General features: G+C 36.8%; 2 protein-coding genes across 2 annotated transcripts; both read right to left on the reverse strand.

Moving 5' to 3' along the window:
* Positions 1-29,609: 29,609 nt before the first annotated feature.
* LOC125777620 (uncharacterized) lies at positions 29,610-36,427 on the reverse strand. Its single transcript, XM_049452705.1, has 3 exons — positions 35,799-36,427; positions 35,346-35,757; positions 29,610-29,623 (listed from the first exon to the last, which is right to left on the reverse strand). The coding sequence occupies exons 1-3, from the start codon at positions 36,321-36,323 to the stop codon at positions 29,610-29,612; spliced, it is 951 nt and encodes a 316-aa protein (XP_049308662.1). The 5' UTR covers positions 36,324-36,427.
* A 10,986-nt stretch (positions 36,428-47,413) lies between these two features.
* Positions 47,414-49,489, reverse strand: LOC125777621 (piggyBac transposable element-derived protein 4-like). Its single transcript, XM_049452706.1, has 2 exons — positions 49,192-49,489; positions 47,414-49,019 (listed from the first exon to the last, which is right to left on the reverse strand). Exon 2 carries the CDS (start codon positions 49,016-49,018, stop codon positions 47,414-47,416), a length of 1,605 nt encoding a protein of 534 aa, XP_049308663.1. The 5' UTR covers position 49,019; positions 49,192-49,489.
* Between the last annotated feature and the right edge of the window lie 22,600 nt (positions 49,490-72,089).

Raw genomic sequence — 72,089 nt, forward strand, 5'->3', positions numbered from 1 at the left:
AATTTTTTAGGATCCATTGCAGTGCTGGGTTTTCTCCACACATTTACTTTTCCATCGGACATAAAAATGTTAAACTTAGACTCATCCGTGAATATAACATCATTCGAGAACACAGCAGGCTGCTTAAGGTAGGTCCTTGCAAATTCAAGTCGATACTTTCGATTATGCTTTTTAATTAAAGGCTTGTTGCGTGCCACTCTGCCGTGGAAATCATTTTTTCTAAGCACTCTACGAATAGTTGAATCACTTACAGTGTGCAAAATCCATATTCGTACACCACTGGTTTTTCTATATTATCACCACTCCCTCTACATTTAATTGAAAGATTCACTTAATTTTGTGTTAATATATTATACGTTAGAAGTACATTTCTGATTGCCTAAATTTTTTTTATATTTAAAACGTAATTGCTAATTTATGGCAATCATTACGAAATTTCGAAGCAAAATTCGTATTCGTACAGCATGGCATCCCCCGATAATAAAGCTGGGAATGTACCGTTACTTCGAAATTTGCGAATTCCAGATAAGAAGTTGCTTGTGTCTGCTCTATTTCTTGAAGTGTGCTTTATTTTGTGTGAAAAAAAGTGAAAAGCTTAAAAAATGGGACGGAAATCAAGTGAATTAACAAATGAAATGAGAAATTTAGTTATAAATTTATATAAAGATGGCAAATCTCTTCGAGAAATCGGAAAAGTTACGAAACGGAGCTGCTCCACTATTCAATCCATTATTAAAATATATAAAGAAAGTGGAAGAATTAATAAAAAAGTCAGAAATCAAAACAGATGCATTTTAAATAGGCGCCAACAATCTTTTATTCTACGAGAAATAAGAAAAGATGTGACCATTAGTGCGGTGAAGCTTTCTGCTCTTTTGAATTCAAACTTTGGTATAAGTTTGACAGCACAAACTGTACGAAATTATATAAAAAAAATCGGATTTCGGAGCAGAGTCGCACGAAGAAAACCATTTATCAGTGCAATCAATCGAAGAAAGCGTATAATTTTTGCAAAAACATATAAAAATAAGGAGTATCGTTTCTGGAAAAGGGTGATTTTCAGTGATGAATCAAAATTCAACTTGAAGATGTCCGATGGAAGAGTAAAAATATGGAGCGAGACAAATACTAGCTTGTATTTATAAACAAAACCTTATGCCCACATTTAAACACGACGTCTCATCTGTGATGGTTTGGGGATGTTTCAGTGCTTCGGGAGTAGGAAATTTGCACTTTATTTATGGGATAATGAATGCTAAGAAGTACATAGACATACTAAAACGAAATGTACACCAAAGTGCTGAAAAATTGGGTTTGGGAAGTCGCTTCGTCTTCCAGCAAGATAATGACCCCAAACATACGGCATTAGATACAAGGCTTAGGATATTATATAACTGTCCAAAATACCTGAAAACGACACCTCAGAGCCTTGACATAAAACCAATTGAGAACTTATGGTCTATCTTGAAAACTTCATTAAAAACTTATAGCATTAGAAATCTTCAGGACCTTAAACGATCTTTACGAAAAGAATGGGAAAAAATATGTCCAAAACTTACCAAAAAATTGGTGAAATCGATGTCACGACGCTAACATTCTGTTTTAAAACAAAAAGGTTATCCAACCAAATATTAATTTTTGCGTAACATTAATTTATTTTGTACTTTAAATAGTGTACGAATATGAACTTTGCCTTATAGAAAATGTTAAGTTTGCTTAAAAATGTGAAATTTTTTCAGAAAAATTAATTTTTTTAATAAAATGAAATATATATACGTGTATACTTAAAATAACATATAACTTTTTTTATAATTATTTGACAATATTTTTTATGTGTAAAATTGCTATAAAATACGTGGTGTACGAATATGGATTTTGCATACTGTACTTCTTTTTTTAAGTAAAATTTAAGATCTGTGGCAATTTTAGAAACGGAAATGGTTGGGTTCTCCTTAACTTTCCTTATGATCCATCGTTCGTCAGTCGCAGTCAGCCTTTTCTTTTTTGATTTTTTTTAACTTATTTGCCAGCCGATTTTCATTTTTATATCTTGCATTAATATAATGAATAGTACTTCTACTCCGATTTATTATTTTGGCTCTTTCTGCATACGATTTACCTTTTTTGTAATGATTAATTGCCAGTTCGCGCATATCAATAGTGGTTTGCTTAATTTTATAAAAATTTTATATATTTACGAAAAAATTACTGCAATGAACACTTTAATACAAAATATAAACCGATTAAAATCAGTTCGTTCCAATTTCTTGATTTGAATTCGAAGAATAACCGAATTTTTCAAATCATTAGTCAGCTGCACGATTTCAGTGACACCCTCTTTGACAAACTTTGGGCAATGGTGCTCCTTTGATATAGAAACGGGAAAAGCTTAAGAAATAATTCTCATTGCATTTTGCTCATAACTCTATTACAAATTATAACAAGGATGAAATTTTTGATTTTGCGAAAAAATAGAGATATTTAGAAAATTTAAAATTTTACTTGCTGTACGATTTTCAATGACACTAACTGTATGTATTTAAAAACCACTATAACTTCAAATTAATTATTGTGACCTATATATGTATATTAACGGAGAATTCTAAACCAGTGGTCGGCATGAGAGGATCTGTCACTGTGTTGGTGAGCACGAAAAAAAAGTAGTCCAGTGAGAAATTGGAATTAAAATTAAGCATCTAATCTAAGTAATTAATAGTATAATGAAAATTAACAAAATGTCTTTTAAAGATATATTCCCTTTAATCTTTAAAAGACTTGGAACATAAAAGGCATTGCATGGCACCAAAGGCATTTAGAATCATAAAATATTTCTCGCAGGGCATATTTGGTTTTGCGCTATAGTCTTGCGTGATGTTAATTCATTGCTGGCTCGACAACGACTGAACGATAGAGCGTAAGCGTACGTGTGAAGTTATAGGCTGGTTAGTGAACAACGCAGAATCGTGGGTCGTGTCAGCTGGGACGACCTATCTTATGGGCGCGCAATGTTACTGAACAGTGAAAAACGCTACTCCCTTCTCTCTGACGTGACGTTGACGTGAGAATCTGCGACATTCGGATTTTTGCCGTCGCAAACGTCTCAGCTGATTGCTCTCTCACAACGCAGGGTTGCCAATATCGATATACTGCAGTAATTATCAACTTTTACAATTCAATTTGTTCAATATGTTTGAAATTTTCTTAAAATAACTCAAAATCAGAGTCGAATGCTATTATTTATAAATATGTAAACTATTTTTAATAGTTTGTTTTTAGTTTTGATATTTTATATTGTAAAAAATTGTAATTGAAAACATATGTGCTCAAAACTATATATGCGTATTGGGCAATGGCAACATTGTTCAAATGAAAACAAAGCAAAGATGGCTGATTTCTGCGTTTTTACCACGTTTTTGACTGTGCACACATTTTGCCGATAAGGAAGGAAAAGGAAGGAAGGGAGTAGCGTTTTTGACTGGCTAGCTTCTTAGTTTGCAAAATTTTGCTAAGAAATGCCGACCACTGTTCTAAACGAAACTTTTACTATAACCAGCAACTTGAAACCTGAGCGCAGTAGGTAACATACAACGGCGCTTAGGTCTCAAGTTCAATAAGAATGATTATTGAAACACAACTTTAAAGTATTAAAACAGTGAATCTTTTATTAAAAATAAAACTAAAATAATCGATCCATATATAAAATCTAATGTAAAGGATGAATCTTATGCTGTTTAATAAGTTTGTTAATATCAGGTTCCAATTTACTCAAGAATAGTCGCAGGTCGCCACGTTCGGTAACAAGCAAACGATTTCTATTTTTAGTAAGCAGTATTTTCACAGCACTAAATCCACGTTCACACAAATATGACGATGGGAATGCCATCAAGAATCGTTGCACGATTGACCACAATCCAGGGTACAATTGCAAGATCGCTAAGTAACCAAACTCTATGGAGTCGTTTCCTTCAGGCATTTCCATATAAAGTTCAAAAATGGAAGAAATCGGATAATATCCACACCCACCTCCCATACAAAGGTTATGTTGAAAATCAATAAAAGTGCGTTAACCGACTAACAAAAAACGTTAGAAACACTAAATTTTACGGAAGAAATGGCAGAAGGAAGCTGCACCCAGGCTTTTTTTTAAATTTAAAATGGGCCCACTTATGGACCAAAAATCATTCCTCCGGAACTACTCGACCAATTTCAATGAAATTCGGTATATAATATTTTCTTAACACCCTGATGACACGTACGAAATATGGGTGAAATCGGTTCACAACCACGCCTTCTTCCAATATAACGCTATTTTGAATTCCATCTGAGGCCTTCTATGTATAATATATACTCAAATACGGTATTTGAGCTGAGGTATCCCTTGTGGAAAAATTGTCTTTATCGGACTATAACTTTTCAAGGTCCCTGATATTAAACACGAAGAACTCAGTGCCTAACCTAACCTAACCTAATTTTTCACCGAAAATATCGGTAAATCTCACGGATAATGAAATCTCGATTATCACTTTATCATGCGAGAGTATAAAATGTCCGGTGACACCCGAACTTAGCCCTTCCTTACTTGTTGAACTTGATTTTTATTTCCTCGTTTGTTATCAATTCTATAAGTTCTTCTTCCAGCTGAGGTGACATTGCTGTGTTCACATTTGCAAACGGATTCAACACCCAGTCTGGTATTTCCAAGTTCAAAATGTCCTGGTATCGTTCGGTGAAGTCAATGTGGAGATTTTCCAAATATTAGCAGTAGGCAAACAATTCGTCGTTACTGCATGATACTGATAAATTCGGAAAATTAAGAAACTCACGTTTGCCCAGATTTTTTTTTGTGTAGAAGCAGTTTGGCTGCGAAAGCAGCAACGACGTTTTTTGTTTTAATTAAATTTAGTTTATCGCCTTGCAGTTGGAGATTAATGTCGTTGAATAATTTATACAGGTCTGTCATGTAAGCTACATATGTATATCATTCGTGGATGTTATGAGCTTGTCTTGAAATTCTGTATCTTTAGTTTCCAAGAACTCTATAACAGAGTTAAACAGGTTGTAGAATCGAGTCAGACAATATTGTTACAAAAGTAGTATTAAGTTGTATTTGTATTGCTATATGCATCCCTTATTATGAACAATAGCTGTAGGTATAATGGAATAGCATTTGTCTTGTTGTGGACATCTGGCGCCGCGGCTGTCTGTTTGTCGAAACAATAGACATCTGGCGCCGCGGCTGTCTGCATTTGGCGCCGTATAGCATTATGTTCTTGTAATTTCCAGACGCAATATTCTAGAAGGACACGTCGGCATCAGCGAGAAGTGCGTGGCTATATAAGTCGTGGCAGCGCCAACGTAATCAACTAGTGCTAAGAGTAAACTGCTATAGTGTAGACGAGTTGTAAAATAAAGAGTTGTTGAATTAAATTAAACAGTGTTGATTTTATTTGTCAATCCAGAGATACGAACCTAGTAAAGTAAACTTGTAAGGAGTAAATTCGCAACAATTGGTGTCAGAAGTGGGATTGTCAAATAATCCAAATTCAAGATGGTTAAATTCGGAGAATTGAGAATTCAGCAATTAAAAAAGGAACTGGAGGAGCGTAATTTGCCGATAAGCGGGCAAAAGGCGGATCTGCAGGCACGATTACGTGAAGCAATGGAAGCGGATGGAATTATTGTGGACGAGTTCGAATTTGATGGGCCAGAAACTTCTACAAAGGTAGAAGAAAAAGTAGAAGAACAACGAACATCATCAAGTGTAGACATGAACATGCTGTTAGTGGCTATACAGCAAATAGCTGAAAATACAGAAAATGGAGTTCAAACAGGAACTCGTCTGGCACAGCAAATAGCTGAAAATACAGAAAATGCAGTGCAAACAGAAAATCGTCTGGCACAGCAAATGACGCAAATAGCTGAAAATACATCACAGTTAGAGTCTCGCCTTACACAACAAATGACTGAAAATAATACAATTTCTTCAACTGAGTAATCGTATGCGAGAACTGCAACTGCATGGCCCTGCACCATCAACAAATAATCCAAGATTGAAGGCACCCACATTCCATGGAAGTATTCCATTTCAAATTTTCAAACTTCAGATTAAAAAGACAGCAATGGCCAATAACTGGAATGCAGCGGACAAAGTAGCGTCCTTGTTTGTATCATTGAAAGGACCTGCGGCAGAAATCCTTCAGACTATTCCAGACTGTGAACGGGACAACTATGAGGCATTGATGAGTGCGATAGAAAGACGATATGGTAGTGAGCACCGGAAACAAATGTACCAGATCGAACTGCAAAATAGGGGTCAGAAGATGAACGAGTCATTGCAAGAGTTCGCAACTGAAATAGAACGACTGGCTCATTTGGCAAATGCAGATGCTCCTGTGGATTACATTGAGAGGGTAAAAATTCAATGTTTCATAAATGGAATTCGTGATGTGGACACCAAACGCGCCACATATGCATTGCCAAAAAGAACATTTGCTGAAACGGTTTCGCACGCCCTCACACAGGAAACAGCTTCCTTACTAAGTAAACCAGCACACAAAGTACAAAGGGTTGAAATGGAACAACCGGCGCTGATGGAAGAAATATTGAAGACTCTGAAGGCAATTGCTGCACCGCGAGTAAATACAACAGGCAGATGTTTCAACTGTGGAAAAGCGGCTCACTTAGCCCGAAATTGCAATATAAAGGTAAACCTATCAAAACGGAAACAACCAACAGAACACCGAAAGGGAATTCACCACAAAAATGCGCATGCATTATCACGTCGCCCTTGTCCACTGGAATGTAAACATTGCTCCAAATCAGAGGGAAAAGAAGGTATAATCGACGTGCGATACCTGAAGATGATTGGACTCCTCACCGCATCAGAATCAATCAGCTGCAGGACCCTGATCTTGCAAAGCTGATAATAGCCAAAGAAAATGGGGTACGGCCACCAAAGGAACAAATAAGTAACGAGAGTCCAACTGCAAAAGCATATTGGGCCCACCTGGGAAAGCGAAGATGGCAAACAGTCTCGTCTGCTGATCATAGTACCGAAGTCCATTATCCCGAAAGTATTGAAAGAATATCGCAATGGACCTAGTGGAGGGCACCATGGAATTACAAAAACTATAGAGAAGATTAAACAACGGTTATACTGGATCGGTTGTCGAGATTCCATAGCAGAATGGATGAGTAATTGCGTAGAGTGCATGGCAGCTAAAGGTTCTAAAGCCAAAAGTCGCGGTAGGCTGCAACAGTACAACATGGGATCACCATTTGAACGAGTCGCAATGGATGTTGCAGGTCCGTTCCCAACCAGTACGGCCGGAAACAAATATCTACTGGTTGTCATGGACTATTTCAGTAAATGACCAGAAGTATATGCCTTACCAAACCAAGAAGCGAGGACAGTAGCCGAAGCGTTTGTAGAAAATTGGATAACAAGGTTCGGAGTGCCCGTCGAATTACACTCAGATCAAGGCAGGAATTTCGAATCTTCCATTTTCCAAGAAGTCTGTACATTATTGGGCATCCACAAGACACGGACAACAGCGTTACACCCACAATCAGATGGGATGGTAGAGAGATTCAACCGAACGCTCGAAGAACATCTGCGGAAAATCGTTGATAAAGATCAACGGAATTGGGACAAGTGCATCCAGATGTTCCTGCTGGCGTATCGTTCAGCGAAGCACGAGACAACTGGTTACACGCCAGAAAAGATTATTTTCGGATCTGATCTGCGACTCCCTGCTGATCTTAAGTTTGGAACGAATCCTACAGCTGTAAGAAATGATGGAGATTATTGTTCTGCCTTAAAGGAAGAAATGAATGAATTGCATCTAATGGTAAGACAGCATACGCATCTGATGAGCAATAAGCTGAAGGACCGGTTCGATCAAGCGGCAAATTCAAAAGGTTTTGAAGAAGGTGATCTGGTCCTGTTGTACAATCCACTTCGAAAGAAAGGCTTGTCCCCGAAACTGCAGACAGCCTGGGAAGGACCCTATATGGTGATGAAACGACTTAATGACGTGGTATACCGCATACAAAGAAATGGAAAAGCACGATGTAAAATGAAAGTAGTACACTTGGAGAGGCTCGCCCCATTTGGTTCAAGAGGATTTCTGCCTAATAGGGACGATTGGGCTTTAGTGGAGGGCAGTGTTACAAAAGTAGTATTAAGTTGTATTTGTATTGCTATATGCATCCCTTATTATGAACAATAGCTGTAGGTATATGGAATAGCATTTGTCTTGTTGTAGACATCTGGCGCCGCGGCCGTCTGCTTGTCTACTTAAACAATTGCTGAGTCTGGCGCCACGGCTGTCTGCATTTGGCGCCGTATAGCATTATGTTCGCAATATTGTAGAAGGACACGTCGGCATCAGCGAGAAGTGCGTGGCTATATAAGCCGTGGCAGCGCCAACGTAATCAACTAGTGCTAAGAGTTTTGTTGAAGTGAATTAAACGGTTTTATTTGTCAATCCAGAGATACGAACCTAGAAAGTAAACTAGTAAGGAGTAAATTCGCAACAATATAAATTTTACATTGTTTATATAGTAATGCTTAAGCACAATTTGTATATAGTAGTCCAAAAATATGAATTCTTGTTTTTCCTAGAAATCTTTTTCTTCTTTACTGCCGTAGACACCGCTTACGCGATTATAGCCGAGTCAACAACAGCGCGCCAGTCGTTTCTTCTCTTCGCTACGTGGTGCCAATTGGATATTCCAGGCGAAGCCAGGTCCTTCTCCACTTGGTCCTTCCAACGGAGTGGAGGTCTTTCTCTTCCTCTGCTTCCCGCGGCGTGTACTGCGTCGAATACTTTCAGAGCTGGAGTGTTTTCATCCATCCGGACAACATGACCTAGCCAGCGTAGCCGCTGTCTTTTAATTCGCTGAACTATGTCAATGTCGTCGTATATCTCGTACAACTCATCGTTCCATCGAATGCGATATTCCCCGTGGCCAACGCGCAAAGAACCATAAATGTTTCGCAGAACTTTTCTCACGAAAACTCGCAACGCCGACTCATCGGTTGTTGTCATCGTCCAAGCCTCTGCACCATATAGCAGGACGGGAATTATGAGCGACTTATAGAGTTTGCCTTTTGTTCGTCGAGAGAGGACTTTACTTTTCAATTGCCTACTCAGTCCGAAGTAGCACCTGTTGGCAAGAGTAATCCTGCGTTGTATTTACAGGCTGACATTGTTGGTGGCGTTAATGCTGGTTTCTAAATAGACGAAATTATCTACAACTTCAAAGTTATGACTGTCAACAGTGACGTGGGAGCCAAGTCGCGAGTGTGCCGTGTTTGTTTGATGACAGGAGATATTTCGTCTTGTCCTCGTTCACTGCCAGACCCAGTTGCGTTCCTTCCTTGTTCAGTCTGGAGAAAGCAGAACTAACGGCGCGGGTGTTGAGACCGATGATATCAATATCATCGGCATACGCCAGCAGCTGTACATTCTTATAAAAGATTGTACCTGCTCGATTCAGTTCTGCAGCTCGAATAATTTTCTCCAGCAGCAGATTGAAAAAGTCGCACGATAGGGAGTCGCCTTGTCTAAAACCTCGTTTGGTATCGAACGGCTCGGAGAGGTCCTTCCCGATCCTGACGGAGCTTTTCGTGTTGCTCAACGTCAGTTTACACAGCCGTATTAGTTTTGCGGGGATACCAAATTCAGACATCGCGACATGAGGGCACCTCTTTTTCGTGCTGTCGAAAGCAGCTTTGAAATCGACGAATAGGTGGTGAGTGTCGATTCTTCTTTCACAGGTCTTTTCCAAGATTTGGCGCATGGTGAATATCTGGTCGGTTGTTGATTTACCAGGTCTGAAGCCACACTGATAAGATCCAATCAGTTTGTTGAGGGTGGGCTTTAATCTTTCACACAATACGCTCGATAGAACCTTGTACGCGATGTTGAGGAGGCTTATCCCATGGTAGTTGGAGCAGATTGTGGAGTCTCCTTTTTTATGGATTGGGCATTGCACACTTAAATTCCAATCGTTGGGCATGCTTTCATCCGACCATATTTTACAAAGAAGCTGATGCATGCTCCTTATCAGTTCTTCGCCGCCGTGTTTGAATAGCTCGGCCGGCAATCCATCGGCCCCTGCCGCTTTGTTGTTTTTCAGGCGGGCAATTGCTACTCGAACTTCTTCATGGTCGGGCAATGGAACGTCTGCTGTGCGTTCACTGCCATTCAGCAGGCTGGAGAAGTGTTCCCTCCACAATTTAAGTATGCTCTGGGCATCGGTGGCTGGGGTTCTACAAGAGTATGCTCCGGTCTTGAAACCTTCTGTAAGCCGCCGCATCTTTTCGTAGAATTTTCGAGCATTACCCCTGTCGGCCAGCTTATCAAGCTCTTCGTACTCACGCATTTCGGCCTCTTTCTTTTTCTGTCTACAAATGCGTCTCGCTTCCCTCTTCAACTCTCGGTATCTATCCCATCCCGCACGTGTTGTGGTCGATCGTAACGTTGCGAGGTAGGCAGTCTGTTTTCTCTCCGCTGCGACACGGCACTCCTCGTCGTACCAGCTGTTCTTTTGCACTTTCCGAAAACCAATGGTTTCGGTTGCAGCTGTACGTAAGGTGTTTGAAATACCGTCCCACAGTTCCCTTATACCGAGTTGTTGACGAGTGCTCTCAAAGAGCAGGAGTGCAAGCCGAGTAGAAAATCGTTCGGCTGTCTGTTGTGATTGCAGCTTCTTGACGTCGAACCTTCCTTGTGTTCGTTGGCGTGCGTTTTTTGACGCACAGAGGCGGGTGCAAATTTTGGCTGCAACAATACAGCGGTGCGAGTCGATGTTAGGACCTCGAAGCGCACGCACATCTAAAACACTGGAGACGTGTCTTCTGTCTATCACAACATGATCGATCTGGTTGGTGGTTTTTCGATCCGGAGACATCCAGGTAGCTTGATGTATCTTCTTATGCTGGAATCTAGTACTAGTCGTTGAGGCTGAATTTACTGACCGTAGTGCCAAAGATACCTTCTTTGCCCACCCCAGCGTTGAAGTCGCCAAGCACGATTTTGACATCGTGGCGGGGGCATCTCTCATAAGTGCGCTCCAAGCACTCATAAAAGGCATCTTTGGTCACATCGCCCTTCTCTTCCATCGGGGCGTGGGCGCAAATCATTCTCCGGAGTGAATGATAGTACTCGGCGACGGAGTCTCTCTCCCACCACGAATCCAACACCAAACTTGCGCTCCTTTATATGGCCACTGTAGTAAATGCCACAAGGATCTACTCGTCTCTGTCCTTGTCCCGTCCATCGCATTTCTTGGACGGCGGTGATGTCAGCTTTTATTTTCACGAGGACATCAACCAGCTGGGCAGCGGCACCTTCCCAATTAAGGAACCGGACATTCCAGGTGCATGCCCTCAATTCGTAATCCTTATTTCGTTTGCCATGGTCGCCGTGGCGGGTCCCAAACCCAGCGCACAACCCTAAGTAGGGGATATTTCGCCTTCTCACTTTAGCTCGCCTTCAAACGGATGTTCTTAGGCTACCCAGAGGATACTTGGTCAAAGACCGGAAGTCGTGAGCTGCTTGAGTCATACATGTAAAAGAATCGTTTCTGGCCACCCCCAAGTGAATGGCGATCAGAGAACTTTCCTTACTTGCGTGAACTTCTACACATGATTCCATCCTCCATTTCCTAGAAATACATTTGTAAAAAAACGACCTTTATCCTTTTTATGTTCCCCAGAAATACATATGTAAGATAGGATAAAGATCTTTTTTTTATTTTCCACAAAAAAGATTTAAGGGGTTCAAAAGCTCAAAACGTGCGCTACATCTGCTACCTACCCGACGTCATTTCGCAAATGATAAAATAAATTTTTCAAGAGCTCAAAGCATGGGCTACATCAGCTCTAACCTACCTACCCTATACCTTTGCGCAAATGATTATATTATGATAGCAAATGCCCACATACAGATTGGCAATGGCAATGGCAATACGTTTGACAGTTAGTATTCTATAAATTCTATCCTGTCGAGATGCCCCGTGTTATGAAACGGAGCGACCGATTGACATGCTTTTCATTTTTTCTATATTCAATAAGTCTGTTACTAAAAGTACAAGGTACATGTGGAAAAATTAATATAGTTAAATGTGAATTAAATATAGAATTTTTATATTATTTAACGTATATTGAATTGTAATACGCTTTTGTTCTTTTAAGTTTTTGTATAATTTTTTATGTTCTTATTGTTTTTTTTTAATAAAATATAGCAGTTTTTCTGCACATTTATATGTATGCGTTATTTTAATTGTCAAGATATTTGTTTGCCTAGCTGCACTCCTACCTATCTAACTACCTAATATCGTATATTTTTAACCTTACCTTTATTAAAGTTCCTCTTCCCGAATTTACTCTCATCAATTTGCACGTTTTTGCCAGGGCCACCTATTTTACCCACCGCCTCCTGATGTTCCACTTGGTATAAAACTACCGCTTCGCGACAGTAGTTATACCAGTCACATATGGTAGCGCTCGATAATATACTGTTACAAAAGTAGTATTAAGTTGTATTTGTATTACTAGATGCATCCCTGATTATGAACAATAGCTGTAGCTATATGGAATAGCATTTGTCTTGTTGTAGACATCTGGCGCCACGGCTATCTGCTTGTCGAAACAATAGACATCTGGCGCCGCACTGTCTGCTTGTCTAGGTAAACAATTGCTGAGTCTGGCGCCGCGACTGTCTGCTTGCGTCTGGCGCCGTATAGCCGTATGTTCTGGTAATTTCCAGACGCGATATTCTAGAAGGACACGTCGGCATCAGCGAGAAGTGCGTGGCTATATAAGTCGTGGCAGCGCCAACGTAATCAATCAGTGCTAAGAGTAAACTGCTATAGTGTAGACGAGTTGTGAAATAAAGAGTTGTTGAATTAAATTAAACAGTGTTGATTTTATTTGTCAATCCAGAGATACGAACCTAACAAAGTAAACTAGCAAGAGTAAATTCGTAACAATTGGTGTCAGAAGTGGGATTGTCAAATAATCCAAATTCAAGATGGTTAAATTCGGAGAATTGAGAATTCAGCAATTAAAAAAGGAACTGGAGGAGCGTAATTTGCCGATAAGCGGGCAAAAGGCGGATCTGCAGGCACGATTACGTGAAGCAATGGAAGCGGATGGAATTAATGTGGACGAGTTCGAATTTGTTGGGCCAGAAACTTCTACAAAGGTAGAAGAAAAAGTAGAAGAACAACGAACATCATCGAGTGTGGACATGAACATGCTGTTAGTGGCTATACAGAAAATAGCTGAAAATACAGAAAATGCAGTGCAAACAGGAAATCGTCTGGCACAGCAAATAGCTGAAAATGCAGAAAAGGCAGTGCAAACAGAAAATCGTCTGGCACAGCAAATAGCTGAAAATACATCACAGTTAGAGTCTCGCCTTACACAACAACATCGTTTGGTACAGCAGATTACGGAAAATACTACACAACTACAAAAACAAGTGCAAGAGAAATTTTCAAAATTTGAAGACGAATTAAGCACTTTAAAAAATGACGAAGAAAATTTAAAAGCAGAAGTTCTTCAATTAAGTAATCGTGTGCGAGAACTGCAACTGCATGGCCCTGCACCATCAACAAATAATCAAAGATTGAAGGCACCCACATTCGATGGAAGTATTCCATTTCAAATTTTCAAACTTCAGTTTGAAAAGACAGCAATGGCCAATAACTGGAATGCAGCGGACAAAGTAGCGTCCTTGTTTGTATCATTGAAAGGACCTGCGGCAGAAATCCTTCAGACTATTCCAGACTGTGAACGGGACAACTATGAGGCATTGATGAGTGCGATAGAAAGACGATATGGTAGTGAGCACCGGAAACAAATATACCAGATCGAACTGCAAAATAGGGGTCAGAAGATGAACGAGTCATTGCAAGAGTTCGCAACTGAAATAGAACGACTGGCTCATTTGGCAAATGCAGATGCACCTGTGGATTACATTGAGAGGGTAAAAATTCAAAGCTTCATAAATGGAATTCGTGATGTGGACACCAAACGCGCCACATATGCATTGCCAAAAAGAACGTTTGCTGAAACGGTTTCGCACGCCCTCACACAGGAAACAGCTTCTCTACTAAGTAAACCAGCACACAAAGTACAAAGGGTTGAAATGGAACAACCGGCGCTGATGGAAGAAATATTGAAGACTCTGAAGACAATTGCTGCACCGCGAGTAAATACAACAGGAAGATGTTTCAACTGTGGAAAAGCGGGTCACTTTGCCCGAAATTGCAATATAAAAGTAAACCCATCAAAACGGAAACAACCAACTGATAACGAGTACGGAGCATCCACATCTCACAAGTCGTTAAACTAAAACGGAACAGTTCAAAGGGGCGTGAGCTGGTTCCCACAACTATTTGCCCCGCCATCTCGATATCACAAATAGGTCGCCATGACAACAATCTTACTATCAACGGCATAGTAAATGGACGACTGTCAACGCTTACTTTGAATACTGGTGCCACACATTCAATTATCCGACCGGATGTGGTAAGAGGAACGGTTGAACCATTAGTCGGTTGCAAGCTTCGAACGGCCACCGGAGAGGAAGCAGCTGTCGCGGGAAAAGTGTTTTGCGAAGTAATGATTGGTACCCTGGAAGTTAATCACACCTTCATCGTAGCAGAAATCACGGATGAAATTATAATGGAAGTAGATTTCATGATTGATCATGAAGTTACTTTGGATTTAAACAAGCAAATGCTGTTTTGCCAGAACATGGAGATGCCTATAAACACCGGATATGTGACCAACGTTGAAAGTAAGAGGGTGATTGTTGATGATAATCAGAGTATTCCACCAAAATCTGAGGCGATTGTATGGGCTAAAGTGAATGGAGGAGGTGGGACTGAAGAATTGTGGATTGTGGAACCAACAAAAATAGATACAACCATATTCCGGTCAGAGTAGTGAATGAATTCAACACGCCTATAAGGCTGAAGAAAGGAGCAGTAATTGGACAGTGCCAGAATATAAGTGCAATAGCACGATGCGAACGGTCAGAACAGAATCCTACTATTGAGCCACAGCAGATAAGTCCTACACTCCTAAACAATTTGCTGAATGAGGTGCATGGAAATGAAAAATTAAAAACAGAAAAACTATTAGAAAAATACGCATCCATATTTGCAAACGAAGGAAACAACACAGGAAGAACGAGCATTGTCAAACATCGCATAAATACTGGAGACGCTAAACCAATCCGGCAAGCTCCGCGTAGGGTTCCACTAGCAAAACGTGAAGATGCTAACAAAATTATTGAAGACATGCACAAAAACGGTGTAATCGAACCTTCAATAAGTCCATGGAGCTCACCTATCGTCTTAGTTAAAAAGAAAGATGGTAGCACCCGTTTCTGCGTAGATTATAGGAAGTTGAATGATGTCACAAAGAAAGACAGTTATCCTCTATCGAGAATCGACGATACATTAGACACCTTGTGTGGAGCGAAATGGTTTTCTACATTAGATCTACAAAGTGGATATTGGCAAGTCGAGATTGATGAACGTGACCGTGAAAAGACCGCTTTCAGTATGGGCGACGGGTTATGGGAATTCTCTGTGATGCCATTTGGGTTATGTAATGCGCCTGCAACGTTCGACCGACTGATGGAACATGTGTTAAAAGGACTCAACTGGAAGACATGTTTGGTGTATCTTGATGACATTATCATCATGGGAAAAAGTTTTGATGATCATCTGAAAAATCTAGAGGAAGTCTTTCAGCGAATACGCTTGAATCGCAAAAAGTGTTCATTATGGAAGAAGCAGGTCACATATCTCGGACATAAAGTGTCAACTGAGGGGATTCACACCGAGGAGGGAAAAATAAAAGCAGTTAAAGATTGGCCTCAACCCACCAACATACATGAACTCCGCAGCTTCCTCGGCTTATGCACGTATTACCGCCGTTTTGTACCTGGATTTGCGAACGTGGCTAGAAGTTTACATGATTTAACAAAGAAGAATCGCCCGTTTGTATGGCAGTTGGAACAAGAAAAAGCGTTTGAGCAGCTTAAAGAACTACTTTGTACGGCGCCGATGTTGGCTTATCCAATACCTGGAAAGAAATTCATCCTGGATACAGATGCGAGCGCTTATGGAATTGGAGGTGTCCTGTCTCAGCTCATCGACGAACAAGAAAGAGTAATTGGGTATTACAGCAGAGTGCTCGGGAAACCAGAGAAAAACTACTGTGTGACGCGAAAAGAACTACTAGCTGTGGTGGAATGTGTAAAACATTTCCACAAGTATTTGTATGGACAACGATTCTTGCTGAGGACTGATCATGCAGCATTAAAATGGGTATGACAGTTTAGGACTCCGGAAGGCCAAATTGCACGATGGATCGAAAAATTACAGAATTACGACTTCGAAACGGAACATCGAAAGGGGATTCACCACAAAAATGCGGATGCATTATCACGTCGCCCTTGTCCACTGGAATGTAAACATTGCTCCAAATCAGAAGGAAAAGAAGGTATAATCGACGTGCGATTACTGAATATAGAACCTGAAGATGATTGGACTCCTCACCGCATCAGAATCAATCAGCTGGAGGACCCTGATCTTGCAAAGCTGATAATAGCCAAAGAAAATGGGGTACGACCACCAAAGGAACAAATAAGTAGCGATAGTCCAACGGCAAAAGCATATTGGGCCCAATGGAACAGCATAAACCTCGTTAATGGATACCTTCATCGTACCTGGGAAAGCGAAGATGGCAAACAGTCTCGTCTGCTGATCATAGTACCGAAGCCCATGATCCCAAAAGTATTGAAAGAATATCACAATGGACCTAGTGGAGGGCACCTTGGAATTACAAAAACTATAGAGAAGATTAAACAACGGTTCTACTGGATCGGTTGTCGAGATTCCATAGCAGAATGGATAAGTAATTGCGTAGAGTGCATGGCAGCTAAAGGTCCTAAAGCCAAAAGTCGCGGTAGGCTACAACAGTACAACGTGAGATCACCATTTGAATGAGTCGCAATGGATATTGCAGGTCCGTTCCCACCCAGTACGGCCGGAAACAAATATCTACTGGTTGTCATGGACTATTTCAGTAAATGGCCAGAAGTATATGCCTTACCAAACCAAGAAGCGAGGACAGTAGCCGAAGCGTTTGTAGAAAATTGGATAACAAGGTTCGGAGTGCCCGTCGAATTACACTCAGATCAAGGCAGGAATTTCGAATCTTCCATTTTCCAAGAAGTCTGTACATTATTGGGCATCCACAAGACACGGACAACAGCGTTACACCCACAATCAGATGGGATGGTAGAGAGATTCAACCGAACGCTCGAAGAACATCTGCGGAAAATCGTTGATAAAGATCAACGGAATTGGGACAAGTGCATCCAGATGTTCCTGCTGGCGTATCGTTCAGCAAAGCACGAGACAACTGGTTACACGCCAGCAAAGATTATTTTTGGATCTGATCTGCGACTCCCTGCTGATCTTAAGTTTGGAACGAATCCTACAGCTGTAAGAAATGATGGAGATTATTGTTCTGCCTTAAAGGAAGAAATGAATGAATTGCATCTAATGGTAAGACAGCATACGCATCTGATGAGCAATAAGATGAAGGACCGGTTCGATCAAGCGGCAAATTCAAAAGGTTTTGAAGAAGGTGATCTGGTCCTGTTGTACAATCCACTTCGAAAGAAAGGCTTGTCCCCGAAACTGCAGACAGCCTGGGAAGGACCCTATATGGTGATGAAACGACTTAATGACGTGGTATACCGCATACAAAGAAATGGAAAAGCACGATGTAAAATGAAAGTAGTACATTTGGAGAGGCTCGCCCCATTTGGTTCAAGAGGATTTCTGCCTAATCGGGACGATTAGGCTTTAGTGGAGGGCAGTGTTACAAAAGTAGTATTAAGTTGTATTTGTATTACTATATGCCTATATAGCATTTGTCTTGTTGTAGACATCTGGCGCCACGGGTCTGCTTGTCGAAACAATAGACATCTGGCGCCGCACTGTCTGCTTGTCTAGGTAAACAATTGCTGAGTCTGGCGCCGCGACTGTCTGCTTGCGTCTGGCGCCGTATAGCCGTATGTTCTGGTAATTTCCAGACGCGATATTCTAGAAGGACACGTCGGCATCAGCGAGAAGTGCGTGGCTATATAAGCCGTGGCAGCGCCAACGTAATCAATCAGTGCTAAGAGTAAACTGCTATAGTGTAGACGAGTTGTGAAATAAAGAGTTGTTGAATTAAATTAAACAGTGTTGATTTTATTTGTCAATCCAGAGATACGAACCTAACAAAGTAAACTAGCAAGCAGTAAATTCGTAACAATACGTTCCCTGACAATGCTGCTTTTCCTCTCTACCTCGTGCGACCAGTGCGATGCGTAACAATACATTAAATAAAAACTTTGAGCAAAGGTATTCTCACATTTTCCAACCAAGTGCCCATGGAGCGAGATATCGCCGAACGCGTTCGGCAAGATCCCTTGCGGCACCTTAGCGTACCGACGGTGCTATTTCCCTTGACGGAGAGCACCATCGGCAGTCTATGAACCCTGCAATTCTTCTCCTCCTCGCAAAAAGCTATGCAGCTCTCCCTCGATTAGAATGTGTGGAATATTTTGGAAATATTCTAGGGGCATGCGAATATTTGAAGTTTCGAGTTATTCGACGCGAATTTCTTGCAGATCTACATACATATGTATAATTGTAACGAATTATTAAAAACATAATTTAAATATTGTATTTAATATAGAATTTAACATACTTGATGAATTATTTGGCATTTTTTCCAAAATAATTGATTTAATTTTAATATGTAAAACTTCTCTTGATTCCACATACTTAGCTTATTGTCCAAATACGAAATAATTGCAAAAAAAAGCAACGGTGCTTTGTTTTAAAAGTAGAGGTACTTACATATGTACATACATATGTATATCCGTTAGATCGCATTGATGTTACATTGCTTCTTCTTCGCATAGAACTCCTTTTTCAAAAAAATTACCTTGGCGGTTCAAAAAAATTACCTTGGTCGATCCAACACCGGATGTACATGTGTATAAATTTTTTCCTCCCGTAGAACTCATTTACTACATGAGCTCTCGACTCTCAACAACAACTTGTGAACATCAACTAATATGATTTAAAAGATTGCTCAAACTCAGTTCTATATTTCTCTCCGCGTAGTTCATATATCTGTCCTTTTAAATTAAAAAAAAAAAATAAAAATAAAACTTGAAGGAAGTTAACTTATTTATGTTTATATATGTATGCATGTACAATTGTTGCTTTGCATGACAATCAAATTCAAAATAATTTTACTTTAAATAAAGAAAACTTTATTATTTTTTTATTAAATATGTAAGATATTTTTATTGAAATATTTTTACTAAAATTAAAAATTTAAAATTAATAATTAAATTAAGTCATTTAATTTCACCTGTTTTTTAAACAATAATATTAATCAAGATTAAATTTAATTCACCTTGATTAATATTAGTTTTTAAAAAAGCTAGGCTCAATTGCAACGTTAAGAAAAGAAAATAATCTGGAAAGAAAATAAAAAAAGACAGAGTAAAAAAAGAGCTGAAAATAGAAAAACCCTGTAAATTAACTAAAGTCCAAAACATTTAAAGAAGTTAATAGTTTAATTAGTTTGTAAATCATTACTTACCCAAAAGTAAGATGTTCGATAGCTAAATGGTTGTGACTTGCAACTTACTTTTAAGTTTTTTTTTATTTTTTCATCGCGCTTCCGATGTCGTTCCCTATTTAGTTCTTCTTTTACAAACCACTTTGAATTTTTGAAAAGGAGTACGGTCATTAAGTACTCTAACAATTTTAGCTTGTGCGCGAAACACTCATCAGCTTGATCAAACTATTGAGGAGATCGGTTTTTTGTTTTATAGCGGACAACATTAAACAACGAATGATGAGCATATTCGTTGAAGAGCTTGACGTACCACATCATTTGCAGTCGACACACTTCGAAGACCCTATCACTAGGATTGGCCAGCCTTAAATCGCTATCATCCTTGTAATTTTTTGCTCTGATGAGGACCTCCGAATACAGCGTTAAATCGCTTTGTGTCTTCGTCATTGCTTTGGTGCATTTTTCGCAATGGATCTTGTAATACCGCTTGATCTGGACGTCAGCTTTGTCGTCCTCTTCAACAAAATTTTCTTCTGGAATAGTGAAAGATTCCAGGTCGAGTTGCTCAGATTCCTGTTTGTTTCCCTGTACATCTAGATGACGATCTTCGGGGCCTAAATTCCTATCTAAATTGACATCGTCATCATCCTCACAATTTGCACCCTTATTTTCAAAATTTTGTCTATGTATCTTCATAGATATTAGACGACCTACAATGTACTGGATTTCATGGGCAGACGGATGGGTATTAATACTCTGACTTGCTCGGACTCTATAAAAGAAATTCTCCAACGCATCCTGATTCATTTATACATATATTGTTCCTTTTGTTCCCTAAAGAGCTCTTCTGATAATATTAACATACCCCTAATTGTATTGGAAAGGCCATCAATACATTTAACCTAAGCACCGACAGCTAATCTAATAGATTGTAAAAATGCAATGTGATCATAGAGGCGTTGGACCTTCCCGAATTCATTTCTTAAGAGCGGACATTTTGACGGATTTTTGGAATTAAATTGCTTGCAGTCTAAATCGTCAAAGAGATCAATCATTCTCTTGTCGAATAACTGCGTAGGCTTTACACATTTTAATAAATATTCGTCACTGCCGAATAGATTTTGTTTATAAGCCATTTCAATGCCAGCCGCGACCGAATTGATAAAAAACCTGAGTGGCACGTTTTACTGACATTTTCTCAAAAACGCTGGGATAAATATGTGCCTCCATAAGTTTCGGACATATTTTAAAATGTGTATTGCTCTGGTCAATAGAGAATAGTTTTTTAATAACACTAAAACTGACTATTCCATCAGGAGTTGAAATATCATATTTCATCAACGTATTGCGGACGGACTTAATTAGATGGCAGTAGTCATATAAGCAATACACTTTCGAACCATCGTGCATGTAAAAGGGATTTCCTTCATTAATTCTTATCGTTTTAAAAATCGAAGAATTTGAAGCTCCTTGATCACAGACTAAAGCCTTAACATTAAGTCCAATGGACTTTAGTGCTGTGATATTTTCATTCAAAATTTCGGATAAATTTTGATTAGTAAGTCCACCTTTGGAAATATAGTATGAAAACACATATTTCCAACCTGAACTTAACCCTTTTACCATAAAGAAACAACACTTATTGCCTATTTTCATTTCGCGATGGTCGTCCCCATAATCTACAAATCCATCAATAATATCTCTAACTCTATTGTAAGTTAGGTCGGACTTTATGATGATTTCATCAAATAAAAGAACGCAATTACGTTCTAGATCGGACATATTTTTGGCGATTTTGCCAAAGTGATTTTGTAAAAGTGTGTATGCTTCTGTTGAAACAAATGTATGTATGTTTATTTTTTGTCGTGTCAACGTTACTATACAAATTTACATATGCATGTATATACATATGTATGTACAATTGTTGGTTTGCATGACAATGAACTGAAACGAATCCAAAATGATTTTATTTTAAATAAAGACAATTTTTTTTTATTTTTTTTTATAAAATATGTATAATTTTATTGAAATATTTTTTCTTAAAACTAACAATTTAAAAATTTTAGTTAAATTAATTTAAATAAAGACAATTTTTTTTTATTTTTTTATTAAATATGTAAGGTATTTTTATTGAAATATTTTTACTTAAAACTAACAATTTAATAATTTTAATTAAATTAATTATTAATATAAAAAATTAAATTTAAAACTGAATTGCGAAATGTTCCATTCAAAATGGAAATTTCTCACACGACTTAATGATGAAATTAAGTCATTTAATTTCACCTGCTTTTTTAAACAATAATATTAATCAGGATGAATTAAATTTAATTCATCTTGATTAATATTACTTTTTAAAAAGCTAGGCTCAGTTGCAACGTTAGAAAAAGAAAAAAACCCTGGAAAGATAAAAAAAAACCTGAAAGTAAAAACAGAGCTGAAAATATAAAAAAAAAAATATAAGAAAAAACCTGTAAATAGAATAAAGTCAAAAACATTAAAAAAAGATAATATATTATTATTTTGTAATTCATTACTTACCCGAAAGTAAGATGTTCGCTAGCCAAGGGTTCTGACTTGCAACTTAGTTTTAAGTTTTTTTTATTTTTTCATCGCGCTTCCGATGTCGTTCCCTATTTAATTCTTCTTTTACAAACCACTTTGAATTTTTGAAAAGGAGTACTGTCACTAAATACTCTAATAATTTTTTCTTGTGCGCGAAACACTCATCAGCTTGATCAAACTATTGAGGAGATCGGTTTTTTGTTTTATAGCGGACAACATTAAACAATGAACATTGGAATGATGAGCATATTCGTTGAAGAGCTTGACGTACCACATCATTTGCAGTCGACACACTTCGAAGACCCTATCACTTGGATTGACCAGCCTTTAATCGCTGTCATCCTTGTAATTTTTTGCTCTGATGAGGGCCTCCGAATACAGCGTTAAATCGCTTTGTGTCTTCGTCATTGCTTTGGTGCATTTTTCGCAATGGATCTTACACAGAATTTTTTGGTAAATACCATAGCCAGTGTAATACCGCTTGATCTGGACGTCAGCTTTGTCGTCCTCTTCAACAAAATTTTCGTCTGGAATAGTGAAAGATTCCAGGTCGAGTTGCTCAGATTCCTGTTCGTTTCCCTGTACATCTAGATGACGATCTTCGGGGCCTAAATTCCTATCTAAATTGACATCGTCATCATCCTCACAATTTGCACCCTTATTTTCAAAATTTTGTCTAAGTATCTTCATAGATATTAGACGACCTACAATGTGCTGGATTTCATGGGCAATCGGATGGGTATTAATACCCTGACTCGCCCGGACTCTATAAAAGAAATTCTCCAACGCATCCTGATTCATTTTCCGAAGGAATATATATTTTAATTCCTTTTGTTCCCTAAAGAGTTCTTCTGCTAACAATAACATAGCCCTAATTGTATTGTAAAGGCCATCAATACATTTAACCCGAGCCCCGACAGGTAATTTAATGGATTGCAAAAATTTAATATGATCATGGAGGCGTTGGACCTTCCCGAATTCATTTCTTATGAGCGGACATTTTAACGGATTTTTAGAATTAAATTGCTTGCAGTCTAAATCGTCAAAGAGATCAATCATTCTCTTGACGAATAACTGCGTAGGCTTTACACATTTTAATAAATATTCGTCACTGCCGAATAGATTTTGGCTATAAGCCATTTCGATGCCAGCCGCGATCGAATTGCTAAAAACCTGAGTGGCACGTTTTACAAACATTTTCTCAAAAACGCTGGGATAAATATGTGATTCCGTAAGTTTCGGACATATTTTAAAATGTGTATTGCTCTGGTCAATAGAGAATAGTTTTTTAATAACACTAAAACTGACTATTCCATCAGGAGTTGAAATATCATATTTCATCAACGTATTACGGACGGACTTAATTAGATGGCAATAGTCATATAAGCAATACACTTTCGAACCATCGTACATGTAAAAGGGATGTATGTAGGGATAATGTAGTTATTTCTTATCGGTTTAAAAATCGAAGAATTTGAAGCTCCTTGATCGCAGACTAAAGCCTTAATATTAAGTCCAATGGACTGTAGTGCTTTGAATATTAAGTCCACCTTTGGAAATATAGTATGAAAACACATATTTCCAACCTGAATTTAACCCTTTTACCATAAAGAAACAACACTTATTTCCTATCTTCATTTCCCGATGGCCTTCCCCATGATCTACAAACCCATCAATAACATCCCTAACTCTATTGTAAGTTAGGTCAGACTTTATGATGATTTCATCAAATAAAAGAACACAATTACGTTCTAGAACGGACATACATATGTATTTTTTTTTTGGCAATTTTGCCTAAATTTGATATGACATTGGCATTGAAGCCAGGGACAACATACCTAATGGGGTGCCATCTCAAAAGGGAACTTTTACTCGGTAAAGAGAAACCTAAATCGTCACGCATGAAATTATATGATTTTGTGGACATATAACTAATGTTTTGTGCCAATGTCTTTTCATTGTCACTAAAAAAGTGATTGCGTTTCGTGACGATCATCCTAGCGAATGTTCTTAGCTAGAAGTCTCATCCGCAACTATTGCACGTTTTTTTAGTTCTTCATATTTTTTTTTCTAAATCTTGAATAACCCCCTCTAACTCTTTGACCTTTTTATTTAGTTTCAGCGCATTACTTTGATAATAACGCGCGGATCGAGCAAATCGCTCGCGGGTGTCTAATGCATAGCCTTCGCAGTTACTTTCTGACCCTAATCCTAATCTCTTTTCCTCTAGGATGGAATATTTTTCAAATTCCATCAAACTTTTGTCGTCCTCTACACTACCTCCTACAGCTACTTTAGGACGAACATAAGTTGGCTAGATGAGCTATGATTTAGTTCTGACTCTAACCTTAAACAAGGGAATGCCCCAGGCAGAAGTCTGAATTTAGTGACAAACTCAGGATCAAAGTGGTTGCGACAACTAAATAGAGAATCGGAAGGCGATGCAACTATGTTGCAAGCCTTTGCCCAACTTTGACGAACATCTTCCCTTTTAGGGAATCCAAAAAGAGTCGCCTGTCTTGCAACGCAGCTGCTAATGCAGCATCTTCGTCTTGGCCGTGGCACCGTCCACAAATGCCTAGGTACATCTTCATAGCCTAATAGGATACATTACAATTTTTCATTGAACCTCATAAGTATGTAGATGCGATTATATACATATGTACATATACATATATGTACGTATATTATATTAGTATTTTAATTTGCAGTGATATATGGGCAAAATGGCATATGGAATACACAGCTTTAGGTTTTCTTAGGGCTGGTTCCCCCTTTTCAATCCACTGTTTAGATTGGATTTTTGTATCGGGCGTATAATAATGAATCCAAGTTTCGTCTACAGTTATCAATCGGCGCCAAAACTCGGTCTTATTGCCTCTAAACTGAGCCAACAGAGCGCTGGAAATGTTCATGCGTCCACGTTTGTGGTCTAGCGTAAGCAAACGCGGCACCCAACGCGCGGACAGCTTTCTCATGCCCAAATCTTGGTGACAAACAGTTTCTTTTGACATCTTCATAATCTCAGCTATTTCCCTAACTTTAATCCGGCGGTCGTCTAGTACCTATTGATGAACTTTAGCGATGTTATCGTTAGTTGTTACAGTTTTTGGACGCCCAGGACGTTCATCATCTTCCAAGCTCCTGCGACCACGTTTAAATTCAGCTGCCCAAAATTTTACGGTGGTAAACGATGGTGCAGAGTCACCATACACAGAGTCCAACTCATTTTTTATTTGTGAAGACGTATTACCTTTCAAAAATAAAAATTTAATTACAGTTCGATATTCAATTTTTTCCATTTTGGGGAAATCACCGAAATAGACTCACAAAAACGACTGTCAACAGATAATTACGCAAGATAAATTTCTGAAATTTTGGCGAGTAGCTATTATAATATGCACAATTTGAAGTAGAAACTTTTTTTTTCAGATGTGCAAGCAGTTTCACTACATTAATCAGAATTTAAATTATCAAGTTTTTAACTTCAAATCTATTAAATTTAACTGTAAACATTTAAACAAATTTACATTTTCGCAGGTTTTTTAATTAAGAACTATGAGGAAATCGGAAATATTTTGAAAAATATAAGTGTTAGAAACATTAATTTTGCATATTCCTCCTCTGGAAAAGTTCCCCTATCAGCACATTCTCCATTTATACCGAAATTCGTTTTCAGTACCTGACCGCCAAAGAAATCGGAATCGTGCCAATATGTGTATGTACAGCTGTGAGCAATGAAATAGTAGTGCTTAGTAAAGTTATATTCTGAAAATGCAAAATAACTGTTCACTAACTTTATTGCCCACTACTATTTTATTGCGCGCAGCTGTATCTATGTGTATAAAAACAAGTAATAAAGTGCTAAGTAATAAAGTGTAACCGAACAATTTATACTCTTGCAACTTGCAAGAATCAAATGAATGGAAATACTTTATGGTGTAAAACGTCAATGTGACAATCGAATTTTATATATGTATGTACATATACATATAAACCATTATATGTAGTATATGGAAGTTCGGGTAGTATCGAGCAGATTTTATCTTTTTCCCAATACCACATACTAAAAAACCAATCATATACATAGAATAAATTCGGTCGGATGTTCGAAAATCCTAGATAGTTTTCATTCAAATTTCCATATGTATCTACGTACATAAAGATGCACTGTTAAGAGTAAATCATATTAGCTCATTTTCATTGTGATAATTTAAATATTGGCCGATATATGCGGAACGAAACTATAAATAAGTATGTACATTAGGGTGATTCAAAAAAAAAAATTTTTTTTTCGATTGGTACTCGGAAAAATGGGTTCCTAGACACCTCTAAGAAATCCTCTCCAAATATGAGTTTTTAATTGTAACGGGAAGGTCCTCCGCCTAACGGTTTTCTATTTTTTCTTATTATCAGATATAAAAAATTTATATCTCGCTTCCAACTACTTGAAAAAATATCTTGTTAATTGGGTTTTGTAGGAAATTGAATGCTCTAAAATATGGTCTCTTATGATTTTTTCGTAAACCCAACCGTTTAAAAGATATTAACGGTTGAAATTTGACTATTTTTGGAAAAATTCTTTATTTCTTATTAATTTTATAACTCAGTGAAAAAAAATTATTATGAATGATGAAATACATAGTTTTGTTGGAAATTTACGGCTCTATAAAAATGGTCTACCATGATTTTTCGATTAAGTTAAGCGTTTACGAGATATTCATCGTCAAATATCAATGCATATTAGGGTGGATCAAAAAAAAAAATTTTTTTTTCGTTTGGTACTCTGAAAAATAGGTTCCTAGACACCTCTAATAAATCCTCTCCAAAAACCTATTCATAATAATTTTTTTTCATTGAGTTATAAAATTAATAAGAAATAATAAATTTTTACCAAAAATAATCAAACTTTAACTGTTAATATCTTTTAAACGGTTGGGTTTACGAAAAAATCATAAGAGACCATATTTTAGAGCATTCAATTTCCTACAAAACCTAATTAACAAGATATTTTTTCAAGTAGTTGGAAGCGAGATATAAATTTTTCTATCTGATAATAAGAAAAAATTGAAAACCGTTAGGCGGAGGACCTTCCCGTTACAATTAAAAACTCATATTTGGAGAAGATTTCTCAGAGGTGTCTAGGAACCCATTTTTCCGAGTACCAATCGAAAAAAAACAAAAATTTTTTTTTTGAATCGCCCTAATGTACATACATATGTCATATTGTACACGCGAGTACCGAGTAAAAGGGTGCATACATATCGTTACCTAAAATGGAAAATAACGTAACAATATTTTCGAAAATTTACAGTGGCGTGAATAAAACACGAAATAAAATGGATCATGAGTGAAAAAATGTAATATTGGTTAAAACTGGTTTATATTTGAGCACAGAACCTCAAAATGTTGGACATACTATGTAATATTATGTATGTACATATGTATTATATTTTGAAGTAGTGAATCGTAATCAATAAGATAATCAATTTCGAATTTTTTGATATATTAACTTACATACATACATACATACATATATATGTACATATCCATATTTTTTTTCTAAATATATAATACATACATACATATGTACACATATTACGTGCATCGCTATCATACTGACGCTCGGAACACATAGAGCGCGACATTTGTGAAATATTAAAATACACACGTTCTTATGGACTTATTAACTGCAGTAGTCAGTAGTCTGTACAACTGTGCACACTCTAAATAGTAAACACCTCGATATAATGAATACCCAAGTTTTTACATTTTGACAATCTGAATATAGTGCACAAGTTTTACAATAATTAAATCACTATATTCAGACACAACTATATTATTAATCTATATGTACATATGTATGTATGTATAAAAGAAAGTTGTGTTAGTTAGCAGTGCAATATTTAAACGAGAACGATGAAGTGCATATGTATGTATATGCGTACAAATAAAATGCTAAATATTGCGAATAGTGGAATAGATCTGCAATCAAATGTATGTATTTGGTCAGTGCAATGAATTAAAAGTGGCTTAATAATCATTCGATGAACAATATACCATCCTAAAGGCTGATGCCAAAACCTTGCCAGCCGATTTTTTTTCTCTTTCCACTTTTTTTTACAAAAATCAGAATATAGTGCACAGGTTTTACAATAACAAAATCACTATATTCAGGCACAACTGTATTATAAATTATATGTACATAAAACTATAGTTTTTTACAAAAATCTAAATATATTGTGCACATGTTTTGCAATAATTAAATCACTATATTCAGACACTATATTACATTTACTATATTTACACATTTTTTTTAAATATTGCTTATACCAGGAAAAACTGGAGCACCCTTGCAAAACACAGCTTGATACACCACGACACAATACCAACCCACTCAACAAAAAAGACGGATATCGGAATGGCAGACTATTCACACTATTATACACTATTCACATTTTAATTAGATATATTAAATTAAAAATTAAATATACATATGTATCTAAAATGAAAAAACTCACCAATTTGCCCTCAATTTCCTCACGCCCACTGCACTTGGTTCAATGTGCTCTATGCAAACGAATGCATTGTGGGCGGGTAAATCCAACGGTGGTGGGATCCTGAGGTTTTCCACCCACTTTTTTGCTTGCTCCGGATCGCTGGGGAAAGAATAAAATTTATTACACGCGGAAAGGAACTCGCGAACACGGCACTTTCTTTTTTGTGACATATTAATAAAAATAACTTCCTTTAAACTAACGAACGGTAGGTAGCGAGTTGACTTAACGCGTCGAAATTGTTTTAAAACTAAAATTCCGTTAAAAATTTTCTGCTTAACTTCCATTTTTGTGCAATTTCCCCATTACAGCCTACAATTAAAAAAATCTAAGCATATAATATAAGTATGTACATACATATGTACATATGTACAAGAATTTTTTCAAATCATGAACATTCTTCTGCTTTAACGTTGGTTTTGGCGCAAATATGCAAGTACTTCCCAACCAAAATTGTTGAAGTATCCACATCCAAAGAAAATTGTTTTTTGAGTGCGGAAGAGGTCACAAAGGGATCTTTTTTAACGTGACGCAGGATACGCCTTGGCAAACCACCCTCGTTGATTTTGGGCTTTTTGCCTCTGTTTTCTGGGATATCTTTGTAATTTATGACGTTTTCAACCATTTTTTTTGAGCAGCCAACTAATCCAGCTATTTCTCTTTGACTTTTGCCTTGCTTTCTTAAATTTTTTATCAATTTTCTGCATTCAGGGCTGCAGTGTTTGGCTCTACTCATTTTTAAACCTAAAAAAAATTGAACACCCAAATTTACTCCAAATTAAAAAAACTAGAAACCTTTACTCACGTTTGCCTGAAAATTATATTGTATAAATATGTTTTAATGTCACTAAAAGTCTTACTTTATCGGTTGGCTCTATTTTAACGCACACGTTGCTGCACAGATTTTTTCACGGATTTGTTAAAAATGAACGTGATTTAGACACCTCCAAAACATGGTTTTTGAATGCTTCAACAGCATCTTCTGGCGACGAAAATCGTTGATCATGCATTATTTTCTTGATGTGTGGGAATAAAAATAATGGTGCACAATGATTCGTCTTCTCTTGTTCGTTTTTCGAATTTCTCCGAAGACTTTAGGCAAACAAATGGTAGTGTACCACTCAGATGTGACCGACCTACGTTGCTCAAGCGGAACAGCCGCCACATGACCAGTTTTGCCGAAGAAACAGGCGACCATTTGCTTCGAAGTACTTCTTCCACGAACAACTTTCGTTGGATTTGGCTCGTCTTGGAAGACCCACACGGTCGATTGCTGTTTTGTTCAAGGATTCGTCACCTGTGACAATCTTATAAACGTCTTTTGAAGCATCGCGATCGTATTTTTTCAGCATTTCTTTACACCAATCCAGACGATTGTCAAATTGGCCGGGATCCAACGAGAACAAACCCTTTTTACGGCCAGGTGTTCATGCAGTATCGAATGTATGCTGGTGGGAGAAATGCATAGGCATGCCTCTATCTGAAGGTATGTTACATGACGGTCTTGCATTATCAGTTCACGTACGGCATCGATGTTTTCCGGCTGTTTTTGGACGACCTTCAGGGAATTCGTCTTTGAGCGAGCGTCGGCCACGATTGAATTCGTTGTAACAGTGCTATAGGATGGTGCTTCATAGCCATACAAAGATTTTAGTTCATCCATGCACTCCTGTCGTGATAATCCACGTCGAAAGTTGTGAAAAATGATCGCACGAAAATGTTCACGAGTTAATTCCATTTTCTGGCCGAGATGAATTTTTTAATTCCCTGTAAATAAAACAATTCACGCTTAAATGACAAAACGTTCTGAGTGATGTTATGCTAAAAAATGTCAAACTTTCCAATGGAAATGACAGATTGCACCTGGCAACACTTAGTGTTGCCTAGTCCAGAAATATATATATGTAGCAGCGTATGTATGCATACTTATATTATGTCGTTTGCCAATTTGCCTGTATGTTTGCGAAAGCAAATGTTCTACAAAAGCATATTTCTTTACTTAAACAAAATTATTTGAACCGTCGTATATTTCTTACATGTATAACCGAACCATAATTAAGACAATGCAACCCAAGTGTCAATGATGGTGTTGGTGATAAGTCACGATGTGTACACAGATCCGACAGAATTTATTTTTAATTTTCGCCTTTTAACATCGTATTCTATACTAACAAGAATGATAGAAAAGAGATTACGCATTGCGCAGGTCCGTTATACTAAACATACAATTCTGACGTCACACGGCGCAGTAAAAAATTTGACAGCTATAAACTATACTACTCTAACATTCTTGTTAACAAACAATATTTACTTGCTACTCAAGCTATTTCACGAAATTTATGAGCCGTGTGACGTACTATGAGCGCCAAAAGTGAGTCAACACTTATTCAATTAATTTATTTGCAAAGATTTCGATTACAACGTAAATATTTAATCCAATGTTAATACTTAAAGTTAAAGCTTATTCAGTACTTAGGAAATGAACATAAAAAAAAAAACAACAACATAGCAAATAAGGCGAGTATGCACAAGAAAACCAAAATTCTTCATATTTTTCGCATCAAAAGTGAGTCAACATTAGTAAGAAAAAACTCAAAAATTATAAATAGACAAATTTTAATATTTTGTTTGTCCTCCCTTTGCTTTGATGACACATTTGAGTCTACATGGCATTGATTCGACCAATGTCTTGGTGTATTCTGGCGAAATTTTGAGCCATTCTTCCCGTAGCGCCGATTTTAAAGTCTCCTTGGAAGTCACGTTCCTTTTTCTAATTTGACGGTCCAAATGATCCCATAAATTCTCAATTGGATTGAGATCTGGAGACTGGGGAGGATGAGGAAGCTGTTTTTTGGTGTTATATAGCAGAAATTCTCTTGCTAAATTCGATTTGTGCTTGGGATCATTATCTTGCTGAAAGATCCATTCAGCAGGCAGACCCAAGGCGGCGATGCTTGGTGCAAGATTTTTCTTTAAAATACCAATATACCCTTTGGCATTCATTGTTGTCTCAATAAAGTCCAGTTCACCGACACCAGCAGCAGAAAAACACCCCCAAACCATTACTGAGCCCCCGCCATGCTTCACCGTTTGTTGGATGTTTTGATCATGGAACTCTGCATTTGGTTTTCGCCATATTTTTCGGGGCTTTTCTCCCCCAAAGATTTCAAACTTACTTTCGTCAGTGAAAAGAACGTTGCTCCAAAAAGAAAAGTCTTCATATTGATATTTTCGAGCATAATCTAGTCGCTTTGCTTTATTCACTTTTGATATGAAGGGTTTCTTCCTTGGACGCCGACCATAAAACCCATTTTTATGCAGGATTCGCCTTATGGTATTACTACTCACGCTTTTTCCTGTATCTGCTGTGATGTCTTTAGCGATCTGTACAGCACTGGACCTGGGATTCGTTCTTACAATGCCAACTATTTGCCTCTCTTCTCGTTCAGTCAAAACTTTTGGTCGCCCAGATCGCTTAAAATTTTCGACCAATTTAAAATTTTCGAACTTATCAATTATTTTTTTAATTGTTGTATGGTGCCTTCCAACAATTTGAGCAATTTCACGTAAAGATTTTCCTTTTTTTTTTAAATCAATAATAATTTTCCGCGTCTCTAATGAAATTTCGGTTCTCATCTTAATTTAACGCGTGTATGCTAATTTAAGTGAAAATGTTAACTAAATGCGATCAGAAAGAATGCGTTATTTATGCTTACAACAAAAACCTACAACAAAAGTATTGGCAAATATAACGGTTTCCTTGCAAAAACAATGCTAAATGCAAGCGTTGACTCTCTTTTGGAGCAAAAAATATGTGTTGATTTTTCTTTTGATCTCAACATAGCCTATTGACATTGTTGTTGTTGTTTCTTTGTTTTTAATGTTATGAATAATCAATAGCTCTTTCAGTTAAAGTGATTAACTTATATCAGTTACGAACTTTATAGTCAGAATTTCTAGAAGAATTTTGATTTTGTTACTGTTGACTCACTTTTGGCGCTCATAGTAGATGCGCAGAACGAACAAAATTTGAACTCGTCATTGCGCAATCTTGTTTCTATCATTCTTGCTATACTAATAAATATTTTTCTTACTAACTTAAATTAAATTTATCACAACAATATACCTAAGTATACACACATACATCTTCTATCCTATCTTGTGTATCAGCACATGCTCATATGAATGTATGTATGTATACGTATGTGCGCGATCAGAAATTCAAATCATGGTTTTATCACTTATACTTATTACATGTGCGCGAGTTAACAAACTGTTGTTTATTTGGGCAGTACACTTATTTTCGTGTTGCCTTTTTTATTCATAATTTCTTACTGACTACATTTTATAATCTTAGTACTATTTATACTAATGGAATGCGGTTGCTGTTATCTGCATACAACTTCGATGTAATTCGATATCCGTTATCTTGCTAGAACAAAGATAGTTTTGTTATGCTTATCAGTTTTTCGTTATGGAATTCTGTCTGTTGTGTTTATAATGCAGGAATTTTATTGTTTGTTTAGGTTAAGTGTGAAATTCACTCAGGCTATCTTCAGCGTCGCTAACTCGCGCATTGAGCTGCTTATTCATACATTCATATACATACATATACTTATACGTATGTACATACCAAGAATGATAGAATACAAGATTACGACGACCGCCATTACGAAACGTCATAGTTGCGTGTTGAGAAGAACAAGAGTGAAAAACTGTCAAATGGCTTGCAAATTGTAAACAGAAAAGTAAACACTTTTGTAAATTCGCAAAATATTATTAATTCTTTCGATATTAATGAAAAGTTTTAGTGAAGCGAATAAATATTGTTGAGTGAAAAGATTTGAATCATTTCTAAAGAAATATATCGGCCTATTGAAATAAAATTGTCTATTAAGTTGTGATTCAAATGGAGAACACGTTTCTTGTGTTGTCTATAAATATTTACATATAGATATATCAGATGTATGAAATTATGATAAAAGAATTGTGAAATTAATTAATTAAAGAGGATTTATTATTAAATATATCATTTATTTTGCAAAATAACACCCATTTTTTGGCAACTTTCAAATCGGCCGAAAAATTGAAAAAAACTCGTTTTCGATCCTTTAATTGCATAATAATTATTACAACAAGCCACTGCACATTTCATTTTAAAAAATTAATATATTTATGCTTAAAAATTGAAATAAATACAACAGTACACTTTCACTGGTTTTCTTCATTTGAACAATTTACACACATGCTACTCTATTTATTGTGGATGTGCCTAAAACTACTTACATATGTATATCTTTTCTCGCAACAATATTCTAAACATTCCACTGAAATTTTTCCTGCAAAGACGAATGAATTAATATTATTTTGGGAATTTCCAAAAGTGTTTACTTTTCTGTTTACAATTTGTATGCATTTCTATGCTTGTTCTTTTCAACGCAAAAGTGTGACGTCACGAAGTTGTTGCACAATGTATTCGTTTTTGTAAGAATTGTCAAGAGCTAAACCGAAAAAAACTAAAGGTAGTACCAGTGTCGTAATCTTATATTCTATCATTCTTGGTACATACATATATTTGTATAAATTGCCAAACAAATAATGCACGAGCATACAAACATATGTACATACATACATATACGTACAAATATAAGATGTCACCAACAATAAATTAAAACATTGTTCTAAAAAAAAAACAATCGTCTCAGCATAAGCATTAGAAGTCAATATGGCAGCAAAATTGGCGAAGAACAAATGTAGTAAATCTTACAACAAAAACATTTTCATTCATAAGCGCAGGCGCAAATTCCACAAGCGACCTCGCTTCATTCATAAGTACAGGCGCCGTAACATCTCCCCGAGCATGCCTTTACCAACAAGCGTCTTTTCGCGACGATGGCAAAAGCTAAAAATCATAAATTGAATAACTTTCTGATGCTTCTTCACAGAAAGAATTGAGAAAAGTGGCAACAATGCAGTTGTCGATTTATAATATTTGTCCATTCTAAAATATTTTTCCGCGACTCGCAAAAATCTAAATGTACATATGTACATATATGCCACAGAAAGTCTATTGCTACAAATATGGAAATGATAACAAAATAATGCGAATATGCATTTTTCATGAAGGTCACTAATTTTTTTTTTAAGAAATGAAAGGAATGATCCAAGACGTGTTTATATGATCATTTATTTTGTAACAGTGGCTCTAGGGCAGCCTCCTGAAAATGATGTAAAATCGTAGTTTTTCCATACAATTTTCACTAATTATTATAAAATTTATGTATTTTTGCGCATACAGTGACTCTATGTTTATTATTTTTATTATTTCAATGAATTAAAGTAGAAATTCACTTTATTTATATAATAAAAACACTGAAAATTAAAAATTGTATATGTATAGGTAATAATGCATACAAGTAGTACCAAGATAACCCAACCAACCATTTATTCAAGACCCCCTAAATAATAAATTGGGTTTTTCATTTGTGTGTTTTAGTTTTTTTATTTCGTGTTATACACATATTTTATAACACCCAGTAGTGAATTAAATGGGTCTGTATTTTTTTTTTCTATTTCTCGCCTCCATAAAAACTCTACTATAACATCAGCAAAGTTTGCCGGATTGTTATAGTTGTCTTTATAGAAAAACCTTTTCACTACACGCCAATGTGACTCTATTCTTTGGGTGTGTGTGCCATCCTCGGCGATAAACGGATTGCCAGGGTCGCTATGGTTAACTTTTTCGTGGGTGTAACCATAATCAGGGAGGCATTCATACGCACGCCAAAAATCGGTCCTTATTGTTGTTCCTTCCTGCACATGTTTACGTATGAGAGGAATGAGGACCTCAGCGGAACGTACATTATCAGGGCATACCTCCAGTCTGAGGTCCTCGCTGCCATCCTCTATCATCCCGAGCACCCAATGACCCTCTAACGCGTCTTCCTGAAAAAAAGAAAAGTATTTGAATAAACATATTGCATTACATATAAATTGTTATTATTACCTCTGTTGTATTTCCGTTTCCCGAATTTACTTTCATCAATCTGCACTATCTTACCTGGACCACCAATCTTCCCTTTGAATTCTTGGTGGTCTAACTGAAATATAACTACTGCTTCCCTGCAGTAGCTATACCAGTCGGAGATAGTGGCAGATGAGAATTTCCTTCCAACGCTCGCATAATCTTCCCTATGAATACTTTCCCGCGTAAAGCAGTGGGTAAAGCAGTACATCAGATAAAACACTTGTGGAAAGCTTAATCTGATGCCTTCGAACCACGTGCCCGCTGCCCTTGAAATAAGGGACTTCGTCCTACAATTGCCCCTGGAACACTTAAAGAACCCTACTGGGTGGCGTTTGTGCAATGCCATTTGGGTTTTGTGCATGGGACAAAGTCGGCTTTTTGGCAACAAACCGTTTACCTCTGCAAATGCTACACACTGTTCATGTGTGCCCAAGTACTTAACCATTTTCACAATATTCCACTGTCGTGTAGCATCATGACACATTACTGCTGCAGCGCTCGTGGATGGGATATCATCATCTTTGAAAAAAATCAGATATTATTTTATATAATATTGTTTTCAAAGAAAATTTTAAAGCTCCCTGAAAAGCGCCGCAGGCGAAAATTTGGAATAAAAAATCGCGCGATTTTTTATTCCAAATTTTCATTATATTTTCAGTATAATATATTTTCATTATATTTTTCAGTATAATATATTTACATTATATTACATCGCGCGATTTTTTATTCCAAATTTTCATTATATTTTCAGTATAATATATTTTCATTATATTTTCAGTATAATATATTTACATTATATTACATTGAAACAAGCGCCGCAGGCGAAAATTTGGAATAAAAAATCGCGCGATTTTTTATTCCAAATTTTCGTTATATGGACGTAATATATTGCCCACTTTTCAGAGAGCTAAATAACGTATTATATTTACCTGATTGGTTATTTGACATCATTATAGAGTTATTTTATTTATTGATAGTACAAATTTTCAAGTGCGAAAACACGTTTACATTAAGGCACGCGAATATAGGATAATAAAAATTTGAATTCCATTGAAATCAATATACCGTTACTACAGAATTAACCCAACCAACATTTTTTCAATAATACTAACGTATTATTCCATTATTAAAATATATAGCATAACCTTAATTGAGCGTGGCCCTAAGGATCCACCACACCGCCCCACCCCACCCCTTTTCACATGTGTTAATACTTACAACCATCGATCCGAAAAGAGTCCTATGTAAAGTAACCTAAATATATATAAGACCTACCATTTTGATTCGTTGGGTTATTATTGTCTTCCTTTTGTGCTTATTTTCTTCGTCGTTTGAAGCTGTAAACACAAAACGACGACAGGTCGACAAACGACATCTGTCAAATATTACACACGTTCTTATGGACACTTATTTTGACAACGACACGAAAACACGACTGTAGGCCGACAGTTGTCATTCTCGCTAATTCCTATTTGCTAACGACAGTAGAACGACAGTAGAATGAAGAAGAGAGATGAGGAAGAGTGGTGATGCCACTAATATGTAAAATGTAAAATTAATCACAGCTTTTACAAACTTGACGTTATTTTACAAATAAAAGCATAAAATAGCTCTATTATATCATTTGTAATAACAATTGATAATTTAAAACAAAAATATATACCTATTTACTTATTTTTTGCATAAAAAATTTAACTTTGAACAAAATATTAAAATTTCATTGAAGTGCAAGGTATTAGTATGGCCACAACGTTGTGTACAACGCAAAATGGACAGCTGTGTTGTTTTGTTTTCATTTCACTTTCGTACTCTCGTTTTGTCGTTTGTCGACTGTCGTCGTTTTGTGTTTAGTGGGTGACAGTTCATATTCAGTAATTTTGCTTACATTTCAAGGAACAGTATAAGACGTAATTGAAAGCTGTTTTATTTATTAAATTGTACATAAAATTGCAACTTAAAATTCATAATTTATCATTAATTCAATTAAATATATTTCAAAGAATGTGTGTGTGTTAAATTGGTTAAATTTTTCGCAAGCAGTGCAACAAAAACTTCAAAAGAAGAGAGCCATTTTTTGAGAAGATGTGAAAATGTGCGTTTTTTTGCTTACTTATATCTAAAAAACAAATTAACATTTAACAATAAATTTACATTTAAATAAAAGTTTAATTCATTGGCTATCCGTGCTATATAAATTTAAAAAAATCCGTGCACGCATTTAAGAGAAATAAGCAGCGAAAATGGGATACTTAACTAAACCCAACCCGTGGAAACTAATATAATTTTTTAAACAATAATTTATTTAAAACTATTTTTTATTTAATTTTTTCCCGAAAAAAATTAAAGTTTTTACCATTTTCCGGAAAACAATGGCTCATATAATACAAAATATTCATGCATAAGTATGTATGTGACTCAGAGGATGCTTTTTTACATTCTGTGTGTGAGTTTGTATATTTTTCTTCAAAGCAATCGAACATCATACAGAACTCAATCTGCACCTTCTCTATGCTTTAAGTTCTCTGGTCAAAACCGAACAGAATTACTCTACAAATGAGAAAGAGTTACTCGCAATTGTGTGGTCCTTACAGAAACTCCGAAATTACTAACATACATACATATATGGCAAAGCAGACTTAACTATGTATATAAGTACACCGATCATCAATCTTTAATTTTCGCCACATCAGAAAAAACCCCAAAACAAAATTAAGAAGGTGGAAAAATTTCATCGAAGAATACGGTGCAAAAATCATTTACAAATTAATAACACATCAAATACCATGTTCAGACCGACACTGTAGACGTGGTTAAAAAGAGGAAACAGGTGGAAAAGAAAATTAAAACAAAACCGGATGCCATCATTATTACGAAGAAGGAAGGGGCGTCGTATGCAGATATTCTGCGAAAAATAAAAAGTGACAGCGGGCTCGAGAAGCTGGGTTCGAACGTAACCTATGTTCGAAAAACCCTCAAAGGAGACCTGCTTTTAGAATTGAAAAATGGAGTAGACACAAAAGCAGAATCCTTCCAAAGCGCCCTGGAGGGAGTGGTTGGAGAAATGGCTATGATACAGCCCAAAACTCACAACTTTACGATTGTATGCAAAGATCTGGACGAAATAACAACTCCCGAAGAAATCTGCGCAGCATTGAAAAGGGAGTGTGGAATCCAAAATCTGGAGATGGCAAGTGTCAAAAGTCTGCGAAAAACGCGTAGTGGCACACAAACTGGGAAAAATAAAGATCGGGTGGTCGATATGTCGCCTTCGAGAATACTCGCCTATTCCCAGATGTTATAAGTGTTTCCATCTGGGTCACATGGTTCGTAAAGGCTGCAGTTTGACAAACAGATCTTCCCTATGCACACGTTGTGGAACCGCAGGATATTTAGCAAAGTCGTGTACAAACGCTCCGAGCTGCATGCTCTGCAAAGGGGAGCACTCTCTATTGAGCACGACATGCCCAAAGTACCTCGAGTCTCTGAAGTCTCTAAATAAATGAAGATACTGCAGTTGAATATAAATCATTGCGCAGCAGCACAAGATTTGCTAGATCAGATAACCATAGAAGAGAACATTGATGTCGCCATACTAAGTGAACAATACTCCCAGCGTCCGGAAAGCACATGGATTGCAGACAATTCTGGCTAGGCAGCAATATGGTCCTGTAAAGGGCAACCTTTTAAGACCTGCCCAAGAGAAGCCCATAATTTTTTCACATGGGCGAATATTCAGGGGATTTATTTTGTAAGCTGCTATGCTCGTCCCAGCGCATCAATCACGGAATTCGAAGACTTCCTCTTAAGGCTGTCTTTAGAAACTAGAGGCAAAACACCTATTATAATAGCGGGTGATTTTAATGCTTGGTCAACTGCATGGGGCAGCAGATGTACAAACCATCGCGGGGGGCTAATTCATGAATATCTGAGTCAAACTCACTTAACAATAATGAACACCGGAACTCGAAACACTTACCAAAAAGGCAATAAAGGATCCACAATTGACATTATGTTTGCAAACGATTCGCTGAGCAGGCACATTAAGTGGGCAGTGTCCGACATATACACAAACAGTGATCACATGGCAATATAGCACAAATTTCGTACTCCCGAGAGCAGGAGCTTCTTGGCAGAAACCCCTTACGAAAGCGAAGTTAGAAACAACAAGAGTTCAACCCAGACCTGTTTGACCTAGTCTGGAGTGCATCAAAGGCATCTGGTGACAGCGCCGCCCAGCTGGTACGACGATGAGTGTCGTGTCGCAGCGGAAATAAAACAGGCTCCCTACCTTGCAACGTTACAATCGACCACAACACGTGCAGGATAGATACCCAGAGTTCACGAGGGAAGCAAGACGCATTTGCAGACAGAAAAAGAGAGAGGACGAAATACGTGAGTACGAAGATTTTGACAAGCTGACCGAAAGGGATTATGCTCGTAAAATCTATGAAAAGATGCGGCGGCTTACACATGGTTTCAAGACCGGAGCATGCTTTTGTAGAAACCCCCAAAGGTGATCTAGTCACCGAAGTCACTTAAATTATGGAAGGAACACTTCTCCAGCCTGCTGAATGGCAGTGAAAGTATAACGCCAGGAGAAGGCGAACCCGATTCGCCAGTAGATGACCATGGAGCAGACGTTCCTTTGCCCGACCATGATGAAGAGCGAATAACAACTACTCGCCTGAAGAACAACAAAGCGGCGGGGGCCGATGGATCGGCGCCCGAGCTATTCAACCACGGCGTCGAAGAACTGATAATCCAAACAACTGGAATTTAAGTGTGCTCGGCCCAATCCACAAACAGGGAGACCCCACAATCTGCGCCAACTACATCAACATCGCGTATAAAGTTCTATCGAGCGTATTGTGAAAGATGAAAGAACACCGTCAACAAACTGATTGGACCTTATCAGTGTGGCTTTAGACCTGGCAAATCAACAACCGACCAGCTATTCACCATGCTCCAAATCTTGGAAAAGACCCGTGAAAGGAGAATCGGCACACACCTGCTCTCCGTCGATCTAAAAGATGCTTTCGACAGCTTGAAAAGGAGCTGCCTTTATGCCGCGATGTCTGAATTTGGTATCCCCGCAAAACTAATACGGCTGTGTAAACTGACGTTGAGGAACACCAAAAGCTCCGTCAAAATCGGGAAGGACCTCTTCGAGCCGTTCGATACCAAACGAGGATTCAGACAAGGCAACTCCCTATCGTGCGACTTCTTCAATCTGCTGCTGGAGAAAATTATTCGAGCTGCAGAACTTAATCGAGCAGGTACAATCTTTTATAAGAGTGTACAACTGCTGGCGTATGCCGATGATATTGATATCATCGGCCTCAACACCCGCGCCGTTAGTTCTGCTTTCTCCAGACTGGACAAGGAAGCAGCGCATATGGGTCTGGCAGTGAACGAGGGAACAATGTCAGCATAGAAATCCAACGCAGGATAACTCTTGCCAACAGGTGCTACTTCCGACTAAGTAGGCAATTGAGAAGCAAAGTCCTCTCTCGACAAACAAAAACCAAACTCTATAAGTCGCTCATAATTCCAGTCCTGCTATATGGCGCAGAAGCTTGGACGATGTCAACAACGGATGAGTCGACATTGCGAGTTTTCGAGAGAAAAGTACTGCGAAAGATTTATGGTCCTTTGCGCGTTGGCCACGGCGAATATCACATTCGATGAAACGATGAGCTGTACGAGATATACGACGACGTTGACATAGTCCAGCGAATTAAAAGACAGCGGCTACGCTGGCTAGGTCATGTTGTCCGGATGGACGAAAACACTCCAGCTATGAAAGTATTCGACGCAGTACCCGCCGGGGAGAACAGAGGAAGAGGAAGACTTCACTCCGTTGGAAGGACCAAGTGGAGAAGGACCTGGCTTGGCTTGGAATATCCAATTGGCGCCACGTAGCGAAAAGAAGAAACGACTGGCGCCCGGTTTTTAACTCGGCTATAATCGCGTAAGCGGTGTCTACGCCAATTAAGAAGAATGGTGGCGATGATGATGATGGTGGAGAAGAAAACCTAAATTTGGTGGTGATCCTGAATCGATACCCATTAACCGGTCCGGCTTCGGAGATAATAATGCTCAGCTTATTAGAGATCTACTTTTCCAAGAATATATCAGCGAGGAGGCTGTTGTAGAACTGGACCCTGACGAAAACGGATTTGATTTGTCAAATACGGTTATTGAGGGTAATTGTGGAGAAAAATATTGCGGTTCGGTAGGGAAACAATCACACTGTATGGAGCTCAAAGCCAACGTAAAGTGAAAAACGGCAATCGGAATTGGCATTGGTAATATGTAGCCAATCATCGTCACCATTCATGGAAAGTTTTGGATCTAAAAGCGATGCCTTCATACGCGTCTTCCCAGCGTCTATTGTTGAAGGTATTGCTCTCGAGACGAATAGGAAAGCTAAAAGAATAATATAGGCAAATATGCATCAAACAGTTCCAAAAGAATAAGATATTGGCAAGACACAACTGCCAAAACTATTTACATCCTGTGAAGAAGTTAACACATTCGTAGAAAAACGTGCTAGTGCTTTCAATTACTCATGACAGCGAAGATGTAAATCCTGTAACAAAAAAACCACAAGTCATACATGCTTATAATGATCATAAAGGTGGTGTTGATACTTTTGACAAAATATTCTCTGGTAAAACAAAAACAAACCGCTGGCCTATGGTATTAGTTTATAATATCCTGGATATTGCTGCACTTGCGCTCAGGATGTTTGATCTTAGTCACATCCTATGTGGAACACCAATACGTCTGAAAATCGCAGAATATTTTTGAAAGATATCTCTATGGAGTTAGCGCAGAATCAATCAGAAAACCGATGCAAAACAAAAATTAATCCGACAACTTAAATTGCAAAGGACTTGATAAATTTCAAAGCAGTTCCTGCAGTGGCGAGATCACGTCCAGCAATCAAGGTAGGCTTTCAAAATTCACTTTCTTTCAAAACTAGTTCATTTTCAAATATTTTTCACCATTTTCTTTTCTTGCCACAGATCAACATTTCGAAACGGCCATGTGAAACTTGCAAAACTGCTAAGATCGATAATACATCAACAGCAGTTTGTGATCATTGCCTTATTCCGACATGCTCTAAAAAACTACATATATAAGCAGTGGTGTAACTATACCGTTCGAGGCCCGTGGCAAATTCATCGAATGGGCCCCCTGCCCTCCCACTTCCCCAATATATAAAGAAGCTGAACCTTTTATTTGTAAGAGTTAACTAACTAATAAATCACTACGTGAAGTAGGTACATACAAACTTTATAATTATAATTTCTTGATTTTCTAATTATTCACTTTTAATTAAAGGTACCTAATTTAAAGTACATATAGAACTGAAATCACAATTTAATTTAAGTACACAATTTTAATTATTAAAATTCTTTTCTTCGGACTTTCTGTTCAGCAAAAGTGTTAATGACATCATCAAAGTTCAAATTTCAATGGTGGAATGGTGAGAAATAACAGAAATGCAGTGCACACTTCAGGAAAGCTTGAAGATATAAAATGATTCTTTATTATTAATAAGTCAGCAAGTTCTCTTATAGAGGATGACCTTTCTATTTCGTGTTTAAAAGAGGATCGAAAACTGAGAATTTCTTTGGAAAACGACATAGATATTTCTTTTTTATATAAATGGACAAATGCTAAAGCCTTTTCCAATAAATCAGTATCATTCAAGTTTTGCAAAGTGGCAGGCTGCAAGACACTAAAATTGGAAACGCGATCTAAGTTGATTAATGGTGATGTCTAATACACGATAGAATACGTTCACTTTAAAAAAGCTTTCAGGATCTTGGAGGCGTTCATCCTCACAAATTTCATCAAAATGATGTTTCACTTTTCTCTGACGAGTTTTAGGCAATTCAGGATTTATAGACCATTTAACTGCAATACTATTTGCTTCCGTTTTTAAATCTTCAAATTCATGTCGATACTTTTCAAGTTCTTCTAGACAGACTTGCTAACGCTTTGAAGCATTTGAAAGATCGATGGCTTTAGATTGAAGTGCTTTAGAAGCCACGTCTATGGTTTGTAAGACTTTGCAATGGAAAACCAGCAACATAATAAAATTGTAGTTCTCTACCTTCTTCTTTAGCAAGATAGCTTCATTTCTCTCATCTGATTTGGAATTTGATAAAATGCTTTTTGTTAGAACATCAACAAATCGAACCTTTAAAGCAAACATGGCATCAAAGCGTCCTGCCCATCTAGTTGGATTCATTGTTTTTAATGTTACTGAATTTGATGATACAACGATTTCTCCTTTTTTGTTGTCAGATATAAAACTAGATAATATATTCCATCGTCTAATACTATGGCCAAAAAAATTATAAATTTGTTGCACAGTTTCGAATAATGTTTGCATTTCTATGACCTCTTTTACTGCATCATTTACTACCAAGTTTAAATTATGAGCAGCACAATGGACATACACTGCATTTGGCTCTATATCTCTTATGAGTTTTTGAACTCCGCCATAAGTACCTTTCATGGTATTAGCTCCATCGTACTCTTGTCCACGGCAACTTATTCAGAGAAATACTTTTGCCATTTATGGATTTTATTATCTGCTTGGACATTGCTAAGGCAGTTTGATCCTTAACCTCATGAAATCCTAAAAATGACTTTAATTACGAGCGCCTTTGGAGTTCCATTTTCATCTTTCTCGATTACATAGTACCGGTAAAGTTCACACAATTGATATGTTTCGGAAATATCTTGAGTAGTATCAAACAAAATGTAATAAAACGGTGCGGTGACTATTTCATTTACCAGAGCATTTTCCACTTTTTGAACCGGAACAGCAATGAGCTCATTTTGTATTTTTGGACTTAAGTACATATATAATCTGGCCCTTAGGTTTTGTTAGCAACTCTTGTAAAATAGGATCGTATTTGGTTAATAACTCAACAATACTCAAAAAATTTCCTTTTGGACCAGAATCGTTGCCATATACCGTTTCTTTATGGCCACGAAAAGCTAAATTACAGGTTAAAAGTGTCAGAGTAACATCAAGGAGTCTAGTGAGTACCTGGCGCCAAAAAACTTTTTCTCTCTTGATAATGGACTCTTGCTCTTCATCTAGTGTTCCATGTAACTAACTGCCACTGTCGATGTACAAAACATGAATGCAAATGTTCTTCGATGTGGTTGCTCTGAATCTAAATATTCACTGTTATCGGGCCCTGCGATATTGCCACTTATGTCATCATTTTCTGCCTTTCCGTCGCGCTGTTCATTTGATTCTTCTTGTATACTATCCTGATTATTAAAGTACTGACATATTTTAGGTAACTTTTTATTTTGTTCTTCAGACTCCTTCTTTCGCTTTCGTTTTTCGCTTCCACTCTGATACTTTCTAGAACAAAACCGCAAAAAGTTTGTAATAATACTATAGTTTTTATTTATTGAAAAATCTACTTAATTGCTAACAAATGCCAAAAAAGCGACCGTAAAAATGTTTATAACGAAAAGTTCAATTCAAGTGTCTTCAAATTTTGTAAGTTTTGAAAGAATGATGAGCATAGGTACCAAAATAGTTTTGGTGGTTACGAATGTCAAAATAGTGAATTGAGTTTGAAATGCGCGATAAGAATCATTATTTTAAATAATAATTTCGTAACTTGTGATTCGAAACTTTACTACCGATACCTACCGACGATGTAAATGATTAATTTTATGGATAGATTAAAAATTAAAATAATTGTAATAGTATAAATTATTTTAAATATTAGTATAAAATTCATACCGACTAGACATTGTCAACCTATTTTCACAATTAACTAATTAAATATGTATCCTCACTTGCAACAATCAACCAATTCTTACAACAATAAACTGCTAATAGCTTGGTGAGTTCGTGCGTAATACAATAGTAAAGTTTTTCATATATACAAACTCGAATCGGGGATTCCCCAAGCATCAGCAAGTATTACCAACATAAATTTTAAGCAGTGTTGCCGTTTGAGAAAGAAAAAAATACACCAAACTCATTTCAAAATTGCGCTAAATTTTAGCTGTGAATTTTTAATGGCAATAAGAGAAGATGTGTTTTTATGTGAATTTATTTAACCATTATTACATTTATCAAAATCAACTAAATTAAATAACTGAATATCTTTCTGGTCATCATTACGTTCGGGTGCGGTTGGTGTGCCTTCACCAGATGCCGTTTCTTTTTTTACAGTTTTAGTCATTTTCTTCAAACCGTGTTCAGGCAACATAAAAGTGTGGCAATTTTTCTTAAGAACTTTCAACTGATGACGTATCGTTATAATTGAACTCTGTTAGTAAAATCGGAGACAGTCATAACATAACACTTTAATGTAAAAAAGAGACAAAATATTAAACGCATCAATAACATTGTGGTCGGGGAATACTAAATCCTTTGGGGAATTCCCAGCTCGTTATTTTCCTAACGTTTTACGGCTTTGGCAATTAACTTATTGGCTTAAATTTACGATCGTCAATAATTTTTACAATTTTCTACTAGATTCCGAAAAATATTTTTTAGCGCATTGTATTGAGAAAAAAAGAGCTGAAGAGTTGCTGAATTGCGCTATCTAGCGCGAAATGCGCTAAAACGGCAACACTGATTTTAATGCCGGCAGTATACCTAGTCTCAGCGAGACACCCTGAGACATGTCCAGTGAATATAAATGTAAACCAATATACACATTTTTGAGGTATGTTTGTCCACACATGTTTCCGAAATTATTACGAGTAATTGGATTTTGACTATTCTTTCTAAAACTGGGTTAAATTTTTTTTTACTAATGCATTGAAAGTTTAATACCTAGGTATATTTTTTTTAGTTGTGTATGCAACTAAGAAGGTAACAAATAAATTAAAGCAAAACTGTTTTTTTACTTAAGTAATGTGTATGTGTAATAATAAATGTTGGGAATTGAGATTTTCACTAACCGGGGGCCCCTTCGGGCTGGGGGCCCGTGGCATTTTGCCGACTTGCCACCCTATAGTTACGCCACTGTATATAAGGACGTGTGAAAAGTGCTATTTTGCAAAATATAGTACAGGTGGTTAATTCGGACTCAGACAATGATAAAAATCGGACAATACTCCAACAACGTCTACACTCAATCAAAAAGACAGCGAAGAATTACACCGATTTGAACACTTCGTAATTAAAAATTTATTTGATTTTCATATTCATAAATAAAAATACCTTAGTTTCTAACAATAAATACAAGTTTCATTAAATTATTTGCATTAACAAGCGAAATATTGTCGATTATATGAAAAATATGTCTTAACCCTTTCACTACCGTACTATACGCAGCGATGTTAAAAAAATTTAGGTCGTTTTTTCGGATGGATATAATCTTCTAAAAGAGAAAAATAAAACAATTTTTTTTTTCGTATCCTTCAGAAGGAAGATATGTCCTGGGATAATATGTCCCACTGGTATATTTACACGGTATTAATTGGGACTATATATCCCATTGGTATAATTTTTTGAGAATAATAAAATTTAGTTTTTATTTGTAACTCAATTTAAGTTTTATTTATTTATGGTTTTTCTTTTTTTATTGAGGTGCATAAAACACAGCGTCTGCGGCGATCACCTTTTACTGGCATATGATCTCCCACGTTTAACATTTTTTTTGCTCTTTTTGACCTGGGTCCTTTTGTTGTAGATGTCCTTTTGACTTTTGTCCCAACTCTTCCTTGCGCAATGAGCTGTTCTGCGAGTGGAACAATAAAATTTTTCAGTTGAAACTTTTTGTGGATATTTTCCTGATAAACAATATGGGCATTTACAATAGATGTCATGAAAAGCTTGAAAAATACTTTACGCCACCATTTGCTTGATTTTCTGTTCTGTTCATAAGTTTTAACCTTTTGATCAGATATGTCAACTCCTCCCATGTTCTCATTATAGAAAGCCAATGCTTTAGGACAGTTAGTAACAACCCTTGAACCATCTTTTTGCTTTCTGAAGACTATGGACATTGTAGGACTATGACAGTTACTCATAACAATAACTTCACGTGAGTCCTGCCATTTTGCTACCATTATACCGGTTTCGCTAATGCAAAATTTACATTCACCTTTCTTCAAACGGTCACTAATGGTTGGCAAGTTCTTTCTATTTTGAATACATGTTCCTACGCAAGCAAATGGCAAAGTTTTCATCAGATTATATGAGGTGAAAAAACGGTCAAAAACCAACACAGTATCCGGATTTCGAATAGTTTTGCACAATTTAAAAACGACTCTCTCCCCTAAAGTTCCTGATAATGTTGAGCATTCCTCTTTACCCGCATAAATATTAAAATCATATGTATAACCAGTTTTAGAATCACACCTTTGCCAAATTTTTATGCCACGTTTAGTCGGCTTCATCGGAAGATATTGCTTTAGAGAAGATCGACTTTTAAATTTTGCCATGGACTCATCGATGCTTTGACGCAAACTATCGGTACGAGTTTTGACAAACGTATATTTCAAACAATTGGTAACTTCTTCTATATAATAAAGCTTAGATGCTGCTTCAGGTTTCTCAGGGAAGTTAAAATATAATTTTGACATTAAGGCCTGAAAACGAGTTCGCGACATCGCCTTTTTTATGTACTCATTTCCCATGGATTCATTTTGGGACCAGTAATCAGAAATGTCTGGAAGTTGATTATAACCCATTATAAGCGTAATGCCCAACAAAATTTTAATTTCTGATGCATCAGTTGGTGCAATATTATAACTTTTTTGTTTTTTTAGAATGCTCAATCGTTCATTTGTGCACTGCGCGATAAAAATAAATAATGATTCTGGAAAAATGCATTTGAAGACTTCGAACTCAGTTGCATTCCTTGAAATTTGAGCCAACAGAATGGGCTCAAAGTCTTCAGTGATAGAAAAGCGAGGACGAAATAAAACTGATGGTTCTCCCCATACTACTGGAAGATTGGAACTTTCACTGGATAACACTATTGCATTATCAATATCCGTTACTTCATCATCCTCGCTCGGAGACTCGTCTACTTCGTTCTCGGAATCCGGAATATACTCTGAGTCAGAAGCACTAAAATCACTTACGTCAGAGTCGCTGGAATTGATAATCGCCAAAATGTCGTCTTCCCTCATATTTCTGGCAGATTTTTTTCTATTATTCATTCTGTAAAATTGAAAGATATAAATTCTATGAATATTTCCATTTCGGAAATGTATACCAATGGGATTATGTGTCCCGCTTATTTGAATTATACAATTCCAATAGGATCATATATCCCAACTGGACAAAACCCCAAATAAACGAATTTATTTACAACATTTTGTTGCGAACTCACCTTATTATATTGAAAAACACTTATTTTATTCACTCAAATTAATTTAGTAAACAGAAACACTTTTATACATTTACAAATAGGCAAACACGTGCACATTCACTGAAGGTTGCTGTCGGTTAATTGCAATAAAAGGCAGTACAGTTATTGAACGAAACCAAATCAGCTGATATTGAACGAAAAATACTGTAAACTACCAATGGGACCTTTTCCTATCTAAATTGAGCTTGAATTGTATTTTTGACGATTTTTTAAATTTCTCTTGGGATGCATGATCCCCATGGTAGTGAAAGGGTTAAAAAGCCTCAATTTCCATACAAAATAACTACATTACTGGGCACTGAGTGCCCAAGTCACGAGACTAAGTTGAATAGCTATGTCACGGTTCTAAGGTTAAAAAACTGCAATGGAAAATAAAAAGAAAATTCATTTTATTAGAAATATACATACATATATCAGCTTATTAAGAGAATATAATTTTAATAAAAAACGATTTCCAGAATTTTTTTACCTACAACCACAAATTCTCACACAACCTAATCAACAAAGATGAGGTCTTTTTCACCAGCTTTTTTCAAAGCTTGTCTCACGTGTACTACGTAACAAATACTGCTAACACTAACTAGCAATAACTAATACTAAAACTAGTACTACAAACTATTTACAACTTAATTCTACCCTGAAAGAAATAAACAATATTATTAGTTATTGAAGAATCTGAAATTAAAAAGAGAGAAATGTGTTTTAGTTATTTGACTAATGTACTTTTATTTCATATACATATTTTTTTTACCTTTTATAAAGCGGAAGTTGCTAGAAGAATTAAATATGGCCTACAATCTGCGTTACGAGTTTCTTTAATTTTTGTCTTTTATTATAGTATCTCACCCTCACTTCATTTTCGAAAAGCTCTTCCTGTTGGTGTGCCAGCTATTTTGCATTTTTAAACAGTAAAATTGTGATGAGGAAATCTAAAAATTGATGCCTATGTTCCAGACAATCTCCAACCCAGCTTATTTGAAGGCGGTTTATTTAGAAAACTCTATCATCGCGATTAAGCAGCCTTAGGTCATTTGATCCTTTATAAATTTTTGACCTTATAAGGGCTTCCGATGAGCTTCCAAAGAGTTATCACTCTTTCGCATTAAAAGGGCACATTTCTCGCACTTTAGTCTATATAACACCTTCTGGTTTAGGGCATATCCAGTGTAAAAGCGACGAACCTGTTTCTCGGCTTTTACAGTCTCAGCAGAGTGCTCATCTGGAATACATATTTGTTCCACGGCAAGTTGCTCAGACGGTTTTAAATTTTCTTTCAGGTCGTCTTCTTGGCCAATATTCCAGTCAAGGTTTGCATCGTCGTCTTCTTCGCAATTGCTGCCAGTTTGTGAGAAGTTGCGTTGCAATATGTGCATGGACAATAGCTTTGCAGCAATATATTGCATCTCGTGTGCTGATGGATGATTATTGGATAATAAAGTTACGCAATTTTATAAAAAAAAAAGTTTTCCAATGCATCCTGGTTCATCCTCCTAAGAGTATAAATAATAAATTCGAATATTCATCGAATATATCGCCGCTCAATGCAATCATTGCATTTATCATAAAAACAAATTAGTCTTGACACAATATTTGGATGTTAGGCTTTTTTATATTTTTTATGCAAAGGATGTGATCTCCCAACCTGTTAATTTTTTGAACACAATCTCTTTGTATTGGCCGTCTTCGTCGAACAGATCATTCATCCTTTTCACCAGCAGTTGGGTTGCTTTGGCGCATTTTTTTAAATGCTCATGTCCCATGTCAATGGTCAATGGCCGCGGCGACCGAATTACTAAATACTTGTGTAGCTCTTGACACCGACATTTTCTCCAAGCTTCCGGGGTATACATGCGAACATGTTGATTTTTTGCCCATTTTAAAATTAACATTCGCCTGGCCTTTGAATAACTTTAAACGATGCCAGCCCATCTTGCGTTTCAGTGTCACATTTACGGATCATATTGCGCATGCATTTTATTAAATAGCAATAGTCAAACATCATATGTATATATTCTCTCAGAGCTGCGTTCTTCAGGTTTCATGTCTTGAACAAATTTTTTTAAATTGTTCAAAACTTTTTCGTCGATACCAGTGCAGACATACCGGATCGGATGCCAACGCAAAAGTGGTTTTTTGTGAGGCAGTGCAAACCACAATGCCATTGCTTTCTCCTTTTCGTTGTAGGAGTTCTTTTTCTTTACAATCATCTTTGCGAATGTAATTGCATGCTCATTTGCATCTCCTGTTAATTTTATTTTTGTTTTTTGTAAGGCTTGATATTTTCTTGTCAATAAGAAAACTTTCCTTTTCAGCTCTTTAGTTTTTTTGTTGTTTTGGATTTCCAATCTCTTAAAATAACATATCATTAGGTTCTAAATTCTCGGTTTTTGTAGAATCATACATATGTTTTTAAAACCGGCGGCAAAACCCACTGCGATGACTGCTGGCTACTTTCGTCGAGCTCTAAATTTTGCACAGGAAGAGCTTCATTTCTAATTCGGTGCGAGCATACATCTTTTTTGTGAGAATGTCTTTCACATACAGTGGCGGACAAAAGTCTACATACACCCCCTATTTCCATTGATATGAGAGTACAAAAAGTTTTTAGAAAAATGTATTTATACAGTTTTATTCTAATATTTATTATAATAACAATTAACTAAAAAATTCATTATTTAACATAAAACAACAAATTTATGGAAGAAAAACTCAAAAATTGCTTTGACAAAAGTCTACATACAGTTCAAATCTCATACTTTGTACATTGTAATATTAACAGTAAGGTAACGTTAGCCTTTTTCTTTTATTTCAATATGTTTATTGTTTGATATTTATTGAATTTAGTTGTGGTTTAAACATTTCAATAGCTATAATGGCTCCGCGAAATGAAATATCATTTGATGTAAGAAATTTGGTGATAAAAGAAAGAAAAGAAAAAAATCATGTGGTGAAATTTCTAAAATTTTTAACTTGAGTCGAGCAACAGTACAGACAATTCTAAAAAACTTTAAAAATAATGGTATCAACGAAAATAAACCGCGCAGTGGACGCTCAAAAAAACAATCTCGTAGAGACGTCAGCCTGATTCTCAACGAAGTAGACCAAAATCCAAAAGTAAATGCTCCAAATTTAGCCGAACGCATAGTAAGTACGTCACAAATGAGTATCCAACCAAGAACAATAAAAAAAAAAACTCTAAACGATAACGGATTCCACAGTAGAACACCACGGAAGAAACGTTTTATTATTGAAAAAACCGGAAACTTCGTTTAAAGTTCGCCAAAAAACACAAAGAAAAGGAAATGGATTTTTGGAAAAAATTTTCATTTACAGATGATTCTAAATTCACCCTTTTTGGTAGTGATGAAAGAGCTAAAATTTGAAGGAAAACTAACGCCACGCTTGAACCGAAGAACGTAGTATCAATTGTGAAGCTCGGTGTCGTCAGCGCAATGGTTTGGCGAGCTGTTGCGGCCTCTGGAGCTAGAAAGTTGGACTTTATTGAAGATGAAATGGACGGTTATCAGTATAAGTCTCTGTTGGGACATAATTTGAGGCCTTTGATGGATAATTTAGGGCTCGGTTCCTGTTGGATATTTCAACAAGATAACGATCCGATGCATGCGGCGCAAATTGTTAAGGACTGGTTGCTTTATTATACTCCAAGGCAATTAACCACCTCAAAGTCCAAATATGAATTTTATTAAACATGTCTGGGAGATTTTGGAGCGTAGAATTAGAAAGCGCCGAATTTCTAGCTCTGATATACTCTAAGAGCGCATATTGGAACCTTGGAACAGCATTACATCTGCAGCGTTGACAAATTTAGCAGAATCAATGCCACGGCATCTTCAAGCAGTTATAGATGTCAATGGGGACCCAAATAAATACCAAAACGTCTTAATAACTAGTATTTTGTAAAGTTTTTCGCACTGAACTAAGATATTTTTGTACTGTATGTAGACTTTTGTCAACACAATATTTGAGTTTTTATTCCATAAACTTGTAGTTTTATATTAATTAACGGATTTTTTAAGTTTGTTGCTATTAGAAAGAAGATTAGAATAAAACTGTATCAACACATTTTTCTAAAAAGTTTTTGTACTCTCACATCGAAGAAAACAGGTGGTGTATGTAGACTTTTGTCCACCACTGTATATATAAATTTTTTCTTAATGGTAACTGAAGATTGCAGGCCTTTACCCAATTATTCCTAGCAACTTCCGTTTTAGGAAATTTGAAAAATTTTTCTCCACCGGCTCAGTTGCTAACGCAGCAACTTTTTAATGGAGGTGCCTGTTCAAATAATTGGGTTGGGAATTGGGAATTGGGAATTGCAAATAAATATAAATATACATAAATAAAAAATATGAATAATATAACATTTAAATATACGTATGAATGAGTTGGTGGCTGGAAAGTGGTGGGTGGGAGAAATTTTCAGGTTCTCCCTCCACTTTTCAGCCCATTTTCCCATTCATTTGGGAAACTAAACAACTGGAATACCCCACCGCTGGTACTTTCACACCCGCGCATGCGACCTTTTCGAAATTTCGGCATTTTTCGGCACTCTTTAAAATTACGATTGAAAAAATACGTCTGAACCGCACAAAGTCACCAACTTTATGAAAATTGGCGCACTTATTGACATTTCAATTTTTTGTAAAGTTTGAAACATATGTACAGATGCGTGCAACTAATTAACAACGACTTCACCCTATAAATTAAATGACGATTTGTGTAAAATTTTTAAGGGTAAAAATATAATTTTATTGTGAATTATCTTCTAAGAAAGTATGGTCAGATTTACAGCCCTATTCTCATTTAACATTTTGTAAAAAATATTTGAGTGTTATAACTAGCATGGAGGAACTGTTCTTTGTGTAGGTGGCAATTGTTGAGGAGGAGGAATCGGGGGGGAGGAGGAAAATTTTGAAGGGTTTACGAGACAAAAGCAAGTCACAACATTTATAAATACATTTCGATTCCCAAAATCGCTATGTAAAGAACTTATAGGTGAATTGGTGCCGCATGATGTGCAGCAGTCGAGTTATCTTTTGATCTGCGGTTCCTGGCGTGTTTGTATTTTTACGGGCATGACTCTTACCAAAAATGCGTTGGTAATAGTTATATGCTATCTATGAGCCAGTCCTCTGTGTCTAGAGCTCTGCACTGTATTTCGAAATTAATTGTGGATGTGAGATTTCCCTTCAAGTGCGCAGGATATTTCAGATACAAAGAAGGGGTAAGGTAAATAAATAAAAATAAATAAATAAATTTTCTCCTAAAGATTTTACACGAAATTTGGGATCAAAGGCACAATCGGCGCAATCGATTGTACCCACTTTGGGATTGTTTCACCCTCAAGCACAGACGCCACTACTCCTCTCTCACTTGTCATACACCGGAAAGGATTTTACTGCCTTAATGTAGAAGCAGTACGTAATGCTTTATATTGTACCAACTATTTACCAATCTTTCTATTAATACGAGGGCTGCTATATATTTATCAACGAAAGTGGTTTTATTGTTTTTCAGAATATTATCCATCAAGATTTATACACTTTTGCATGCGCTCAAACCAATTTTCGAAGCACTTTTTCCACTCCGATTGAGACACCTCCAAAACATGGTTTTTGAATGTTTCAACAGCATCTTCTGGCGACGAAAATCGTTGACCACGCATTATTTTCTTGATGTGCGGGAATAAAAAGAAGTCATTGGGTGCCAAGTCAGGGCTGTACGGCAGATGCACAATGATTCGTCTTCTCTTGTTCGTTTTTCGAATTTCTCCGAAGACTTCAGGCAAACAAATGGTGGTGTTCCACTGAGAATTGACCGTCCTACGTTGCTTAAGCGGAACATGACCAGTTTTGTCGAAGAAACAGGCGACCATTTGCTTCGAAGTGCTTCTTCCACGAACAATTTTCGTTGGATTTGGCTCGTCTTGGAAGACCCACACGGTCGATTGCTGTTTTGTTTCGGGCTCATACGCATAGATCCATGATTCGTCACCTGTGACGATCTTATAAACGTCTTTTGAAGCACCGCGATCGTATTTTTTCAGCATTTCCTTACACCAATCCTGTCAAATTGGCCGGGATCCAACGAGAACAAACCCTTTTTACGGCCAGGTGTTCATGCAATATCGAATGTATGCTAGTGGGAGAAATGCATAGGCATGCCTCTATCTGAAGGTATGTTACATGACGGTCTTGCATTATCAGTTCACGTACGGCATCGATGTTTTCTGACACAACGGCTGTTTTTGGACGACCTTCACGGAATTCGTCTTTGAGCGAGCGTCGGCCACGATTGAATTCGTTGTAACAGTTTTTCAATGTGCTAAAGGATGGTGCTTCATAGCCATACAAAGATTTTAGTTCATCGATGCACTCCTGTCGTGATAATCCACGTCGAAAGTTGTGAAAAATGATCGCACGAAAATGTTCACGAGTTAATTCCACTTTTTGGCCGAGATGAACTTTTTAATTCCCTGTAAATAAAACAATTCACGCTTAAATGTCAAAACGTTCTGAGTGGTGTTATGCTAAAAAATGTCAAACTTTCCAATGGAAATGTCAGATTGCACCTGGCAACACTTAGTGTTGCCTAGGCCAGAAATATATATAGCAGCCCTCGTACATATATACAGTGGACCAATAAAGTTTACATACACCTAGTTCTATTAAATTACGACGCGTATATGTATTTATTTTAAAGTGAATACATTTTGTGATTTTTTTCTATCCATACATATCAAGATATGTATATTTAACATTATACTGATGTGCAGAAGTCGAGTATATCTTTTGATCTGCGGTTCCTGGCGTGTTTGTATTTTTACGGGCATGACTCTTACCAAAAATGCGTTGGTAATAGTTATACATATGCTATCTATGAGCCAGTCCTCTGTGCCTAGAGCTCTGCACTGTATTTCGAAATTAATTGTGGATGTGAGATTTCCCTTCAAGTGCGCAGGATATTTCAGATACAAAGAAGGGGTAAGGTAAATAAATAAAAATAAATAAATAAATTTTCTCCTAAAGATTTTACACGAAATTTGGGATCAAAGGCACAATCGGCGCAATCGATTGTACCCACTTTGGGATTGTTTCACCCTCAAGCACAGACGCCACTACTCCTCTCTCACTTGTCATACACCGGAAAGGATTTTACTGCCTTAATGTAGAAGCAGTACGTAATGCTTTATATTGTACCAACTATTTACCAATCTTTCTATTAATACGAGGGCTGCTACAGTGGACCAATAAAGTTTACATACACCTAGTTCTATTAAATTACGATGTGTATATTTATTTTAAAGTGAATACATTTTGTGATTTTTTTCTATCCATCCATGTATATTTAACATTATATATAGTATATCAAAAAAATTTTTTATTATACACAAATAAAAAAATTAATGCTAAAGCTTAAAATGCGCCTAATTCATATCAAGAAAGTTTACGTACACCAATGATTATTTATATAAGTCAAAAAAATTACAATAGTTTTAGCGGTTTTTGGCCTACAATTTGTTGCTATTATTGTCCCTAGACATCGATGTATGCTCCCCACTCAATTTCTAGTATTATTTCCGGATATTTTGACCCACTAAGTCCATGATCCGGCTTTTTGGCCTTATTTTGATGAAATTCGATGTTTTCGAATACGATTTTCCAAAAAGTTCCAGATATTTTGAATAGGATTAATGTATGGTGATTGCCGGACCTATGGAGTTATTTATAATTCCATAACAACCCTGCATGAAAAAGATGAGACGAGTGTTTTGGGTCGTTATTGTCTTATAAATAGAAGTGGCCGCTATTAACAGCCGATTTAAGCACACTTAAAATTTAAATTTTTCCTTAAACTGTTCAGATACACATGCTTTTCCATTTTTTTACTAAAAAAATTCAAATGTTCAACTCCAGATGGAGCCACTTACTCCCAAACTGTATGTACAGTGGACCAATAAAGTTTACATACACCCAGTTCTATTAAATTACGACGCTTTTATTTGTTGTAAAATACATTTTGTAATTTTTTTTCATTGCATTTTGTTGCAATTATTGTCTCTAGACGTCGACGTATGCTCCCCACTCGATTTCTAGTATTATTTCCAGATATTTTGACCCACTAAGTCGATTATCCAGTTTTTTGGCCTTATTTTGAAGAAATTCGATGTTTTCGAATACGATTTTCCTAAAAGTTCCAGATATTTTGAATAGGATTAATGTATGGTGATTGCCGGACCTATGGAGTTATTTTTGATTCCATAACAACCCTGCACGTACAAGATGAGACGAGTGTTTTGGGTCGTTATCTTGTTATATAATAATAAAATATATAGTCCGACAAATATTAAATTAAAATATTACCTGGTGACCCAAAGTCGCAACACCCGGCAATCCATCCACCACTGCTGCCCCAAAAGATGTAATGGCTTGCTCCTCGAACTCAGTTATTCCATTTATTGGAGGGCCTCCACCAGTCGCTTGCACATGTGCCTTCAGTTTGCGCGCTCGCGATCGCAACTGATGTTTCCAATGCACAAAGGACTGCAGTACCTGAAAATGTTGGACCTATGTGATATTATGTATATAATTTGAAGTAGTGAAACATAATCAATAAGACACTCGATTTCGAATTTTTTTGATGATACGTTCTTTTGCATTTCAAGTGACGATATGAAATTACTATATATACATACAGGGTGGGCCAAAAGAAACCAAGGGGTGTAAAAGTTTAATAACTTTTTCGTTTATTATTTTTTTTTTTATTTTTCTTTCAGATTATATAATATACAAAAGGGAAATTTTTTTACACTAAGTATGAAAAATGATGTCTCTTAAATGACCGCCGTTTTCAGCTACGCACTGATGGGCTCTTTTTAGAGCATTTTCCATAACATCTTTCAAAACTTGTGGCTGTAGCGTTCGAATTTCTGCACCAATGTTTGCCTTGAGTTCAAGGATTGTCTCTGGCTGGCACTTCCAGCTTCATTCTCGAAGAAGTAAGGCCCAATGACATTTTCAGATGTGATCCCACACCACACTGTACACCTGATGGGGTGTAATTGGCGTTGGTGAATGGCTCTTGGATTTTGAGAACCCCAGAACCTACAGTTCTGCTTATTAACAAAGCCATTCAAATGAAAATGAGCTTCATCACTCAGAATCAAATTTTTAACAAAGTTGATTTCATTTCTGGCAAACTCTTGAAATTTAACTGCAAAATTTCGACGTTGACGTATAACTGTAAATCTTTTTTTAAAATGCGCCGTAGTGACGTACGAGATATTCCTAGCTGAGCAGAACGCCTTCTGGCAGATGTTTCTGGTGCTTCGTTAACACGTGGTCTACCGGTACGAAGCAAATCTGTTACGCTGCCATGTTGGTGATGACGATCAACTAAGCAACGAATCATTGCTTCAGAGGGCGAAATTCTGTTGTTAAAATGTCGACGATATGCTCTTTGCGTTAAAATAATTGATCTCTGGTTTAAATAATAAAATTCTATTGTTCTGGTTCTCTGTTCAGTTGTGTACCTCTCCATTATAATAATATTATAATCTGAAAGAAAAAATAAAAAAAAATTGATTAACGAAAAAGTTATTAAACTTTTACACCCCTTGGTTTCTTTTGGCCCTGCATATATATTTAAAATTTGCAAAATTACTTACATATCGCTCATTTGCTGCAACGTCATCATAATTCAAAAAATCCAAATTTTGAGTTAACATCACTAATATATCGGAAATAATATGTTTGATCAACTGACAAAGTTTATATCCGAGGTCTTAACATTTTAAGCAGCATCGCGATGGAAGCCTTTTGCTCTAACTACATATCCTATTGCGTCTTATTTGTAACAACGTATTATCTCAGTTGTGCGTCGGCTTTTGTGTGGTGAACATCGTTAAGTTCTCAAGAAAAGTGCCATATTTCGTTTTGTGACAATATTAATAAAAGGTAAGATCACTTTTCTCTCTCTTTCGTTATCGTGTATATTGCATTATTTTAGGATATGACGTTGTGTATGTAAAAATTTGAGTGAATTCTTGCAGTGTTTTTTTAGTGTTCTGACGTTTTTGTAGAAAAATATAATTTTTATTTCAGTAATATTTTGTTTTAAAACACTATTAAAAATAAGATGTAGGATGGCAGGGATCAAATCAATACTACTGAACTAACGACAATCTTTATAGATAGGTACGCATATATTTTGTGGCACGCTTCTTTATCGTTTTTGTTTTTATGAAATGTTAATGTACGGTACTTTTTTGCTTGTTTTTTGTTACTAGACAAATTGAACGCTCTAATGGGGACGCATATTTTGTTTTGTTTCATCTTTGCTTGCAACTTTGGTAAGTCGTAGTTCAGACACGGCAACTTTGTTGCTCATTTTCGGCAATTCCTCTTTTGGAATTGCCCATCGCGTTCACACACAACAACTCCTTCCCATGTATTTGTTTTTGTAGGCTGTGAAGCAAGAGTACTAAAATACTAAGAAGAATGAGAACACAAAGCGAATTGCCCGAGCACGAGCAACTCGGTGCCCTTCCACTTTCCTCGTCGCTCTCTCTCCCACAAACTACGAATTGCCGCAACAAAAGTTGCCGTGTTTGAAAGACGACTAAGCATGCAAGTTTGTTGCCATTTCCTTCTTTGTAAATTTTAATAACGGTTCTTATTTCGCGCATATGATCACATATTTAATCAATTTTGTCACTTTTGAAGTGGCAAGTTCGTTATAGTTAATTTGGTTAATAATATTGTTAAGTTTGCTTGAATAAATAAAAAGTTTTAGTTTATTTTATTGATTAGGTAAATAAAGTGTAATGTTATGTTGTTAGAAAGAAGTTGTGTTGTATTCGTAGGCATACTAATTTTTTATACTCTCGCAACAAAGTTGCTAAGGAGAGTATTATAGTTTTGTTTGTAAGTCCTAAAATTAAAGGAGTCAGATATAGGGTTATATACACAAAAATGATCAGGGTGAAGAGTAGAGTTGAAATCCGGATGTCTGTCTGTCCGTCCGTCCGTCTGTCCGTCCGTCCGTGCAAGCTGTAACTTGAGTAAAAATTGAGATATCATGATGAAACTTGGTACACGTATGTATTTCTTGGCTCCATAAGAAGGTTAAGTTCGAAGATGGGAAAAATCGGCTCACTGCCACGCCCACAAAATGGCGGAAACCGAAAACTTATAAAGTGTCATAACTTAGCCATAAATAAAGATATTAAAGTGAAATTTGGCACAAAGGATCGCATTAGGAAGGGACATATTTGGACGTAACTTTTTTGGAAAAGTGGGCGTGGCCCCGCCCTCTACCAAGTTTTTTGTACATATCTCGGAAACTACTATAGCCATGTCAACCAAACTCCATAGAGTCGGTTCTTTTAGGTATTTCCATTTACAATTCAAAAATGGAAGAAATCGGATAATAACCACGCCCACCTCCCATACAAAGGTTATGTTGAAAATCACTAAAATTGCGTTAACCGACTAACAAAAAACGTCAGAAACACTAAATTTTACGGAAGAAATGGCAGAAGAAAGTTGCACCCAGGCTTTTTTTAAAAATTGAAAATGGGCGTGGCGTCGCTCACTTATGGACCAAAAACCATATCTCAGGAACTACTCGACCGATTTCAATGAAATTCGGTATATAATATTTCCTTAACATGGAAAAAATCGGGTGAAATCGGTTCACAACCACGCCTTCTTCCAATATAACGCTATTTTGAATTCCATCTGATGCCTTCTCTGTATAATACATACATTAGGAACAAATGATGATAGCGGAATAAAACTTTACGCATATACATATATAACTTTTCAAGGTCCCTTATATCGAACACGAAGAACTCAGTGTCTAACCTAACCTAACCTAATTTTTCACCGAAAATATCGGTAAATCTCTCAGAATTTAATTCTAATTAATTTTACAGCAAAATAAAAAAATATGTAAATGACGGATAATGAAATATCGATTATCACTTTATCATGCAAGAGTATAAAATGTTCGGTGACACCCGAACTTAGCCCTTCCTTACTTGTTTTTTGATAGTTTTGTGATGTCGAAGCGTTCAAGCAACAACACACTTTTCAAATACTTGGAAAAAAAAACAAAAAAATTATGATAGTGCTAAGGAACCAGAACCAGATCAGTGTCTACTGATAGCTCAACTCCTATTATTCCTGTCGCCGCCACTACCAGTTCTTCTGGAGACGAAACTACGTTTAACCCGCTTGACAAATTGGATTTAGGATCTTATGCTAATTCAAAACAAAAAATTGATGATGAACTAAAATATGCGTTATTGAAAAAACCATGGGTACCAGAGAAATCTTACAAATTCCCAATCACAGACGACAAAAGACGTTTGAAATTTCAGCACAAATGGTTCGATCAATTCCCCTGGCTGGTCTATACCTTAAAAAAGCCTGAAGGTGCTTTGTGCAAGATTTGCGTTTTATTTGCGGCTGTCTGTGCTGGGAAGGGTTCACACCAAAAACTGAGCTTATTGGTTGTGAAACCATTAAACAAGTGGAAAGACGCGATCGCGGATTTTAAGCGGCATGAGCAAAGCAAGTATCATCAAGACTGCACATTATTTGCTGATAATTTTATAAGCGTATATGAAAAAAAAAAAAATAAATAGACTTAAGGAGTCAACTAGGCATCGCGCGATCCGCTAATATTCCCAAAAATAGAAAAAACTGGTTCCCATTGTTGAAACCATTAAGCTGTGTGGACGACAAGAATTATCATTAAGAGGAACTTGCGATTTCGGATGTATTAAATTCAATGAGTCTGAACCAGATATTAATGATGGTAATTTTCGAGCTATATTACGTATGCGTCTTAAATGTGGCAATATAGATTTGAAGCAACATGATGAAACTTTGCAGTTAAATGCTACATATTATAGTCCAACTATACAAAATGAATTGATTTCTGTTTGTGGTGAAATAATTCAAAAACAACTGGTGACGGCTATTAATAATGCTAAGAGTTTTTCCTTGCTGGCTGATGAAACAACGGATATATCACGACAGGAACAAATATCCATCTGTGTAAGATGCACCGAGCTCCACAACAATGTTTATATCGTACGAGAAGATTTTCTTACATTTGTTACTGTTGAAAGCACAACAGGAGCTTCTTTAGCTCAAACAATTATGGAAAGTTTACACAATATGCAAATTGACTGTAATTATTTAGTTGGACAAGGCTACGATGGTGCTGCAAGCATGAAAGGCAATGTGAATGGTGTGCAGGTAATAATCCGAGAAAAATATCCTGAAGCTCTCTATGTTTAGCTTTGTGCAACTCATGCCAAATTCAACCCATCAGAAATGCAATTGGCATTATAAAATCAATAGGGCCCTTTTTCAAATCCTCCGCCAAACGAACAAATTGTTTAACAAAATATATTAAACAAAATATGCCAGAAACAAAATGGAGAACATTAACTGCAATGTGCGAGACCCGATGGGTTGAAAACCATGATGGGCTGCTGAGGTTTAAAGAGATTTTTAAAGCGATTGTTGGTGCATTAGAAGAATTAAGTGGTAATAGCGATTTCGATACTTCATCAAAAGCATCTTCTTTTATAAGATCAATATCAACTAGCGAGTTCGTGATAAGCTTGTGCTGCCTTAATTGTATATTTGCATATACCTTACCATTATGCAAAACTCTTCAAAAAACTTCATGCTTAGCGGCTGCTGTACAGCACGTCGATCTCATTGTAAACAATTTTAAAAATATGCGTACAAACTCAGAAACAGAGTTCGTAGATATTTTTAAAGATGCTGAGAACTTGCTTGAGTTTCTGGGTGAAGCAATAGCGTTGCCTCGAATAACTGGGCGGCAGCAAAACCGCGCAAACATAGTTGAAAAAGATCCAAATTGCTACCAAAAGAGTGTGTAAAGGCTGGCACAGTATTTCACAAAAACACCTTTTCATTTTATGAAAATTTTTTAAAAGACAATTACATTAAGTCTGAATTGCAGCTTTGGCAAACAAAATGGCGCAACGAACCCAAAATAAACATGCCTAATTCAGCAATAGAATCACTTGAAGCCTGCAATAAAGATTTATTTCCAAATGTGCATTATCTTCTAAAAATTTTGGTAACTTTGCCAGTTACTACATGCTCTTCCGAGCGATCTTTTTCAACTATGAAGAGGTTAAAGACGTACCTCAGAAACTCAACAAGCACGGAAAGATTAAATGGTTTGGCATTGATGTCGGTTCATCGCCGTATAAATGTGCCAACAAAAGAAGTTATTGACATATTAGCTGCGAAAAGCTCGCCGAGTTTTTAACAATTTACAGGTGTAGATTAACATATGTATGTACATAATAAATGAAATATTTTTAGTTTTTTTATTTTATGATTTTTTAATATATTTGTTAAGATGTATAAGAATGTATTATATGTAAATAATCACTGTAAAGCCTGAATAATGATACTTATGTACATATGTAATTTGAATTTGAAATGTTTTTTTTAGTTAAGAATGGCAGATAAAAAGTGCATCAACAGTGTCTTCTGCTGAAATGAAATCAGACTCATTAAGCTCGAGCTCATTTTCTGAAGATGATGATGACTCTGTACGTGATATTACATAGTTCATTCCACCCGATATTGTCAGGAAGAGTTACAGTCACTGCGAAGTAAATTCGACATCAGACACTACTGAGGCTAACATCACAGGTGTCGAAACTCCGATGATCTTAACGAGTCCACTAAAACAAAGGAGTAAAGCGAAACCGAAATGAGAATAACTGGGTAAGGAATGTAAACAAAAAGTTAAGAAATAGTGGAAAAGAATACAAAATGAGGTTTACGTGTCAAAAAGTTCGAAAAGAGAGAAAAATGGAACCTCCATGTACAGAGAAGTGTAAGCTGAAATGTTTTGAAAAATTTACAGAAGAGGAACGGATGGTAATTTTTAGATCATACTGGGATTTGGCGATGTACGAAAAACAGCGACTATTTATTCAGAATAGTATGATGGTCATTCAGCCTAAATATCGGTATATGCATGAAGGCGGTACGAGAAAGAAAAGGGACAATACTAATGCCTTCTATTTCCATCTCAATGGACAGAAAGTTCGAGTATGCAAATTGTTTTTTGAATATACTTTAAATATTAATGATCGCCCAATAAGAACTGTGCAGGAGAAATGAAATAAGGTGGCAAATGTTTTACTGGTGGAGGATTGTCGAGAAAAACATGGAAAACAAAGGAAAGTTCATGAAGTTTTAAAGGAAGGTGTTAAAAAATTTATCGATAAAATCCCTAAAATCGAGAGTCATTATACTCGTGCAAACACCAGTAAACATTTTATTATTATGGTAGCAAATCTATTGCGGACATTCACCGAGACTACGTCGCGCAGTGTAAAGATAAAAACGTTCCGTTTGTTAACTATGTAATGTTTTATCGAATATTTACAGAAGATTATAATATTTCGTTCTTCACGCCAAAAAAAGACTTATGTGAAACTTGTTGTGCCTACGATATCGCTGAGGCTGATGAAAAAAAAAAAAACAAGAAGAATATTATAATCAGCATATCGTAGAGAAAGAATTATCCAGAAAGGAAAGGCAGTATGATAAGGAGGAAGTGAATGCTAATGTGGTAGTGTATGATTTACAAGCCGTCATGCAGATTCCTAAGGGCGATGTCTCAGTTTTTTATTATAAATCAAAACTAAATGTATTTAATTTTACAATCTACCATCTAAAGAGTAACGAATGTGAATGTTTTGTTTGGGACGAATCCAATGGGCATAGAGGTATTAACGAGTTGGGTTCGTGCGTTCTTCGGTTTTTGAATAAAAGAGCTTTGTCAGGTGATGAAGATTTCATCTTTTATTCTGATAATTGTGCGGGCCAGCAAAAAAATAAGTTCATGGTGGCCCTCTACCTCTACCTCTACGCCATATCTCATCTCAACGTAAAAAGCATAAATCATAAGTACCTGATCAAAGGCCACACACAAAACGAGGGAGATTCCGCCCCTCTTTAATTGAACGTCAAGTGAAACGACAGCTGAAAGGTGGTCCAATGTACACGCCATAGTCATTCATATCTGCAATTCGTGGAGCCAAAAAAACTGGAAAGCCATTTAACGTTACGGAACTGTGCTTTGAAGACTTCTATGATATGAAGGCTTTAGCAACTGAAATGAGACTCCAAAATATGGCACAGGTAAGAATTTCCACAGTGGTAGTTCTGCAAGTTCGGCGCGATTCACCAAACACCATTTTCTTTAATGCGTCTTCTGTAATATCACTATTTTTGAGTTAGGACGGCTTTGCAGCAAATGAGCGATATGCTATGAATTATTATGAAAAATTCACGACATTATTAACTAAAATCGAAACCGTTTTCAACTCAGGGCCCCTCACAGTTCTCCCGAAAGATCCCTCCAATTTCACAGCCCTAACTCCAGGGCATTTTCTAAAAGGAGCACCCATTCTGGCCACACCTGAGCCAGGCGTGGTGTCGCTATCTAAATAGATGGGAAAGAATTAAAATTCTCCATCATAATTTCAGTCGCCGATGGAAAGAAGACTATATCAAGGATCTCCACAAGAGGTATTGCTGGAAAGCTACAGAAAATACGCCAAAGATTGGAGTTTGTGTTCTGATTCATGACGAATGCCTCCACCCTACCGAATAGCGGCTTGACCACATAGAGAGGCTTTACCAAGGCTCCGACGGTCATATTCGCGTAGTCGATTTCCGCATGCAATCTGGAAAGTTAACAAGACCGCTCGTTAAACTAAATATGCTATTTACCGACCGCGGATACTATTGAAGCATAAACGATAAAACCCTCAAACCCCGATTCAATAAATATTTTAAAATAACAAAACAACCTAATGGTCGATCAACTTGACGATCCACTTATGCAACAACGTAGCAGCCGTACCCATATCCACTCTATGCAACAAATTTGTAATTAAAATAACACTCTTCCATACAGATAAATATGGATGCAGACATGCCACTCGCTCCGACGCCAACCATTCGCTCGACTATCCATGTGCCACGCCAAGTGGCAGCCCCAGTTGCGGCTGCCTTAGTTGCAGCTCTCCGAACCACCACATCAACAGGTCCTCGTAGTGGAACGCAAGCACTGCCGTAAACACCCATATCAGCAGCAGAGCAGCAGCGCATTAGGTGCCAAATATGTCGTGCACCGCACCGGTTCACGCACTGCGTGTGGCCTCATCATACTATGCTGCACCGAACCACCACACACGACATCGATCAACATTCTGGTGGCCACCACCGTGGCTCAGTACGACGACCGCCAATAAGCCGGGATGCACGATCCTGTCGACAGCCAACCATGTCATCTTCGCGTATCTGGCGGCCACAGAATGGGGCGTCGACACGGCGCCAGCAACAAAGGCCCCGTCCGCGCCGCATCTCAGGCCTCAGCACCGAACACTGAACACCTAACCACCGCAATAATCCCGCATCAATAACACTTTACATTCACCGCATTAAAATAAACGTCACTAACACGCTACATTCACCACACTCATCTCGACACCGCCTACAATCCACATCACACATAAGTACAATACTACGACATTTTCCACCACAGCCAAAAAGGAACAAGAGGGACGGAGAAACAAGTTCGCCACTTCTTTTTTTTTGCGATCTGCTGATGAAAGCCGTGCTACTCACCCTCCGAGCTCTAATTTATGCGTATATCCAGTTTTTTTTAAAGAAAAAAATCGTATTAAAAACTTGTATCAAACATCAAACTCCTTTTTAATAAAACAAACTTGTGAAATTCTTGCGGAATTGTTGTATCAAACATCTAAACCCCTTTAATTAAAACAAACCTCTGAAATTCTTACGAAATTGTTGTGTTTTCTCCTTTTTGATAAAATTAAGAAAGGTGAGTAGGTGGAAATTACTCGAAATCAACATTATTTGTGAAGAAATGCAAACCGCAAATTGTCGCACATAAAATTATACGCCTTAGTCGACATAAGTACGAGTATACATAATTGATGTTTAATGACATTGCTTTCTCCTTTTCGTCGTGGGAGTTTTTTTCTTTACAATCATCTTAGCGAATGTTATCGCATGCTCATTTGCATCTCCCGTTAATATCATGTTTTTTCCAGATCTTGACATTTTCTTGTCGATAGGAAAACTTTCCTTTTTGCCTTATTAATTTTTTTATCTGTCTCAACGAATTACTTTGAAAACGCCTCGAGCGTAATGCTCGTGGTCGCAAACAGTGATATTCTCATTATTTTCGCACTTCATTTCTATTTCATGAAGGCGGGAATATCTTTCGAATTCTTCAAATGATATTGTATGTCATTTGGATTTCTCGGTTTTTGTATCAAAACCCACTGCGACGACTGCTGGCTAGTTTCGTCTAATTCTAAATTTCGCACAAGACGAGCTTCATTTAAAATTCGGTGCGATGATACATCTTTATTGTAAAAATGTCTTTCACATATAAATAATTGTTTCCCAATGGCAACTGAAGATTGCAGGCCTTTACCCAATTATTTCTAGCAATTTCCGTTTTAGGAAATTTAAAAAATTTTGCTCCACGGGCACAGTTCCTAACGCAGCTAATTTTTTATGGAGGTGCCGGTTCAAATAATTGAGTTGGCACCTCATCTACAAAAATTGCAAATACATGAATATTATTATAAATAAAAACAAGAAAAAACGTTAACTTCGGTTGCACCGAAGCTAAATACCCTTCACAGGTGCATTTCTGTTAGTAACTATCTGTTCAGTTTGTATGGCAGCTATATGCTATAGTAATTCGATCTGAACAATTTCTTCGGAAATTACATAGTTGCCTTAGAAAATAATCTATACCAAATTTCGTGAATATATCTTGTCAAATGTGAAAGTTTTCCATACAAGAACTTGATTCCGATCGTTCAGTTTGTATGGCAGCTATATGCTATAGTAAACCGATCTAAACAATTTGTTCGGCGATTACATAGTTGCCTTAGAAAATAATCTATACCAAATTTCGTGAATACATCTTGTCAAATGTGAAAGTTTTCCATACAAGAACTTGATTCCGATCGTTCAGTTTGTATGACAGCTATATGCTATAGTTAACCGATCTGAACAATTTCTCCGGAGATTATATTGTTACCTTAAGCAGTAATCCATGCCAAATTTCGTGAAGATAGTACGTCAAATGCGAAAGTTTTCCCTACAAGCCCTTGACTCCGATCGCTCAGTTTGTATGGTAGCTATATGCTATAGTTAACCGATCTAAACAATTTCTTCGGACATTACATTGTTGCTCTAGAAAATAATCTATACCAAATTTGGTGAAGATACAGTGTCAAATGTGAAAGTTTTCCATACAAAAACTTGATTCCGATCGTTCAGTTTATATGGCATCTATATGTTATAGTGGTCCAATATCGGCCGTTCCGACAAATGAGCAGCTTCTTGAAGAGAAAATGACGTCTGCAAAATTTCAAAAGGATATCTTAAAAACTGAGGGACTAGTTCGTATATATACAGACAGACAGACAGACAGACGGACATGGCTAAATCGACTCAGCTCAACATATGGATCATTAATAAATACACTTTATGGGGTCTCCGACGCTTCCTTCTGGGTGTTACAAACATCGGGACAAACTTAATATACCCTGTTCAGGTATAAAAAGAGTGAGCTGTCAGTTCACAGCTGGCAGATGTGAAAAATCGAAAGAAAAAAAAATCGTTGTTACATTCGAAGTTGCCTCGAACGGTATTACTGTAACAATTGGTCGATGATAACTGAAGTATGTTATAAAAGTATTAGACATCACATTATCATTGTCGCCTTGGCGATACAGGCCGTGCAGAGAACGTTTATCATAGAGAAGGTTCACGGCTCGAAGAACGTAAAAATATTTTTGGCTAAATCGATCGAGATGAGGGAGTTTTACCACTGCCTGCTCGGTAAGAGAAATTTTAACAGTTGTGCTTGAACAGAGCTGAGCATTCAATTAAAATTATGCTCAGAATTATATATTGCTGTTACAGACGTACATATGTATGTTAGCTCTTTTGCATATATTTTTATACGTTTACATGCCGACATGTGTATTCGTATGAATTCTTCTTGTGCATATCTAGTAATAAAATATTCATACTTATATATGTGCATACTTCATTACATACTATAATAATACATGTATTATAAAAATTAAATATATTACAATAGCGGTAAATGTACATAAATCGTATATTTTATCATTCAAAATTTACATATATGTATAAGTATGTAAGTATATTCACATGTATCATGACCATATGTGTTTATATTCGCTTTCGCGAATTCAAATCATGTTATCACTTATCAGTGATAACAAGTGCGCGCTGCTCACATGTACATACATAAATATGTTCGTATAACATTCACACTAAAGGGTTGCAAGAATTAATTCACGCTATGAATGCAACAGAGAATTTATAAATTCATCTCATAACTCGAGTTAAGCGCCGACGCTGAGTTGGAATTATGTGAATGCAGATACAGAGAAGACATTGTGAGTTGTTGTTTATCGCTAGCAGGTAGACTCAGCTCATTCATCCCATAAACAAACCCAACTCACACTCATATCATCAACCAGCAGTGAATGCAAAGCGTTAGCGTTCGCTTAGTAGTGGAATAGTGTGTGATCGTCACTTATTGTTATGTGAATTCATTGTTTCTCTCATTCTTTTAACAGAACACTGTGCACCCATAGTGTTCAGCTAAGCAAGCAAATACAGAAGATAAACGGAAGGGTTTTCCCCAGAACATGTTTGCCTGCATTGTACTGGCCGTAGACGCTTAACCGAGACAGTTTATTAAATATTTAAATTCGTCATTTGTTTTGTGTATACTGTGACTGGAAATGAACGCGAAAAATAATAAATGTGATACTTTGGAACTAAATGTTGTATGTATTTTGTGACTTAAAAAGAGTTTTTTTTCAATTGTTCCAAAGGACAGGTTTTAGTTCTAAAATATTTTTATTTTTTATAATATTTTGTTGAATCTATTAATCCCTAAATAAACTTCATGAAAAATTGCAATAAAATTGAATATTGGAAACATTTTTTTATCCACATTCATATGCAATTATCTAAGCGTATTTACATACATACTTCTTTCTAGTCGTGCAACTAGAATAACTCGAATTAACAGTTGTTAATTCACACGAACATCATTCACTCATCCAACATCCTTCTTGCACAGAATTAATTCACACCAACAGAATGAAATGCTTTGGTAGACCCATTCTACAAAGAGTGGGTCGTTACTTGTGCGAGTGCTATGAGTTGAGCGAACTCGTTGTTGTTCTCACTAATGAGACTCGGTCCTTATTTTACCCAAACATGAGAATTCATTTTTACGTTGTGTGAGTGAGTGCAAGTTGAAATTTTTGGACAGTGACTCAAAGTTTGTTTTTTGCGTATTCATGCAGCCCTTTAATTCACTCACAAATAATGCATACACACCATACATACTTATATGCGTTCACATGTATGTGGAATCTACATTGTAGATACATATGTCACCCGCAAAAATTACAAATATTGTTCTACAAAAACAACAAATGCCTGAAATAGCATCAGCTGTGTCACAAGTGAATATGGCAGCCAAATAGTCGATGCCCAAATTTGTGGAAAAACACACAACAACAACATTTTCATTCATGACCGCAAGCGCACTTTCAACAGGCAAACAAGCGTCTTTTCGCGACGGTGGCAAAAGCTAAAAATCTTAAATTGAACAACTTTCTGATGTTCCTTCACAGAAAGAAGTGAGAAAAGTGGCAACATAGCCGTTGTCGATTTATAATATTTGCCAATTCCAAAATATCTTTTCATGGCTGGCAAAAATCTGCGTTGATATGTATGCACGCTCATACTTATGCATACATATTTACGCAAGTTTGTTGGTAAAGCTGGTAGAGCGGCAAGGGAAGAGGTGACAATCGGCGCTCGTTCGCTTATTTTTTCGGCACAGCTCTTATTTTCTACCAACAATACAATGTTGTGACGCTTTGTCGCCGCGTCGATCCGTCGGTCCGTTGACACATTGACTCTTTGACAAAACGTGAGCTTCGCCATTGGTTGTCCGTGTCAACGGAAATTTCGCGTGAAGCATTGAGTGTATATATTTACATACATACCTATCTATGTATTATTAGCGTGTTTCACCACATTTAACATTAGGGGACAAGAAAACAACAGAATTGAGCATTTTCAGCGTTAAATGAGAAAAGTTACGCCATTTCTGATGTTAACGAATGTGCGGTTATAGATTCGCATATTTACAATGCGCAAACGACTCTGCATATAATTTAAATACATACATACCAGAGAACTGCAAAAATCACTATTTTCTTGATTTACTCATACGCGAACTTTTTCACTCAACCCAACTCACTGAAAAAAACAGAGCGATGAGTAAAAATCAACTAATTTTGCCGTACACATCATTCCGAGGATCTTGAGTCTTCGGTTCAAAATTTCTCACTCAATTCAACTCACAGAACAAAAGTCACCATTCAATAAAATGAGCATGCGTTGACGAAAGCATCATTCGGTTCAATTTGAGTTGATCGCTTATGAGTAAACTATTAGCGACAAGACGACACGATGTGAGCGTTACGACTGCATGTACAGTAACAATTTCTATGCAAGCCCCATGCGTTCCACGAACTGCAGCTTGTTGTTGTAGCTTGTTTTTGTTTTCGTTCTTCTCACATTTCATCTGTGCAGAAAAAGTGCCGCTCGCTGCGCGCATGAGTAAAATCATACGAGTTG

This window comes from Bactrocera dorsalis, chromosome 3 (genome assembly GCF_023373825.1).
Source record: "Bactrocera dorsalis isolate Fly_Bdor chromosome 3, ASM2337382v1, whole genome shotgun sequence".
Lineage (NCBI taxonomy): Eukaryota > Metazoa > Arthropoda > Insecta > Diptera > Tephritidae > Bactrocera > Bactrocera dorsalis.

Bases quoted from the DNA above. Each gene is read 5' to 3' on its own strand.
- LOC125777620 (XM_049452705.1), bottom strand. From the start codon at position 36,323: ATGTGTCATGATGCTACACGACAGTGGAATATTGTGAAAATGGTTAAG. The intron at 35,758-35,798 runs GTAATGCAATAT...TCTTTTTTTCAG, and splicing joins GTAATAATAACAATTTATAT to GAAGACGCGTTAGAGGGTCA.
- LOC125777621 (XM_049452706.1), bottom strand. From the start codon at position 49,018: ATGAATAATAGAAAAAAATCTGCCAGAAATATGAGGGAAGACGACATT.